The sequence below is a fragment of the Panthera uncia genome, assembly GCF_023721935.1.
Source record: "Panthera uncia isolate 11264 chromosome C1 unlocalized genomic scaffold, Puncia_PCG_1.0 HiC_scaffold_4, whole genome shotgun sequence".
In the NCBI taxonomy this organism is placed as follows: domain Eukaryota; kingdom Metazoa; phylum Chordata; class Mammalia; order Carnivora; family Felidae; genus Panthera; species Panthera uncia.
In genome coordinates, this window is record NW_026057585.1 from 28,574,508 (window position 1) to 28,646,596 (window position 72,089).

The 72,089-nt window shown below is 39.9% G+C and overlaps 1 protein-coding gene across 3 annotated transcripts; it reads right to left on the reverse strand.

Moving 5' to 3' along the window:
- Positions 1–32,558: 32,558 nt before the first annotated feature.
- Positions 32,559–58,959, reverse strand: CDC7 (cell division cycle 7). Of its 3 annotated transcripts, XM_049616800.1 has the most exons (12): positions 58,845–58,959; positions 57,944–58,138; positions 49,942–50,025; positions 48,372–48,507; positions 45,118–45,211; positions 44,890–45,032; positions 43,276–43,525; positions 42,581–42,676; positions 41,628–41,806; positions 40,692–40,774; positions 37,881–38,030; positions 32,559–34,354 (listed from the first exon to the last, which is right to left on the reverse strand). In XM_049616800.1, the coding sequence occupies exons 2-12, from the start codon at positions 58,056–58,058 to the stop codon at positions 33,960–33,962; spliced, it is 1,725 nt and encodes a 574-aa protein (XP_049472757.1). In that variant the 5' UTR covers positions 58,059–58,138; positions 58,845–58,959; the 3' UTR covers positions 32,559–33,959. The 3 variants fall into 3 exon arrangements, with proteins under 3 accessions (XP_049472757.1, XP_049472758.1, XP_049472759.1); XM_049616801.1 differs by lacking the exon at positions 58,845–58,959 and having other exon boundaries at positions 57,944–58,838; XM_049616802.1 differs by lacking the exon at positions 42,581–42,676 and having other exon boundaries at positions 32,560–34,354.
- Positions 58,960–72,089: the final 13,130 nt, after the last annotated feature.

Sequence of the window (72,089 nt, forward strand, 5' to 3'; positions counted from 1 at the left end):
TTAGGAGCTCCTCCTTCCTCCTATCAGGGCTCTGCTCATAGCCCGCTATAGGCCCTACCCTATTGGACCTGACAGTGTCTCCTTCTTTGTGGGCCTGGGGGTGCCTCCTGGATGGGGACTGTGAAGTCTTATCAGAGCTGAGCAAGGGGAATGGCATGTGCTGAATAGCATCACATTAATATGACTCTCAGCTATGCAACCCATTAGTTGCCCTGCTTAGGGGGGCTTCCTTCAGACAGCAGGAATGTTTTCCAGAAAGAAGCTGGGTGAGGGCACAATTGATATGGGAGAAGAAAGGAGAAGGACCGGGTAACCATCTATTGATGATGCTTTCAGGTCCATCAGCCAGAGTAATTTCATTTAAACTGAACTTGAGGGGCGCTTGGGTGGCTCAGTCGCTTGAGTGTCCGACTTCGGCTCAGGTCATGATCTTGTGGTCTGTGAGTTCGAGCCCCACGTCGGGCTCTGTGCTGACAGCTCAGAACCTGGAGCCTGCTTGGGATTCTGTGTCTCCCTCTCTCTCTTCCCCTCCCCGGCTCATGCTCTGTCTCTCTCTCTCTCTCTCTCTGTCAAAAATAAATAAACATTAAAAAAAAAATTTAAACTGAACTTGAGGAGAGAAGGAAGAGGGGGGAAATTGGAAAGTTAAAGAATTTGTGATTGGTTTCCTTTCATGTCCAGAATGCAGGAGCTCAGGTTGGCTAATACTGTCAGGAGCCCCTGCAGCTGGAATGGAGCCAGGCCCAATCCTGACACTCTAGTTCTGAGTCTATCTGAGAGCTTGGTGAGGCAGGGGGCAATTTACCTTAACAGCATTTTAAAGCTGTGTTTTCTTTTCTGGCAACAAACAAAAACAGGTAAAACCTTAGTGCAATCCGAGTGTTTGCCCTGCTTGCCAAAGATAGAACAGACACAATTTCCCCTTAGGAGGGATGGTGGAATTTTGGGGGATGGTGTCTGCGTGTGCATTTACTTCTTTATTTTTAAATGTTTATTTATTTTGAGAGAGAGACAGAGACCCTGCGTGGGGGAGGGGCAGAGAGAGAGGGAGAGAGACTGCCGAGCAGGCTCCACACAGTCAGCACAGAGCCCAATGTGGGGTTTGATCCTATAAACCGTGAGCCAAAATCAAGAGTCGAACACTCAACTGACTGAGCCACCCATGCGCCCCTGTGCGTACATTTAATTGGGTAGATTCCCCCAACTTGAATAGAGCACGCAAAGACTGTGTCCTTTTGCTACTCAGTAGAAATTCCAACCCACTCATCAAGGGATAATCAAGGTCTACCTTCAAACAACACCTTTGAGATAACCTCAAAGACTTAAAAGCCAATATTGGCTTATAGAAACTCTATGCATATTCCACATATTTCATACATTGGTATTTAAAAATTCCTTGTTTCCAACATAAAAAAAGTTAAGAAAAGAAAAGATGAGGGGTGCCTGGGTGGCCCATTCAGATGAGCGTCCGATTTCGGCTCAGGTCATCATCTCATGTTTCGTAGGTTCGAGCCCCTTGTTGGTCTCTGTGCTGCCAGCTCAGAGCCTGGAGCCTGCTTTGGATTCTGGGTCTCCCTCTCTCTCTGCCCCTCCCCCACTCATTATTCTTGCTCTCAAAAATAAATAAACATTTAAAAATTAAAATTCCCTGTTTCTGATGAAGTACAGTTTGCAGATCACCACTCATCAGAAGGTCCCTATTTCCCTCCCTTCCCCCTCTTTTTCTGGACAAGGCATGAATTTTAAACTCTCTAATGATTGGTATTTGGCAGTAGTAGGAGCTCTCAATAAGAGGGGTTTTGGCATGGTTTGGCCTATTTGTGTATCATTTTATGAATTGGGGAATGATGGCACAATTTGACAGTAGAGCTTGTAGATATAAAAGATTTTGTTAAAACACTTGGAATTTAAAAGCTCTTTCTGCCTTGTAATGAGTCCTTTGAAAGATAATCTGTTTGAGGCCTTATGGGGTTTCTGAGGAAACATGCAGCTTTGAGGGGAAACGCGCTCTCTCTCCCCTGGTCCCACAAGTGCACATTTCTCAACCCAGTGCTCTCACTGGATCTCTCTGCTTCCTGATGCAGTAATCAGATATTTTGGTGAAGGAAATTTTAAAGCCTAATCGTGCTGTAGTGAGGAAGGTGAGATTTCTTTCCTTGCATGTAACTCAAGGGCACATTTTTCTCAAAAACCAGGTATTGCCTTTTGGCTTCCCATAAGATGTCCAGCCCATTACTGTGAAAGAGCCCATAGTCTCTGCCCTTGGAGAGATTACCATCCAGAGTGGAGGAGAGGCAGCCAGCCAAATAATTTACACGTGTGGTAATTGCAGCAAACTTTTATTACTGTTGTCAGTACATTCAACACATTTATTGCATTTACTGAGCCCAGTGCCTGGGGACACAAAGGTAAATACTAAAATTTATCAAATCTATATCGTGTATTACTGTCACACCACTACTCCTTTTTTGGGAGTAGTGTCACCAAAAAAGAACAAAACACTGCCAATTGTAATATAAATGCATCTGGATTCCAGAGATGCTAAAAAATGGAAAATCTGCATCTTAGAATGAATGAGATGCAGTAATCCCTTCCAGAATTACCCAGTAGGCAGGTTGAAATCAACACAAAGCAAGGGAAGAAGCATCATCACATTTGAACAGTGTGCTAGGTTGGTCCACAGCCAGGAACAACTGATGCAAGAGGCAAGGAAGGTAGGCTTCACAGAGGAGGTGACATTGAACAAGGTCCTAATGAGTGAATAAGGATTTGCAGATGGAGAAAGTCATTCCAAGCTGAGGAATCTGGGTGCGAGCTTCAGATATATGTCTCAATTTAAGGCTCACATGAATATGTTAGGTTTTATTATTTCTTCTCTTTTACAAAGGAGGAAACAGGCACAGGGTTAGTAATTTGCCTGTTTCTCAGCTGGTGATCAAGAAATATTAGCTATTGGGGCACCTGGGTGGGTCAGTTGGTTAAACATCAGACTTCTGATTTCAGCTCAGGTCATGAATTCAAGCCCCACATTGGGCTCTATGCTAGACATGGAGGGAGGGAGGGAAGGAAGGAAGGAAGGAAGGAAAGAAGGAAAGAAGGAAAGAAGGAAGGAAGAGGGAGAGGAAGGAAAGGAAGGAAAGGGAGAAAAAAGAAATAGTAGCTATTGTTCTTATTTTGGTCCAATTGTGGGGACAGCTGGGCTCTCCAATATGGTAGCAACTAGCCACATGGACTATTGAGCCACATGTGGTCACTTGAATTGTGGCTAGTCCACATTGAGATGTACCGTAAACATAAAATATACACCAGATTTTAAAGACTTAGATGCCAAAAAAGATGTAAACTATCTAATAATTTTTATATTAACTACACGTTAAAAATGACAATATTTTGGATATATTTGGTTAATAAATGTTATTAATGTCAACTCTTCCCACTTTTTTGAAATCAGCTTTTTAAAATCATATATGTGGCTCACATTGTATTTCTGTTGGTCAACACTATTCTAGAGCAGTCTGCCTGAAGCGGTGTGGTGAGCAAAGAAAAGCAGCTGTGCCCATGTTCGCTACATGCGGCCGCTGGAGTCTGTGCCTCACATACTGGTGCCTCACTGGTTAGGTAGCTTGCCCCAGGCTCCACAACTGCAAGAGGCAGAGCTGGGCTTTGAACCCACGCACCCTAGCTCTAGAGCCTGCCTTTGAGCTCCAGAATTGTCAGCTGTTGGTGACTTTGAGTGCAAGGGGGCAGGGTCAAATCATTAATGTGTTACTCCCTTCAGGGAGCAGGTATATGCATGTTTCCAGAAGGCCTCTGAGGAGTTGGCGGAATGCTGGGAATTTCTGGCACCAGCCTCCAGGTCTCCAGGAAACAGCTTCAGTCCTGAGCCAGGCTCCTGTGAGAGCTGGGCACCTAGGGCATTCCCTGGAGGGCAACCAGGTTTTGGCCTAGACAAGTGAGCTTCTGCCTGAAGCCTAAGTCCTAAGCAAAGATCAAGCTCCTTCACATCCAGGAACCCCACTCTTGAATATCACTGTTCTACCACCCACCCCACCCCCTACCTGCTGCACATACCCCACATACTTTGAGGTGACTATACCTCCATTAATGCTTTCCCTCAGCTTACTGGCCCTTTTTTCTGTTGCCTACAAGGCCAGTTCATCCTTCAAGACCCAGCACAAACATCACCTTCTCACCAGCCTTCCCTGACTCACCCTGGGGCAAAAGGTATCATCGCTCCCTCCTCTGCTCCATGTCGTAGTTACTAGTCTCCATAGCAGTGGCCCTGCTCGATGACACATCCCACCTGCACACATGCTCACTGCCTGCTTGGAATGGAATGGAATCAAATCACATTCAGTCAACTCAAGGAGACCAGCGACAACCCCCTCACAGTCAAACTCCCCTCTGCGAATCCTCAGGGAGGCCAGCAGCTCCTGCTTTTTGCCTGTTAAAAGGCAGGACTAAAAGAGGAAACGTGTAGTAGTTACTGTTTAACCTCTGAAGTGATTGTTAGAGAAGCAAATCATACAAGAAAAAAAAAAACCTACCATCACAATTTAGTGACGGGGCACATTCCAGGAGACGCGCAGGTTGGTTTAACTCACAGGCTCTTAATCCCTGAAACTCAATCCCTCTCACTCACAGGTGTCACATGCTCTGATGTCTTGGGGTTGGAGGCAGAAACAGGGGCCCGTTTCTGTGACACCTGGAGGCTTCTGTGCTTGATTTCTTGGTTCATTTGTTTCTCACAGCAGACTCACAGAGTGAGGTAAGTTTTGGGATATTTCCACTAGCCTTAAAGTTTTGTCTCAAGAATCAACCACTTGTGACAACTTCTCCCACGTCCCCCACGGTTTGATGACACCTGATGGTCAGTGCTTTGGATTACACCTCTGAGTCAGTTCTTGTTCCTCCCCTGCCACAGCCAGAAGCTGACAGCAGTGATTAGGTGCCAGGTAATATCTTTAAGATGGCGATAGGACCTGGAGGATGTGCCTGCCAGAGGCCCTAAAAGGAGCCCCGAGTCAGACCCAGGAACCCCGGGCACGCTGCAGTGTCTGTGGAACTGTCCCCCAACACTGTTTTCACAACAACAAAGTAAAACCGACTCTTATCCCAGAAAGGAAAAATTTGACCCCCAAGCCCCAAGCACACTGTTATTCCGCCCCAGGAGCCTATCTCCTCCATCACCTGAAATATTATTTTGCATTAAAATTTCAGTTATTCTACTATAACGTCTAGCCAGGGTTCAGCACCTTGAAGCCAGACAACTCAACAGGACGATCTCTCAGTTTTCTTTCTGATTGTGAAGATTCTGATTGTGAAGCACTGTATTTTGGGCTGTGTACAATTTAGAGAAGGAAGTCTGCCTTCTGCTCAGGGAAAGCAGGGAATTTGCCTTGCATTCAGTGTGTGAAGAGCTGTGTGGTGGCACGACATGAGGATATTTAGCTTCTGTTCTCACTCTTCTCTTTCCTCATCTCCTCTTCTTGCTTCTCTTCCTACCGAGAAAGGTACTATAAAGCCTGAGAGGGTGAAATGTCCTGAGGAACTGCATTAGCTCCCTCCTCCTGTGGGCAATAAGACCCCATAGAGACCATCAGGGTGACCAATCTTAAGAAGTGTTGGGTAGCCCTATCTGCTGGAAATGAGGAATGACGAGGACCTTTTGTGTTTCAAGGGTTGAAAAGGAAAAGTTGCTGGGCCTGCAGTAGTGTGATCCCTGGGGATGGAACATAGACAGAAGTTTAGGGTCTACAGGGCTGGACAGCCTGGTAGAATCTGATGCAGCCTATTTGGGTGACTGGATCTTTGAGGAAAGATCATATAAAGGACTGAAAGTTAGCAGGAAAAGCTGCAATTTGGGGAACGTGTGCTGAGCTGAACACAAGGTAGAGGATCATTTTCCCCATACTCTTTAGCAGTCTGTGCAGAGCCCTAGACCACCGTCATCTGAAGGCTCTATCGGGCACCATCCACAGCCACATGGCAGTCAGTGTTCAGCAACAAGTCTGCTACTGGGGTGTAGAAGTCAGGCTGATCTCTCTTTACGGATTATGTGAGTCTTTGAGATTCTGGACGAGTCACAGGATGGGAGACAGCCCCAAGACAGAGATGGCTGGACTTTCTGTAAATCCCACAATCTGCTAAACCACAGGAATTTAAGTCTCTTGTTCTGTGTAAAAAAAACCCAAAAAACAAACAAAAAAAAACTAAACTAAACATGATAGTATTTGCCCTCAGGTTTGTGAGTAGTCCTATGGGTTGTCACCTCCAGAGTATGTGTACACATGAACGATTTGAAAGCAAAGAAGTTTTCACCACCAGCCCCAAATTGAAAGTTGGTGAAGGGGCTGACCCCAGGCTTCTGTCTTGATGGTTCTGAGGCTCACTGAGTCAAATACAAAAAGTAGAAGCCACTTGATAGATACTTTTGTTTATAATGGGAAGGAAAGGGGTGCCTGGGTGACTCAGTTGGTTGAGCGTCCAACTTTGGCTCAGGTCCCGATCTCACAGTCTGTGGGTTTAAGCCCTGCATTGGGGTCTATGCTGACAGCTTGGAGCCTGGAGCCTGCTTTGGATTCTGCGTCTCCTTCTCTCTGTGCCCCTTCCCTGCTAGCTCTCTGTCTCTCTCCCAATCTCTCAAAAATAAACATTAAAAAAATTTTTAAGAAAAAAAATGAGAAGGGAAAATAATCACTTCTGGGGAAGATGGTGCTAAAACAAAGCAAAATGAGAGCATAAGCATTAAGACAGGTTTGCCACTAGTCATTCTGCATTTAATAAATATTCCCATAGTATGTATTCTTTTTTTAATGTTTATTTGTTTTTGAGAGATGGTGGGGAGGGGCAGAGAGAGAGAGGGAAACAGAGAATCCCAAGCAGGCCTGCACTGTCAATGCAGAGGCTGGTACAGGGTTTGAACCCACAAACTGTAAGATCATGACCTGAGCCAAAATCAAGAGTCACTTCTCCACTGACTGAGCCATGGAGATGCCCTCATAGTATCTGTTCTTCTCCATGCACTGTGCTATGTACTAGAAAATAAAATGATAAAGCAGACATTGTCCTTGCCCTCTGGAACAAAGGTGGAGAAATGCATTAATCAATTACTCAAGTAACAGTTGTTAGCACTGAGGACTAATTATTGTCTATTTCCAGGCTGATTTATTTTCAGTTAAGAGACAGGATAGATGAGATTCTATATATACAGCTCAAGATAGGAAAGAGTTAAGCCCTGCATGGGGAGCCTTGCTGAGGCTGTCCCAGGGGAAAAGAGGGGCCCATTTATCAGTCCTTGGGCAATGGGTTGGTTCTTCCTCTACTGTCATTTCAGAGAATGTGTGTTCCCTCCGGCATCCTGGCTGGCCCGGAAGGTCACTGCAGGCTCAGGGTGCCACAAATGTAGGATTGTTCACTCTCTTTGGCTGGGGAACTGGGCTGGAGACCAAGCTGGCCCACAAACTCAGGTTTTCCCATTTCATTTCAAGAGCAGCCAACTTCAGGGCCTTAAAAACAGGTTTATGGTAACACTAGGAGTGATGGCAAGGGGGGTCAAAGTCAATGCCATCGACAGGCCATCTGTCTTCAGAATAATTTCCCAATTTTGAAATAACTGCAGAGTGATTGCCAGAGTAATTCAGAGGGGAGGAGAGATGGAGTGACTTTGGCTAGCAAGGCTGTATGTTGAAATAATATGAAATAATAAAAAGAATTTCCTAGGGAAATTCTAGTCTATTTTTGAACAGTGTGGTTTTGGTTTCTTGTTATAATTCTAGGGCAAAATGTGAATTAATTTCCTATTAATTAGCTAATAAACTCCACAAATATTTATTGTAGTTCACTCTTTTACTAGCTGTAAGACCTTAGGTTACAATCTATCCACCACTCCTAGCATCCAACCAATAATATTTATTTAGTGCCTACTGCTGCATGTCAGAATTTGTGCTACCCTCAAAGAGGGGAGCCTAACCCAACCTAACTCTGAGGTAAAGTAAGGGGAGAGGAGCTGGGTACAGTAAGGGAGACTTCCCTTTAGCAAAGCCAATGCTTACAGTTTACCTAATCTCTTGCCATTCACCTCTTCCCCCAACACACAGGAAAACTACATTTCCCAGATACACTTAGACTTCCTTATTTGGTTGGGCCCACGTGACTAGACTCTACCTATTAGGAAGGAGCAGAAATGGTGTGTTACTCTCAGGCCTGGCCATAAAATTCCTTGTGCAATTGTCCTGGGTCTCACGTTCCCTTCTGTGGCGAATCCAGATGGCATCAATATAAGATGCAAGGCATGTGGAACCCTGAGTTACCACTTGGAGGAGAGCCACGGAAGGACTGTGGTGTGGAATTTATTTGTTATAACCTAGCCTCGCCTTCCTTACCTTATGCATACCCTCTAAACATAAGGATGTCTAAGTTTAAACTTAGTGTTAAAGGATAAATTGTCTTGGCTAAGTCAGGTAATGTGGCCACTTTTAATTATATTTTTGTAGCTAGGAAAAAAAAAAAACTATATTAAAAAGAGCCAACTTACCACACAAAATATTTTGGCCAAATACCAAAGTCTTGAACGAACCCCAGGTTTCAATTTGAACAACTGGGTATAGTGGTTGCATTCACCAAAATAGATACTATAGAGATTTCCTGAAAAATTCTAATTCACCCTTTAGAAAGTTTTAATATGACTGAAGAAGGTAATAGTTTAATTGAAAGAATCACTTTCTCACCACAGTAATGGATCATCCAGTCCTTGACTATTTGGAGTTTACAATTTAATGAGGTAGAATAGAGGATAGCAGGAAGAGAATACCAAGTTCATTCAAATCCCAGAGCCGGCACCTAGATTTCTTTCCCCTTCCAGGAAGGCTCTTCTTATCACTTGCTTTCTCAGAGAATGCTTTCTGACACCTTGATATAAAGCAGTCTCCCAGTTACTCTCTACTCTCTCTGCAGTTCTAATTCTCTCTGCAGTTCTCCTCACTCTCTGATAGTTCTCTTGTTTGTGAATTTTGTTTGTTTTATTAGAAGCTGTCTCCTCACACTAGAATGGAGAAAAGAATGTTATCTCCAGCACAGTGTTTGACATTATCTCCAGCATGGTGAACAGTGGCTAGCACATAGTAGGAGCTCCATACCTGTTTATCAAAATAAATGAATGGCATGTGGCCAAACAGGAGTAAAAAAGCAAATGTTTTATTTCAAAGCAGGTTTGTAAATATCTGTTTACAGATGGCCAAGCTTGGGATGTGTCCCAAACGAGAACAGTGAAGTGGCCATGTTTATCATTTTGCATCAAAGAAAAACCGATGTCAATTGGCATCAATATCTTATCTCTTGAAATTAAATTTTCTCCGAAGACACACAGGAACAAGTCCATTTCTGGAGAATTCCTTCTTGACAAAGTCCTACAGATGTAAATGGTTTTGAATTTAATGTTATTCATGTATGTTAACCCTCTTTTTTGCAACATGTCTTAGACAATTCAATGCCCAAGAAGCATTTTTTTGCTGTAGACGCTAAAAGAAGCAAGAACTGTCTTTCAAAAGGGACATGAATTCTTGAACTTGGACTTCTATCTGACTTAATTTCTCTGGACCCTGAGGCATGGGCATTTCAGATTAGAATTATCAGGAAATCATAAGAACATGACCTAATATTGTCTTCAGACAATCAGCTAAAATCTCAGTTTTGAAAGTCATATCTGGTAATGTAAAGACTAGAAGGATGTGGCTGTAATCCTGAAGCTAGAAGTTATAGCCAGAAAATAGGTCAAGAAAAAATTCCCAGGGGCGCCTAGGTGGCACAGTAGGTTAAGCATCCACCTCTTGATCTTGGCTCAGGTCATGATCTCAGTTGGTGAGACTGAGCCCCGCATCAGGCTCTGTGCTGATGGCACAGAGCCTGCTTGAGAATCTCTCTCTCTCTCCCCCTCTTTCTCTGCTACTTCCCAGCTTGTGCACTCTCTCTTTCTCAAAATAAATAAATAAACTTAAAAAAACAAAAACAAAAAACAACCCTTCTCAGTATCTTCCTAAAGCCCAATAAAACCTGAACTCTTAAAAAAAAATTAAAAAAAAAAAAAAGCCGAGCAAAAACTACATGGAACTGGGCCTTCCAAGGACTAGCCTTGCTGGTTCACCAAACAAGATGGGCTTCTCAGGAAGCCGCATAAGTGGGCTCATTTCAAACCAAGCTAACCAAGCACTAAAGAGAGGTCTATATAGTAATAAGTTTAGTAACAGTTAAAACAACTAACATTTACTGGGTGCTCGCTGTGTGGCAAGCCCTCTGTCAAGTGCTTTACATACATCATCTCATTTAATTCCTCATGACATGTGCCAGTGAGGGAGGGGTTAGTAATTTCTATCTATAGGCCATGAAACAGGTTAATTAACTTGTACAGACAGATTTTCCTGACTCTCAGGTTCAAGGTTTTACCCGTAACCTCTCCAACTCTCCAATCTTAACATACATTGTAATTGTCATAAGAAAATGGAACACTTTGGGAGTGGCAAAAAATGAAAACAAAAAACAAGCAAACATGGGCTATGAAAACATTATAGATATATTTCACTTGAGTCTTCTTATAATAAAAGGGATCAAAATGTGCAACTCAGGAGACAGTATTTGGTGTAGTGGAAAGAGGAAAGCATGTCAAAGCCTCTGTGTCCTGCCTCACTCCTGTATTAACCATTGGTATGACTTCAGGTCCTCACTCACCTTCTCTCTGTCTCAGTTTCCTGGTCTATAAGATGGGACTAATCTGTCTCCTATATTTCCCAGTCCTGAGAAGCTTTCTGAAAGGCCTAACAAAGGGGAAGATTCTAATTTAGGTTATCTAAACAGTTTCGACCCATTTTAGTCTCCAGGGTTTTTTTTTTTTTTTTCACTATCCACTACGTACACAGAAAAAAAGACATGTCACAATAGAATCACAATACAATCAAAATCTCGTCTACACTACAAGAAATCATTCTTTGTGGCCTATACTGTGCTTTTTCCCTTTAGAGGCATAGAAAAGGGAAGGTCTCATGATCTATGCTGAGGAGGATCAGGAGGTAGCTTGGGAGAGGGGGTGGACAGCAGGTTCTCACCTCACAGCCATGGTGGGAGGCAGCTGGCATGTGTGGAAGCCCTTAGAGCACCAGGAGAGTAGGAATTGTGCCATATCCATCTACTTAAATTCCTTCAGCATTTTTATTATCTGCTATATAAATTATAAAGACTCCGGATGGTATTTCTTTGTCATTTTCTTGTTGATATAAGTCTTAAATCAACTCCATATACATTATACTCAGACAAGATGGAAAGGGACTTCTTGGTCTGGCTGTCTGTCCCTGAGAGGCAGAGGAAAATCAGGGAGGCCCCAGATGGGGGTTTGTGGGGGGAAGGTCTGTGGGTCAGGAAGACTGTGATGCCCAAGAGATGCTGAGGGATTTCATGGCTGAGCTTGATGGGACTCTGTGTTGAAGGGTGGAACCCAAACGATGACTCAAAACAACATTTTTCCTTCTTTCCACAAATGCTGATTGTGTGACACATGCCTAGGCACTGTCCTGAACACTGGAGAAACAGCGATGAGAAGACAGTCTATTATAGTCCACTTTAAGACATACTTGAAGCAATCAGGCTTGGGCTTAAATCCTGCCTGGGCCACTAATTAGCTGTGGTGGTGGGGAGGATCACTTGACTCTTTGAGCTCAGCTCCTTCAGTGAGAAATTAGGGACAACCTCACAGTTACGACTGTGAAAATTAAGTTAGATTGTTTAAGTGAAGTATTTAGCACAGTAGTAAGAGCATCCACGCAATGCTGGAAGCCCTTTGAGAGACAGGGATTGGGTCTCGGATTCACTTTGAATCCTCACTGCTTACCAGGGTTATACAGAAGGTACTAAAAGAATTATCTGTTGAAGTTTTGAAGGTTAATGAGAGAATCAGATTGGAAACCGGGAAGCAAACTAAGTTCTAGAACAGGATTAAAAAGTCACAATGTCAAGAACTAGAAAAAAATGGAACCATGATGTAGGAACTGAACATTCATAGTAACCGGTTCCTGGGGGAGACCTCCACAGGAGGTGGCGGGTATGTGGTGGTCATGGAATAAAGGGTTGTGGCAGATACCGCGGTCTCCTCCTCACACCAGCCCCATAGGCTGTTAACAGTTCTCCTTATTCCCACAAACATGTTTTGACTCCTTCTAGCAACCATAGACCTGCACTGAAATAAATAGCTTCCCTTCAGGAGTTTCTACTTGCCTTTTCTACCAAACCCTTTCTTTGGATTAGGAAGTACAAACAGAAAATTAACTATCAACCTAATGAATATACCTTGGTTTACATGCAGGAGGAAGTATCAGGTGACCCGACAGTTCTGAGATGGTGGGTCTTGGGAGGGTAGTAGCTCTACCAGGTCCAAGGAATCCTCTGGAGTTTTCCTTCAGATGTCCTAGGGTTTGGTTGTGAGGCACATGGGAGGCTTTGTGGAAGTTGGTCAGTATACTCTGGGCCAAGAAGTGAATGAGGCACTGTGCAGGATGGGGTAGGAATGATCTCTGTCTTTCAATTAAGAGGTAAGATTTCAGATCCTTTGAAAGCCCTGACTAAACGCATGCAAAAGAAATCAAACATGTAGGGAACTGGACTGGATGGCATTAGAAAAGAAAGAGTTACAGGTAGAAATGCACACAGGGTTTGCAGGAGATAATCCAGGAGGATTAGTGAAAGGGATGAAGGAGGCTGCTGGGTTGAGGGGCTGGAAGGTGGAGGTGTGGAGGCAGGAAGGAACAAGCTGTAGGAGCAGCCTCCCTGGAGAGCCATCAATTCGGAAAAAAATACCTCAGTCTGTCAAGGACCCACAGGGCACTCTATTACTTCCAAGGGTGAACCCCTGGGACAGCGACCAGCCCACATCCTGTCCTCCAGATCATGATAGTCCAGCAGCACACAGTGCCCAGGGTTTTGGAGACCTCCCCAAGGGTGTTATTTTGATCATTCTTGCCCAGCAGCAAAATAACACCCAACTAATGAGTTGCCAACTGCAAAATCTTTCCACCACCTTCCTCCCTCCCTGTCCCAATTCTCACCTACCCCGGAGGGGCCCCACATTGATTTTCCACAGAGGAGGGTCAAGTGAAAGGCACAATCAGGGCTTCTGGGGAGAGAGGAAGGACAGGAAAGGGCTGCCTTGCTGCAAGACAAAGCTGGGTGAACAATTGAGTCTTTGCCTCATTGACAAAAGAGAATGAGGGATGAGTGCCAGGCTGGCTTGAATTGACTGGAGAAAAGTAACTTTTGTAATTCACGGCCCTCTGCGTGCTATGGAAATGCTGGCAAGGCAGGGAGACAGGCATGTAATTTGCAGGCAGAAAGAGCATGAACCATGAGACAATTTCGGGTCCCAGGGTCAAGGATGGGAACCTCAAGGGCCAGGGGAGCCTCAGGGAGGCAGGGACTGCCAGGGGAGGGGCTTGGTCAACCCTGTAGGCCCCAGGGTCTACAGCTCCCCCAGCACCACCTGCTGGGCCATAAGGGCTGGCACCACCCACTTCTATGATCACATGGGTCAATGTTAGCCAATCCAGGATGGCCACTGCGGGGTTCTGCAAGGTGTCAAGGGGAGCCAGGAGGCTGCTCTGTAGGGAGGGAAGGCACCAAGAACAGGTCAGGTGATAGGAGGAGGGAATCCAGTGCCCTCCATCTGTCAGTTGGTCAACAAGACATTACTGGGCTCAGCATGACAACTGCACTTTGCTCCCACTGCCTAACTAACTCATGGGCTTTGAGGCATAGATAGTGAGTAACTTAGCAGTGATGGAGTATACTGAAGACTTGCCCCCACAGCGACTACAAGAACCCCAACGAGGGGGTTGGTGGCCGAAATTGAATTAATCGTCAGTGTTGTTGGGTACTTCCAAGCTGGAGATCATGTTTAGAACAAATAAATGTGAAGTTTCTCACAACCAAGTGATCTGGGAAAATCTGTACTAATTATACAGCACAAACCTGGCGTGAATTGGGTGGCAGTTGAGTACAACTGTGGTGAGGTGGAGAGCTCCCTAGGGCCCAGAGTGGTCAGGAAATTGGAGTTAGGTGCTGATGGATAGGTAGGCTATGGACAGGCAAAGGAAAGTGGGAAGGCATTCCAGGAGGGAGGGGGCAGCATAACCAAAGACCATGAGATAAACATGGTGAGTTTATGGTGCTTTAGAGGGATTAGGCTGTTTGGGTTCAGCAGGTGCTCTCAAGAGCATGGGAGAGAAGAAAGCACAGGCACTGGGCAAAGAGCTCATTGCAGGACCTCACAGTGCCTGGGAGGGTCTCAGCTGTCAGGGTCTTCTCATGAGACTCATCCCGAGCAACTTTTAGGGCTTTGGGAGATCTTACGTCAGAGTTCCAAGTACCTCAGTTGATTTTTAATTCCCCCTTACTGAACCCTATGGAAAGGAGCCAAAACAGCAGGTGCTCCACTGAGATACTAAAACTGGTGTTGAGAGTCACCTGGCTGTGGTGGAAGGAAACTGGGCTTTAAGATAGGGGGCAGGGTTTGGAGAGAAGAGAGATGACAAGAGTCTCAAGCCACTGGTAGAAAGTTGCTATAATGAGATCCTGGGTATCTGCAGTAACTCCTCCTTTTCTGGAAGAGGCATCAGGGATCCCTTTGAAAAGAGATCATCCAAGATCTGTCAAAAGGACAGGACAGAGAAATAGCAAGAATGTTTGTTCTCACCGCTTCAAATCAACTTTATACAGGAGATCCTAGCCAATATGGTTGAGCAAGAAAAAGACATTAAAAACTATACATACAGATTAGAGAAGAAGCAAAACTGTTCTTTTTTTTTAGGTGACATGCTCTTATATGCAGAAAAGCCTAAAGAGTCTACAAAAGTCTATTAGAGCTAATAAACAAGTTTAGGGGCATCTGCGTGTCTCACTTTGTTAAGCATCTGACTTCAGCTCAGGTCATGATCTCGTGGTTTGCAAGTTCGAGCCCTGCATCAGGCTCTCTGTGGTCAGCACAGAGCCCGCTTTGGATCCTCTGTTCCCTTCTCTCTCTGCCCCTCTCTCGCTTGTGCTCTTTCTCTCAAAAGTAAATAAAAACATTAAAAAAAAAGAGAGAACTAAAAAGCAAGTTTAATAGAATTGCAGGATCATTATTAACAAATGACCAAACAATGAAATTTTTAAAATTCCATTCACAATAGCAAAAAAGGATAAAATATTTAGCAATAACTCTAATAAAAGAAATATAAGACCTGTACACCTAAAACCTCAAAACATTCCTGAGAGAAAGTGAAGATCTAGACAAATATAGAGATATGAAGTGTCCATGAATTGAAAGATGCAATACTGTTAAGATAGGAATTGTCCCCAAATTGATCTATAGTTTCAAAACCATCCATATGAAAATCATCCTACCAGCTTTTTTTTCTGTAGATTTTGACAAGCTGCCTAAAATTTATATGAAAATGCAGAAGATCTAGAGAAATCAAAATACTTTTGAAAAAGAAGAACAAATTTGGAGGATCTATTATAAAGTTAAAGGAATCAAGATAGTGTGGTATTGACCTAAAGATAGGCATATAGATCAGTGGGACAGAATAGACTCCAGAAATAAACCTTTAAGTTTACAGTCAATTGATTTTGATCTAAAGGTGTCAAAGCTGGGGTGCCTAGGTGGCTCAGTCAGTTAAGCATCTGACTCTTGATCTCTGCTCAGGTCATGATCTTACAGTTTGTGGGCTGGAGCCCTACATTGGGCTCTGCACTGATAGCACAGAGGTTGCTTGGTATTCTCTCTCTCTCTCCCCCTCTCTCTCTCTTTCTCTCTCTGCCCCTTCCCCACTCATGCGCATAAGCACACTCTCTCTATCTCAAAATAAATAAATAAACCTAAAAAAAATAAAGGTGTCAGAGAAATTCAATAGTCTTTTCAATAAATGGCAATGAAACAATTGAATATCCATAGCAAAAAAAAGAAAAGAAAGAAAGAAAGAAAAAAGAAAGCAACTTATAATGGAGCACCTGAGTGGCTCAGTTGGTTAAGCATCCAACTCTTTATTTTGGCTCAGGTCGTGATCTCATGGTCATGAGATTGAGCCCTGTGTCGGGCTCCATACTGGGTGTGGAGCCTGCTTAAGATTCTCTCTCTCACTCTCCCTCTCTCTGTCCCTCCTCAGTTGCACACTCTCTCTCTCTCAAAATAAATAAACAAACAAACATATCTTTGCCCCACACCATATGCAAAAATTAACTCAAAATGAATCATAGAGCTAAATGTAAGAGCTGGAACTATAAAAACTTCTAGAAGAAAGCATAGGAGAAAGGCTTTGAAAGCATGGATTAGGCAAAGATATGACACCAAAAAACATAATCCTTAAAGGAAAAATATTGATAATTGGACTTCCTCAAAATTAAAAACTTTTGCTTTTCAGGAGATGCTATTGAAAAAATAAAAAGACAAGCCACAGAACAGGGGAAAATATTTGCAAATCATATATCCCATAAAGAACTTGTGTCCAGAATATAGAAATAACTCTTACAACTCAATAAGAAGAAAATTGATTTTTAAAAAATGGGCAAAAGATTTGATTGAATAGGGACTTCACTAAAGTAGATATACAAATGATCAAAGAACATATGAAAAGATACTCAACAATAGTCACAAGAAAATGCAAATTAAAACTGAAATGAACTGATATTACCTACACTAGGATGGCTATGATATCATTGACAATATCAAGTATTGACCAGGATGTGGAGAAATTGGAACTTTCCTACCTGGGTTTTGGAAACAAAATAGTACAACTAATTTGGATAACAATTTGGCAGTTTCTAAAATGTTAAGGGGCACCTGGGTGGCCTAGTTGGTTAAGCGTCCAACTCTTGAGTTTTACTCAGGTCATCATCTCAGGTTTGTCAGACTGAGCCCCAGGTCGGGCTCTGCTCTGGCCATAGAGACTGCTTGGGATTCTCTCTCTCCCTCTCTGTACCCCTTCCCCATGCATGCACACACACTCTCTCTCTCAAAAAATAAAAATAGTAAGATGTTAAATATATATTCCCTATATGACCCAGCCATTCCACTTCAAACTATCTACCCAAAAGTAATGAAGACATATCCACACAAACACTTAAGTGCAAATTTTCATAACTACATTATTCATAACAGCCCCTGAAGGGTAGCAGAATATGCCACCCCAAAATATGCCTCTTTGGTATAAGGATTATTTTAAGAAACGTCAGACACAGGAGAAGCTCTGAAAATAGCAAATTACCCCTTTGGAAGGGAAATTTACATTTATAAAGAAATCTCCATTTGTAACGATGTATCCCTTTCTGTACCAGGAAGAGAAGGATGTTTCTAAATCACAAGAGAATCTTATTAATAGAGAGGGCACTGACCTAAAGCTACATAACAAATCTTCCCCTGTTTTACCATGCTTTTTCTAGTAACCTCCCACAACTAACTGGCCTCCATCCCTACACTCCTTCCCCACACACGACTTTCTTCTTTCTTTAGCCAAAAATGGTATTTCAGCTGGAAGTTTAGGCCACCTCAGGGTATTACGCATTATTCCCTGGGTGTCTCCCATGTATGCACAAGGTATACATGTTAATAAACTGTTTGTTTGTCTCTTGTTCATTTGTTTTTTATTACAGGGGTCTTGGCCAAGTAGTCAGAAAAGTAGAGGGAAAATGGTTTTTCCTTCCCTGCACCCCAAAGTGGAAATAATCAAATGTCCATCAACTAGTGTGTAAATAAACAAAATCTGGTTTATCCATACAAGGGGAGGGACAACTACACAACAATAAAAAGGAATGAGCTGCTGATCTATGCAGCAACAGAGATGAACTTCAAAAACGTGCATAGCAGAAAAGGTCACTGAGAAGACAACATTTTTTGTATGATTTCGTTTATATGGAATTTTTAGGAAGGGCAACGGTATAGAGACAGAAAGCAGATGAGAGGAGTGGAGGTAGAAGTGGGAATGAACTGCTTAAGAAAAAGAGGGACCATTTTGGAGGGACTAAGGCATTCTAAAACTGGATTATTATGATAATTGTGATTGGACCGCTGTTTACATTTACTTAATCAAAGGGCACCTTGGTGGCTTTGTTGGGTAAGTGTCAGACTCTCGATTTTGGCTCAGGTCATGATCTCAGGGTTGTGAGATGGAGCCCTGCATTGAGTTCCGTGTTGAGTGTGGAGCCTGCTTGAGACTCTCTCTGTCTCTCTCTCTCTGTCTCTCTCTCTCTCTCCCTCTGCCCCTCTCTCTTGCTCGCTCTCTCACCCTCTAAAGTAAAAAAGTAATAGTAAAAATTCAAAAAATATAAGTTTGTGTAATCAGGCTGTACACATATGATGAGTGAATTTTATAGTATGTAAATTATACTTCAATAAAGCTTTGAAGGACAGGGAGGCTCCTAGAGAGGTCTTTGGTGTGTGTGTGTGTGTGTGTGTGTGTGTGTGTGCGCGTGCGTTACAGGAAGAGAGAAAACACCCACGGGAGGTAGTTATGAATTTAAGTGCAGTGGAAAAACACAGGGGTTCTGGAGCCAGACCGCTGGGTCTGGATCTGGCATCTACCACTTACTACTACCTGTAAGGACTTCAGACAAATTACTTAACCTCTGAGCTTCCGTGAAGTGGGGCTAATAGTAAATACTAAGCTAGCTGTGAGCACTGAAGGCAATGTACGTAAAGTGCTTCGCTGAGGGTCTGACAACATAATAGGTACTCAGTGAGAGAAATTTCTAAACCAATTACTTCTACAGAAATTTCAGGGCTTTGTTTTAACTATAAAATTATGGGCTCTCTGGGTGTATCATAGCAGAATTACAAGCCTCTCGCTGACCTGATTTAGCAGCCTTATTAATGAAGAAGCCTGGGACCATTGTCCAAAAGGCTTGGTTTCCAGCACTGGTTCTACCACATCACACCATATGACTCTAAGGGGGTTTCTTAAGCTCTCTAGGCTCCTGAGGTATGTCTACTTACCAAACAGGTTGCCAGGATGTTCCAGAAGTCAGAGCTTATTGCCAACATTAAAAGTGTTCTGTATAAGGGAATGATAGCACAGAGCACAGAGTCGGGGCTGGGGTCCAGTGTGAGAGGAACACAGTCTGGCCAAGGTTACTGTGCCTATGTGCTGGGATATGTGAACATCAGCCTAGCGGGAGGCCGTGGAAATTTTCACAAACCAAAATTGGCATTTGGAGCTGAACTGGGAAGCTGTGAACACAGGATGTTGCTGAAAATGGTGCTGGGCAGGGCTGCTACCTGAGGTTTTGGCAGGCTTCACCCCCTGCCAGTTGATTGCAGAAGGATGTTGGACCATCAGGAAACAGGGATTTGAAATGATCCCACGGGAAGTGTGAATAACAACAGAGGCAACAAACAAAGGCAGCCAGGCCAGGTCTGCCAGGGGGGTGTTGGGTTGGGAGACACGTGAGTTCTCACTTTCTTCAATGCTTTGGGAACTTCTAAGGAGGAGCCCATCAGGCATTCAAAGATGGCTTCCTGACAGATTCCTCCACGCCCTCTGCGCTCCTCCATTAACACCTGCTGGAGGAGCAGATGGAAAAGTAGCAGCTTGAGGGGACAACTCATTTCTGGCCCAGGATGCTGGCAGTCCTCCATGGATGCCCAGGACACACTCCTACTTTTTTCTGGTGAGATCATGTGGATTCTTTTTGGGGGGGAATTTCCTCTCCCCGTTACTACACTCTTGGTGGGACCATCAATACAGGTAGGCTGCCCTCCTCTGGCCAAGGAAACTCTCCCTCTTGGACTCCGAGTTGAGCTGTTATCCATAAGAATGGAACCAAATCGATTGGAGAGGATCTGACTCCAGGCCCTCACTCAACCTTTACTTTTACCAGCTTCTGCCCCAGGTTCTTAACTCTTCTTCTATTTTATGAGCCCCTGATATCATCCCAAGAAGTTCTGTTTTGCTTAAGTTAGCTGTGGTCCATTTCCATTTCAAAGAACCAACATGGAGCTTGGCAGGGAAGGACGTGCCCGAGAAGGATGACCATGTGGCCACAGGCAAGCTACTAAATCCATCAGAGCCTCAGCTTCTTCAGCAGAATGGAAATACTCTTTCTTTGTAGAACTATTAGGATGAAATATATTTATTCACTCATTCATTTAATATTTACTCATAGCCACCGTTTTCTTGATACTCTATGAGGAATGAGAACAGGGACTTTGTGAACAAGACAGAATACAGTCCCTGTCTTCATGGAGGGACACTCTAATGGGAAGAGAGACAGTGAACCTAGGTTTACAAGTCTGATGATGTTATTCTGTATGGTACAAGGCACTGTAGGAGTGGTTAATAAGGGGATTCAAAGAACCCAGTAGAGGGCCACATATGGAAGGACCTTAATGTGACTTCCTTTTCCCTTTCTTTCTCCTTTCTTCTTCATCCTGATACCTTCACCACTGAATGATCTTTGCCATGTTCTTACAGTAGAATTAGGATATTCCAGAGAAGTCCTGATGAGATTCTGCTTATTGTGTCTGAGGCAGAAGTTGGAAGCCACTCACCCCAACACATGGGCTTACCCAGGCATAAATGGAGGCCAAGGTTAGGGGGATGGGAAAGGGAATAGGAAAGCACTTACACCTTTACAATTGACTGCTTCTAAGGCTAACAAGGTCTGGTACCACTAGGTACCTTTCTAGCATCACAAAGTCTTAAAATTCATAAATTTGTTAGAAATGATTCCTGTTAGCCTGAGAAAAGATCTTAGAGGACATCTAGAAAGCCCCTTCATTTGCAGAGGTAAGGCAGTCTGTTATCAGTATCCTGAGTGTGTAACTTTCTGACACCTTTGGTAGGCAGTGACAGAGACTGGTTCCGTTTTCGGTGGACAAGTCTGGTGGCTGTACCTTCTGACAAATAGTCTAGGTTAACCTTCCAAAGGGCAGGGACAAAGGGAGTGGGGCTCTGTGCTGTGTGTTGGGGTAAGACAAAGACGGTAAGACACAAGTCTTTTAGGGTTCTTTTGAAATAGCTGGGGAGCTGAGATACGCATATTGCCATATAATCACACAAAGCAACAATACTTGGGAACTGCCTATTGACCACCGTCACACAGCACAATGTGCTGGTGCCATTTCCCTCCTGACATCTGTGAAACCTATCCCATCATTTCTGCCCACTTCCCTCCCAAGTCTCCTGTTGGGGGTGCCTGCTCCTCAGATGTCCCTATCTATTGATAGTAATACCATCTTCTAATCACAAAGGCTTGAAATATTGGAGTTAGTTTTTACCCCTTTCTTCTCCCACCTCCCCAAATCCAGTTAGTCACTAGGTCCTGTTGATCTAATTCTTAAATTCTACCTCATCCTGTCCAAAGGCACCAGAATAGTAGTCCTTTTTTTTAAAGTTTATTTATTAATTTTGAGAGAGAGAGAGAGAGAGTGGGGAGGGGGTGCAGAGAGAAGGAGACAGAGAGAATCCCAAGCAGGCTCTGCACTGTCAGCATGGAGCCCGAGGTGGGGCTCAATCTCATGAACTGGGAGATCATGACCCGAGCCGAAACCGGGAGTTGGATGTTTAACCGACTGAGCCACCCAAGTTCCCCAGAATAGCATTCCTAATAGAGAGCTCTTATATCATCCCCCTGCTTAAAGTCCTTCAGGGTGCTGCAGAAGAATTTATAAAATGAAACCCAAACCCCTTAGCTTAATGTCTGTGGTGCCTAATGATCTAATTCCAACTCCCATGTCCTCTCTCAAGTCCTTCTTCTTTCCTACAGGGAGGTATCAACCATGGCTTTTTGTTTTTTGGTTGTTTGTTTTTGTATTGTGATTCTTCGACATCTAGGCCTTGCTGACCCTGGAGAGACTGCCCCTCCTAGGGCCTACTAATTCCTAGGATAGTAAACAACTAGCCCCAGAGTTCACCTTTGAAAGGCAAACCAGGGGCAGTTGGCTGCCTCATTTGACGGTGAGACTCTTGATCTCATGGTTGTGAGTTTGAGCCCCACGTTAGGTGTAGGGTTTACTTTAAAAAAGGCAAACCAGGGTGCCTGGGTGGCTCAGTCTGTTAAGTGTCAGACTCTTGATTTAGGCTCAGGTCATGATCTTACAGTTGTGGTATTCAGCCACAACCATGTGTGTGTGTGTGTGTGTGTGTGTGTGTGTGTGTGTGAGCACGCGTGCACACACGTGTGTGCATATGCCCTCTCTCAAAATAAATAAATAAAAATTAAAAAAAAAAGACAAATCAGGGCACCTGTCTGGCTCAGTAGAGCATGTGACTCTTGATCTTGGGGTCATGAGTTCAAGCCCCCACATCAGATATAGAGTTTACTTAAAAACAAAACAAAACAAAAACCCAGTCCAGAGCCCACACCCCAACCACCTCCTTTATCAGTCTCTCACCCTCAGGACGACCCTCCTCTGCCTGAAACACCCCAGGGCCAGCCCCTAGGCCCCTGAACCCCCCAACCTAGGTGGTTACTCCACCTAACCGAGCACTAAACATGCTCATCCCATCTTGCCTATTCCTTCCCATGGAAACCACACTGAAGGCTCTTGGCCATGTTTTGCCCTGCTCCTGACCAGCTGTGATGCTTCCCCATGTGGCCCCCTGGGGCATGGTATGCCCTTTCTCCTGGGATTGTGAGTTTAACTCTTTTCAAAGGCAGTCTTCTCCTGTCAGCCTTGTCATACTTAAGTAATAATACAACTTTTACTTTAGAACGAGGAGTCTCAAATAAATAAATAAATAAATAAATAAATAAATAAATAAATACAAGGAGTCTCATCCTCCAGAAGAGCTCTCTGCTTCCCAAACAGGTTCCTGCTTTCCTGCATACATGTCTTTGCCTATGCTATTTGTCATTCTCAGAACGAACTCCCTCTGCCATTTCCACATCTTACAATTGCATCCAAACTTCAGTGCATTCTCACCAGCATTGGTCTGGATCATTCACGTAAAGATGAATGTGTGAGGTTCAGAGTAGGGCATGACTTGTATTATAACACACAGCAAGTGGAAGGTAGTGTCAGGTCTCAAAGCCCAGCAGGCTTTCTTTGAGTGCTTTTCCATCACTGCATTGGCTCAGATCCTTTGAGTATGTGCAGAAGAAACTAACCCTAGCCCACCTGAGCACAAAAGGATTTCCTGGAAGGATGCTAGGGCAGCTTACATAACTGAAGGAGCTGAAGGCCAGATCGCAGGTGAAGCGTGAACCAGCACAGACCTGGGAATGAAAGTCTGAATCTTCCCTTAAGATCCCAGTCTTTAATAGGACCCAGCTCAAGCCCACTCCCTCAAAGTTTCAAACATCTGGAAGTAAAAATTTGAAGGAAACCTGCCTGGTCAGGTGTGAGCCTGGGATAAATCAGCTTTGGTGGGGTGTGTTCAGGAGAGGGCAGGGTAACAACACTGATATGATCACTGGGGGACCACTCCTGTGTATTAGGGAGTTCCCCAAAGAAAAAGGGAGCTGTTGAGACTTAAGCATGTACCCCAACTTGAGTCTCCTACAGTCGTATTTCTAGCATCTTAAATATTGAATTCCCCAAATCAGACTGGGTAATGGAAGGCTTGGATGAAAACAGCTCTAAAGCGACTGGAACTATCCCACAGAGTCACTGAATGCCTATTCAGTGTAAAACCTATGTCGGGGGGCACCTGAGTGGCTCAGTCAGTTAAGCAGCTGGCTTCGGCTCAGGTCATGATCTCATGGCTCGAAGGCTTGTGAGTTCGAGCCCCGCGTCGGAGCCTGCTTCCGATTCTGTATCTCCTCTCTCTCTCTCTGTCCCTCCCCTGCTTGTGCTCTCTGTCTCTCTCTCTCTCTCTCTCAAAAATAAACATTAAAAAACTTAAAAAAAAAAAAAACAAAAAAAAACCTATGTCGGACACTGGGTGGGGAAAAGGATGAGTTTGGAATGTGAACACCAATGAGACATGGCTCAAGGATAAACTAGGCATATAAATCAGGACAATGCAAGGCTCTAAAGGAGGGAGAAAGTCCTATGAGATTTTGCAATATGGAGAGATTTCCTAAAATTTATATCCAGAGGAAAACCAAAAAACTAAAATTCAGATTTTCCTTCTCACTGCGACTTTATCGCATGCTGGAGAAACTATCCACGATTCCACATGGAAAGGAACACGGTGTTCTTATTTCCACCTACTGCGGTCCAGCCGCCAATTCAAACATCTGTCACCCCTTAAATGTGCACTTAGGGAAGCATCAGGTTCAGGGGGCTCATGTGCCACTGCCAAGCCCCCGCTTAGATGGACTGTATAAACATGGTGTCTGGGAAGGAAAAAGGGAATTGCTAGAGGATTCCTGCCTATATTTCCGCAAGGATTTCAGGTGTTTGTTCCATCAGGGAGACGCTTTTTGAAAATCTGCGAGCACAGACAAGAAGAAAGCCCTCTCGCATCCTTACTGATAGGGTTCAGGACGGAGTCCTTTGCTGATAACATCGCTGTACAAGGAGAGTTTGCCACAATATTTCGTAACTCAAGAGCCGCAGGCCCAAGGCCACGCTGTTGCAACATATTTGGATCCATCTCACGTGGTGGTGGTGAGAGAGAGAAGAACGTAAACATCTTGGTCCCACTGGGGTGATCAAAACAACTTGGCTTTATTGAGGGCACCAGGTGCACCTCATGATTCCTCAGGGTCAGGGAAAATCAGTTTAGGATTTGATGTTGGGGTGGGAAATACCATGGCCTTTTCACTTACTACCAATCTTGGCTTGCCTTTGGTCAGTGGCTACAGCAAGAGGCGGGGCCGGGGGGATGCACAGGAAGGAAAGGCTGAAGAAGCAGGTGAGTAGGGAGCTGGAGGCAGGAGGAGGTAAGAAGGAGCAGGGAGAATTGCTCAGCCCCATTTTCACTGCTGAGGTGGGGGAGAGTGGGCAAAACAGAATCAGTGTTAACTTCAGCAGGAGGGAGCACAGGGGGAGAAAATGAGCCACTCGATATTTCTGCAGGCATACTACGTGTCAGGCCCTGCTGCATTTTCTTCCACTTGGGAACTTAGTTGGGAACAGAGAAGCCTCCAGCATTTGTACTTGGAGACTTACTTTGATCAGGCATCTCCTCACCTTTAAACCATACAGAGGCTTCATCTCTAGAACGTGGCTTTCTTTCAGCCAGGTGTTCAGTCTTCACCCATGGGGCAAAGAGCTTAGAATGCTTTTGTCTGGAGGCTCACAATAAGCACTCACACACAGATGCTGTTGTAGCAGGGAAAAAGCCGAGCATAAATAGTAGCCCTGCGACTGTGTCTCTTCCTCTGCTTCACTGAGCTCCTCAAAACACAATTTGCTTCACTCTAGTCCCACTGTGTACAGGTGTATATTAGTGTTATGTATGCTCAGTTTTCAACAAATATTTACTGAGGCCTCACTGTATGCTAGGCATTGAAGATACAGTGGTTCATGAAATAGGCACGATTCTCGTTGTCATGAACTTTACAATCTAGTAAACGATACAGGTAAGAGACTGATGATTTACGCCGTGAATGCCACATAGGAATGACTGGAGGCTACAGGGTGCTGTGGAAGTACCATCATTTCTTACCACAGGGTTTTGATGGTCCGCTTGTCCAAAGCACTGCTCTAGGTTCTAGAGGAAGAGATGATAAATAAGTGGGAGACCTGTTTGAGGAGGCAACATTTGAAGAGGATACTAATGATGAGCAGGATCTGAGGGTTAGGGAGGAAAGGCATGGGGCACTAAACTCAGAATGAGAGGTCAAGGAAGGATTCCTAAAGGTGGTGATGTCTGAGCTGAGCCCTTAGAATGAACAGGAGTTATTCAGGTGACCAAGGCCGTCGTTTAACGAAGTATTCCAGGCAAAGGAAGGAGGATATGAAAAAGCCCAGGGGAGAAAGAGTAGAACATATGAGAAGTTTGTGGCTGGAAAAGATGAGGGTGTGGTATATGATCACTAGCCACCCCACCCACATTCCCCTTTGCCTGGCAAAATTGTTTTAATTGTGTAAGGGCCATTATTTTTGTGTATGTTTTGTTTGTTTGTTTTAATAGCCTTACTGATGCACCAGTCCAAACATGTCAGGACAACTGATAGAACATGCCAGAGGAACTCCTGCCATCTGGTGGATAGAACATCACCAGGTATAGAAAATGAGCTACTAGTGTCAGGCTCACAGCATCCCAGATTATGGCAATCTTCGATTCAGTGGTTTAAAAAGTCCTAATAGGAGCTTGAAAAAGAAAAGTTAAGGAAGAAATATGTAAGAATATTCTTAGGCCAGGATCCCCTGTAGTGGGGGAAATGAAAGGGGAAGAAAGAAAGGAAGGAAGGAAAATAATTATGTACTGTGTCAACATTCTACTGAGGGAGCATGCTTCTTACATTCCTCCAAATGCTAAGGTGGGTATATAAACCCCATTTTACAGCTAAGCAAACCAAGGCTCACAGTACAGGGAAAAACCAAACTTGGCTGACTCCTTTGTTATGCTGCCTCTAGACATGGTTTATTTTATTTTTTTCTTTTGGCATTTGCTTGAATTTTATTTATTTATTTATTTATTTATTTATTTATTTATTTATTAAATTTACATCCAAGTTAGCATATAGTGCAACAATGATTTCAGGAGTAGATTCCTTAGTGCCCCTTACCCATTTAGCCCATCCCCCCTCCCACAAGCCCTCCAGTAACCCTCTGTTTGTTCTCCATATTTAAGTTTCATGTTTTGACCCCTCCCTGTTTTTATATTATTTTTGCTTCCCTTCCCTTATGTTCATCTGTTTTGTCTCTTAAAGTCCTCATATGAGTGAAGTCATATGATATTTGTCTTTGTCTGACTAATTTTGCTTAGTATAATACTCTCTAGTTCCATCCACGTAGTTGCAAATGGCAAGATTTTATTGTTTTTGCTTGCCGAGTAATACGCCACTGTATATATATACCACATCTTTATCCATTCATTCATCGATGGACATTGGGCTCTTTCCATTCTTTGGCTATTGTTGATAGTGCTGCTATAAACATCGGGGTGCATGTGCCCCTTCGAAACAGCATATCTATATCCTTTGGATAAATACCTAGTAGTGCAATTGCTGGGATGTAGACTAGTTCTATTTTTAATTTTTCAAGGAACCTCCATACTGTTTTCAAGAGCGGCTGTAGTTCCCTTCAGAATGGCTGCAGTGTTTTCCAGTTTGCATCCCCATCAGCAGTTCAAGAGATCTTCTTTCTCCGCATCCTTGACAACATCTGTTGTTGCCTGAGTTGTTAACGTTAGCCATTTTGACAGGTGTGAGGTGGTATTTCATTGTGGTTTTGATTTGTATTTCCCTGATGATGAGTGATGTTGAGCATTTTTTCATGTGTCGGTTGGCCATCTAGATGTCTTCTTTGGAGAAGAATTTATTCATGTCTTTTGCCCATTTCTTCACTGGATTATTTGTTTTTTGGGTGTTGAGTTTGAGAAGTTCTTTATAGATTTTGGATACTAACTCTTTATCTGATATGTCGCTTGCAAGTATCTGCTCCCATTCCATCGGTTGCCTTTTAGTTTTGCTGATTATTTCCTAGACATGGTTTATTTTTAATCAGTAACAGGTACAGGGACATTGGTTTCCCAGTTGTTACATCTATGCTTTTAACCTCAATGAAAATATTTAAGGCCCTATGTGGTGTTTAAAAGACACTGGAAGACTGTCTATTTTACTCAAATCAGTTGGTTCCCACAGCAGAAGAGAGCCTCAAGTGCCACATTATAGCAAACCTATATATATATTTTTAATGTTTATTTTGAGAGAGAGAGAGACCAAGCACACCCAAGGGTGAGGGGAGGGGCAGAGAGAATCTCAAGTAGGCTCCACACCCAGCTCAGAGCTCGACATGGGTCTGATCTCACAACCCTAGGATCATGACCTGAGTTGGATGCTCAACCAACCCAGTGACCCAGGTGCCCCATACAGCAGACATATTTTTAAAGCTAAAAAACTAGAACACATTTCTAACAATTTTATACTACTTCTAGTTGACATTCTTAAAAATGCAATGTGGATGCAGAAATGTTGGAATCCACAGAACACATTAAGGACTGACATTTTTTAACCTGAAGCAGTCTCAGGAAAATCCGAGATGAACAGGGTCCTACGTGTATCAAAATGAATCACTTTGGCACGGCATAATCAAGTGTGTGTATAATGCTTTCCCATAGTACTTTATGTATACTTACAAGTCCTTAAATTGATTTGATTGTTATGGCACCTGGCACATTGTGGGAGGTAAAAACACAACTGCAATAATTATGAAACTTTTGCTCACTAGCCTCTTTCACAAGGATGTGAAGAGTTACTACAGACAGAATGTCCACCAGCTGTTCTGTCTCCACTGAGGTCAAAGCAATGGGAATGGAACACTAGTAAAATGGAGTGGAGGGAAATTAGAACTGATACAGCTAGGATGAGTCAGGAAATCAGGAGATGGAAAATCCTGTGGATGTTTAAAATAAAAGGGGTGGGGCACCTGGGTGGCTTGTTGGTTAAGTATCCAGACTTTTGATTTTGGTTCAGGTCATGATCTCATGGTTTGGAAGTTTGAGCCCTGTGTTGGGCTCTATGTGGACTGTAGGGAACCTGCTTAGGATTCTCTCTCGCTCCTCCCCTGTTCGTTCTCTCTCAAAAAAAAAAAAAAAAAAAAAAAAAAAAGAGGCTGTTCTTAAACTGGGATTATTCTGGTTGTGTTTGGAAATACCTCCTGGTGTCAGGTTCCTAGTCAGCCCCAAAGTTTTGACTGAGTACTTCTCTAATGTGATAAGAAATGTGGGATGGAGGAGCGGGGGACATAAAACAGTCTCCACCTTCCAGAAATTTATAATCTGGGTATAGAAAATCAAGGAGATGATCATTTGGATTGGAGTCACGAGGGCAGGTTTTTTAGAGGAAGACTGACGTCTGACAGCCTACTAAGAACACATTTGGGATACGCAGGAGGGAAAGGGGTTGTAGGTAACAGCAACTAAAAGTCCAAAGGCTCCTTTAGGTCTCTTATGAACCTAAGTCCTGCAATCAAAATACTGCTTTCATTTAAATTACGTATTTGGGGGGGTGGGGAATGGGAGTGGGCAGAGACAGTCTACTGAAAAGAGATTATGTAAAAAGGAATGAGGCATTTCATTTTTATGTCACTCCCTATCAAGTAAATTGTACCAAACTTAAGAGAATAGGCATCCTTATTAAGAGAGGTTTTTGGCTTAATATCTTGCCAGGAAAGCAAATTAATTAAATGTAACTTAAATGTATTCAGTTAACAAATATTTATTGAACACTTGCTCAGTAAATGCCAGGCCTAGTCTTCATACTGCATAGGGACAAATAAGAAAGATGCTTCCTCAAAACACACATAGAGATATAAGATGCTGCTGTTTATTTTTACACATAAAAGTGATAATGAGTTTCTATTTTTTGAGTGTACACATTTCATATGCCATTTATCTGTGGAGTTTTAAGAAATTAGGGACCCCTGGGTGGCTCAGTTAAGTGTCCAACTCTGGCTCAGGTCATGATCTAGCGATTTGTGAGTTAGAGCCCCGTGTCGGGCTCTGTGCTGACAGCTCACAGCATGGAGCCTGCATTGGATTGTGTGTCTCCCTCTCTCTGCACCTCCCCCCTCTCAAAAATAAACAAACATTACAATAAAATAAGAAGTTAAAAAGACAGGACACTCACAGAAACACCAGGCATTTATTTCACAAAACTTGGGGGAAAACTGTAAAGGAGTATTGCTAATATTTGTCTAAGGATTACTCATACACACACACACACACACACACACACACACACACACATATATACAGTGGGGCTGGTTTTGTTTTTAATCAGAATATTTGAGGGTAGGAAGACCAGCTACATGCCAGAAGAAATACAGAAACTTATGGGCAAAAAAGCATTAAAGTGAGTATCTAGAGAAATCTGGAGGTGGCTGGATTCCCCTCCTTTTGCTTATGGATGGAGCTAAAAAAACAATGTGAGGCTACATAGCCCTACATCTGCTTCTGATCTACTGTCTTAGTCTTGTCCGAGCTGGAGTCATTTCTAGTCTTAAGAGAAGTGACAGAAGAAATTTATACAAAAGATGAATACATAATTATACACCTATAAAAACACATCAGTAGAATGTAGGTAAGGAATATATACAAAAATTCTGATTGGAAAGAAATTGTAAGGTGGCTCTTGCATTTTCTGATTTCTGCAACTCATTCACCAGCTGACAGTGCTTTTTCTGTTGATTTCAGGTGTCAAAAGCCCATCCCTTGATTCATTTTGGGTTTCCTACTAGAGGGAGTGACACTTGCCTTCTCTAAATCTAGAATTAGAGATGAATCTAGAAGTTATTTATTCTGTTTTCCTTCATAAGATAGTATTAAATTTTCTAGTGCTAAACTTGCTACTTTTCTCAATTTGCTTCAGTAGGGTCCAAGATAGAATCCACTTTAAGGGCTTGGGATGGTGTGTTAAACTTAAAATGGCACTTGCACATGGTATATTCTTAAATCTGAATTCTAAACCACTTACAACTGTTTTCTAGTCCTCTTCCTTGCCTTAGAAAAGCTATGTACACACACACACACCCCCATGAGATTTTTACTTATCCTTTTGAATTCTTTTCCATACATTATTTTATTAATTTTCTAAAACACTTAAAACAGTTGTCAAGGACAATTTATTCTTCTAATGCATTTTCTTCTATTGAGAAAAATTTAGGTCACATTAAGCTTTTGCCTTCACTTTTCTGAACTTCTCATCCAATCTGCAACTGCTTTCCTAAAATAATGTCTTTTCATTTTAGATACCTAAAATGTCATTATTTAGTAAATACTTGCCTTAGCACTGACCTTTGTGGTTACTTTGTTGAAAATCTTGCTGTAATTTGACACAGCATTAACTACTTCTGATTACTTATCTACCACATGGGTGATAATACCCACCTTTCAAGAAAGGCAGGCAGTTCAAACAGAATTTGACAAAATTAGGAAATGGCAACATCAGTTCTTAGAACAGAGAAAAAAATCTGAACAGTTGCGTTGACATTTCTGCCGAATGTTAGATAGTGTTCTTTAAAGACCACAGACGGCACGCACAAATGTAGGCGGAAACAATACATCTGCAGACACTGGCAGACAGCATTACCCGCCAAATTTGGCCACAGTTTCTTAAGATAAATAACTTCTCGGTGACGCGTAGGGCCGAAACTACATAAACAGCAGAAATTACTAAGACCTAAGCCTACATGTTTTGTGGGTTTCAAGATTTTATGCAATCAATTTTCTGACATCTGTAACACCATTTTGTTCCTAAAATGCTAATGCCAGAAACATGAGATTAACATCACTTGATGACTTTTGTTCAGATTTTGAAACAAACTAAGTTTAATTCTTTGGAATAATCATTGTTGAGCCACATTTTTATTTAGGTCATTAAGACAACCATAATCATCTCCATATAAGGAAAAGTTTCATTAAAAATGCTAGAGAGCTGCAATCTGTTTCAAAAACCAACGCTTGTATTTGTTATATTAATAGTTCTAAATGTCTAAGCCTTATTAAATGAAAACACCCTTAACAGTTTTATCTCAATAGTGTGAGCAATAAGAATTTTAAAAAGCTGACAATGAAAAATAGCTGAATATTCTGGGAACTTCCATCATAATAGGAAATGGCATTAACTAGTTACCTTCTTAACCTTTCCCTAGAAATGACTATTTTGACTAAAATCTTGTAGGGCGATATCCACCATTATAAAATGGTGTTTAGAAGGCTGAAAAACTTGGAAGAACAGGTGTATGGAAGCTCCTTATTAATTTCTGCCTATACAGCACCACAGATGGAGGCAGGATTCTCTAGTGGGACTGAGATCCCCAAGAACTGATTTATAGCACTGGCTCCCTTTTACCTCTCACCTCCCCTTCCATATCAACCAAGTTCTATTCTAACAGTGATATTGATAAAAAGTGGAAAAAATTTTTTTCTTTTAATATTTTTGAGAGAGACCGAGTGTGAGCAGGGGAGGGACAGAGAGAGGGAGACACAGAATGTGAAGCAGGCTCCAGGCTCCAAGCTGTCAGCACAGAGCCTGATGCGGGGCTTGAACCCACGAACCATGTATCATGACCTGAAGTCGGATGCTTAACCAAGTGAGCCACCCAGGCACCCTGAAATGTTCTTTCTTAGATATTAAATTCTCTTAGAGAATGTCTCCTTCCCTGCACTTTTGGTAGTTAAATTTTTCTTCGTTAATTTTCTTAGAATATGTTAACTTGATTGTGAATCACACCAAGAAAATTTTTTTTAGCTAAGACTTCTTTCTGTTACTGAGATGACTTATTGTTTTACTATTTTGTGACAAATTTCCTATAAATGAGGTCAATGAGCACCTTTTCTATAAAACAATCTACTTCCATTTTTCATATATTTGTTGAGCCAGGTCAATTTTTGTTAATCTGTCTACTATTTGCTGGAGAGACAGCATTCATTAGTCTCAAGAGGAAAATATTTCCAGTGACAAATGTGTTTTTAAAAAGAGGTATTTTTCAAATGAATAGTTTGACATAAAAAATAGAAAAGAATAACTTTATTAAACATACAAATTCAAGAACATTCAAGTTTTTTTTTTTTTTTTAAAGATTATAGTATGAGAAGAACGAGTACATCAGTGGTAATGGCTAAACATATGCCATACTTACCAGAGTAGGTAGACACACTGACTTGAATGTACAAAATAACAAAATGTTCTGTATCCATAAGCTGTTTCTATATTCTATCCTTACTGAATGGGAAACTTCTCCGTGGATCCACACACCCAAACTTATTTCCCACAAAGAGTTTGATATGCTGTCACTGATATACATCATTTTGGAATGTAGTAATTCATAAGTCTACCTCTGGTCCTCTTCTACTCTGCCCACTTCATTATCTCTCTTCCCAATCAGCCCAAGACTGTAGTAATCAATCTTCTTTGAGCAGGAGCAACTTATTTATAATAGGATATAGAGATCCTGATGGCTCCACGCAGAGGAGAGACTCTCCAATAATATTCTCAAAGCTGTATTCACTATTCCTTTTAGCAGCTACCTAATTACACCTAGGATGGTGAGAAAAATAAAAGCATTTTGGACTATCAGTCTTCACCTTGGCCCTGCAGCTTTCCTTTAATCAATCCGTGTATGCATGAAGTACCCAACTGTAAACACGTGCAATATTTAACAAAGCACACAGAAACTTTGTGGAAAGCACCATGTTATTTTCAGGGAGAATTTAGGTGCGGGTAGAGAAGGCAAGAAAATCAAGAGAGAAACCATTAATGTGGCAATTCACACAAAAAATACTTTAACAAAATACATTAAAAAATGGATAAATTCAATTTTAAGTGGTATTACCGCCAACATTTTCTCATTAGTTATTTTAGTGTTCATAAAAGGTGTAATATATGCCTCTAGAAGAGGAAATGATTGCCTTTACCTATAGAATGGTTAGAGCACCAACACCAGGTTGAGTTTTCTAAAAGTACGCATAGCTCATTGCTTAAAGAAACCAATAAAGTAAGTCTTTTGACTCATTTAGTCCCCATTACATCCATTAATTTTAAGATCACATCCATTAATTTTAAGATTTGTACCTCAAACCTCTATGTACTAAGGCTAAAATAGCTTCTTTCTCTGCATAGGGCAGTGACAAGTAATTAAGGAAGCTGAAGATCTAGTTCTACTTGGGTAGATCTAACTCAAAGATCATGTAGTTAGCCCTAAGAACTATCCTAGGCATCTTTGATCTTAGTCCGTATTTCAGCATTTGCCAGACAGCAAATACTAATATTTTAAAATAAATTATTCATCCTGCCCTGGTCTCTAATCAAGAACTTATGGCTATTACAAAAAACTCTTTTTCACCCCATCTCATAATACACAAATAGCAAACATTATAAATAAGGAACGATAATCACAAGCTCATATCTTTAAAAAAAGGGTGCAACAATGCCTCTTCAGCTGTTATTCTTGAAGCTGGATTTAGATCTAGAAGTTTATCAAGCAGGTCATAAGCTTCATCAGGTACCTCATTCCAGCCTGCTAAATTGGTAGTATCTGTATCCAAACCACCCCCACAGCCATTACTGTCTCCTTTATACAATGAATTTCCTGAATGCTGTGCTTCAGGTGTTTGTATAAGGTGAGAAACTTTATGGTCAGTCTTCTCTGAAAATGTTGGGTCACGAGAAGCAGGCCCTTGTACATCGCTTGTTAATTTCAGAGTGTTAGAATCTATACCTCTGAGCTTCTCACAAAGTTTTCTCAAGTCTTGTGCTGGGACTTCTTTGCTACACAATATCGACTTGCCTAAAAAAGAATAAATACATGTACATTATTTGAGTATACCAGAAGCCTCTCTAATGGGAAACATCCATGCCCAATTGTGTGCTTTGGGGATATATTTGCCCTGTGTAAGAGCTAGAGTACCACATGCTAATATTTGTGTCTTGTACTACATAGTTGAAGGTCAAATCATAAAGTGGGCGGTGGTAAGTAGAAAGCAGTGACTTACTAAGCTATGTAAGGGACTCACTTGACTGTCAACTCCTTCAGCTTCACCATATCCTTCTGTAATCTTCCCTCAGCTGCAGCTCCTGTTCCCTCTCCCCCTTCCTAGCTTTTACATTCCTCTGGCTATCTGGTTCCTGTCTTTGCCTAGGATCCCCTGTGCTCCCCCATGTGCTCGGGATACTCCAACTTATATCCTCACTCAGCTTCAGGCCTCTGTGAGGCCTGACACTCTGACAGAATTGAACATTCTAAACTTGTGTCGCAAACTGTGAAAATTTCTATTACTTTTGTTAGCCTGTATTGTAACTGTAGAGTTCTCTCCCCTACTAGACTCTGAGCTCTTTGAAGACAGGGTCTATTTTATTTACTTTTGAATCCTCAAAGCCTAGACAATGTCTAGTACATACTAGGTCCTCAATTAATGGTGGCTGGACTGGATAAAAAAGCTTTATTCAGTCTCTCAGGTCATTGTTCAAATATCACATCCTGACAGATACTTGGGTCCTTGACCGACCCATCTGAAACAGCTGAGCCCTCTTCTCTCCCTTTCTCCTATTTTATCTTTCTCAATACTACTCATTTGTCTGACAGATTTGTCTCCCCGGTTAGAATTTAAGTTCTGTAAGAACAGATTCAACAATACTACCTGGGCCACATAAAGTCCCAATAAATGTTTCTGAATGAGTTAATAAGCCAGATCTTAGTTTTTAAAAATATAAATGTCTCTGAAACAATTTCCTGACAGAATTATTCACATATGGGCAAACATAAGCTAAGCACACAAACAGGCAAAAGTGTATTGTATTTGCCTTATAGATTTCCTTATTAAACAGAAATGTGGCTCTAAACAATGGAGTAGCACAGCATACAGATTTCTGGGGTACACGGGTTGTTAAAAAAACAATCTATCTCTGGATGCTATAAAGTTACTTTTACATGTCCTGATCTAACTACTGGATTGGGTGTTCTAAGGCAGGGAAAGAAGGGAGGAGGAGGTGGCAGGCAGGGAAGAGACCAAGGAAAACAAATGACCAAAAACTAAGTCTGCTCAGGATACAACATGGCAATCCTTTTTTACTCTAAATCTATTTTATCATTCTTATTCTCTCTAGAAAATTATAGGCAGAGGAAAATAGTCATATAGTTTTACTCATTAATATATAGGCTATGCTGAAGTTATGAAATAATTAACAGTATGTATTACAATATCTCCCTAAGTTATACAACATGCTTAAATTTTTTCACATGATCAAAGGAAGGCTCATTCAGGGAAAATAATACATTCAATCAAAAATATTTTGTTACAGACCAAGTGTCAGGCATTTGTTTTAGCTCAAGAGACACAGAAGAGACAGAGAATGAGCAGGGGAGGAACAGAGAGAGAGGGAGACACAGAATCTGAAGCAGGTTCCAGGCTCTGAGCTGTCAGCACAGAGCCCAATGCAGGGCTCAAACCCACGAACTGCGAGATCGTGACCTGAACCAAAGTCAGTTGCTTAACTGACTGAGCCACCCAGGCGCCCTTCTTTTGAATTTATTTGATATAACGAGTCCTTGATGACAATCCACAGTGGGGCCAGGTCTAGGTGTTGAGGACAGTGAGGCACGTTATACACAAGAGAAGTACAAGTACTCTCACTGCTAATCCCAAGCAAGTCATTTCTTTGGGTCATAAAGGAGAACACAAAGGTGACTACTGAAGTTTTGAGTCCTTCTGTATTCAGCCCAAAGTTATAGTAAGATTTGACTGAAACAGCTGCAGAAGTCATACTAATAAACCGAGACAAAAACTACATGGCATTATTAGTTTCTAATATGAGAACAAACATTATGATGATAAATCTTTAAAAGCCTAGGACTGCTATCATGACACTTGCCCTTAAATGCTTTTGCATCACTTGTTGTGCTTCCATTGTTGGTCCTCATTATAACTTTGACTACAGATAAGGGAGAGTTAAGCTCTTCAACAAAATGTTTTGATGTCCATTCTCTGATAAACTTCATAAACTTCTCATGAAGTTTTTCAACACTAGACAAAAAGTTTTCTCAATCAGTTGAGAGTAAACATACTCACGTCAGAATACAATTTCCAAGGTATCAATCCATCTTGCTTTCCATTTATGGTCATTTTCCCTTTGTGTATGTGTATTATTTCAACCTATTATCCTTTGATAAAATTTTCTTATACTAGGTGCAAGAAAGTGAGAAGTTGTGGATTGACTTTGCTGAAGAAACACTTTTTGGTAAGCCTCCATCACGGAGCTTTCTTCATAACCACCACCAAGCTTTTCTGATGGATTAGACCATAGCAATGGTGTCTAAGTAAGGGGCAATCATTTTTGCAGTGGTTCTTAGAAGTAGTTCTTGGTTAAAATCACTTGTTTTTCCAAACTAACAAGCCTAGGCCCTTCCTATGTATCATATTTTCCTGAATCTTATTTTCTAGGAAGGAGTAGAGTGAGATAGGCATATGTATTTAAGTTCTTTAGAGAATTCTGATATGGACCCGATTAAGACCTACTGATCCTGGAGCTGGGCACAAGGCAACCCAGCTACTTATGAAGTGGGTTGTTTGAAATTTTGTCCCACAGGGGTATTCTATATTGTGTGGTACAATCACAGCCACCCACTTTGGAAAATATTAACTATAACTGTGCATGGAGAATAAACACAAGGTGAACATGTGAGTTAAGGTCATTGGCCAGAACAATGTTGAGAGAATTCACAGGTGCCCCATGAAGTCTTAGAAGTATAAGAACTTGTGTAACTAAGGAGATGACTTCCCACAACATATTATTTATATGCTTAAAATAATACTCCATCAGCAAAGGTGTTCTGCACATTTCTCTTCCTTGCTCCCCTAACCCTAAGGAACCTAACAACCCACATTTTATTATCTTCCCTACTGAGTCCTTATTATTCTGTCTCATAATTAACTGTTTACTTGTTAGTATAAACTAAGATCAATTAAGGCAAGCCCAAGAACACCTGATGCTTAATAAACATATAATAAACTAAAACATATACTATTAGAAATATTTATGTAATAAAGTCAAATCATAACTACAGGGAGTTAAGATTTTATTCCTTATCCTTTTAAGATTATAAAGTTGAACTTTAAAATATTTAAATAGCACTTTGTGCTTGCTGAGATTAAATGATTATATAGAAGAAAAATGGATAAATTATTTTCTTACACAATGCTATTAGTTTTCAAGCAACAGAGAAATTTTCTACATAACATCAGAGAATTTCTTAATAATTTGATTTATAGGAAATTAAAAAAGGCATTTCTTTTGTTCTATAATATAAAACTGCTTACCAAAAGTTTTAGCTGCTTGGATAGTTTCCCTGGATCCACGAATTGTCATAATTTGAGCCAAAGCAGTTAAATCATCACTTGCTTTATAAAATGGATACCGCCCACTAAGCAAAGAAAGGAATATGACACCTGCAGACCACATGTCAATTGCTGTAACAGAAAACAAACTTTAAAAAAAATTCCATATCTATAATTTTATCATCAGTAGTCAATTTACATCATTGTTACATCTATAGTTCTCAACCTTTGCTATGCAAATCTTGAGCCTTAAAAAACATTCTGATGTCCAGGCCCAATCCCTCAGAGATTCTGACTTAATTATGGAGTAGGGCTCAGGCATCAGAATTTTTTAAGTTCCTCAGATGCTTAGAGTGTAATACCATGATTGAGAAACCCTAGTCTAACATCCTTAATACAAAATACAATATTTTCTTTCTTGAGCAACATGTTGGTAAGTTTAAAAGGACATTTCATCATTATAAAACACTAAGTAGATATGTACTTTGTAAGATCAAAAGAAATCCAAAAATAGCTATGTGGAAAAATCTGGATGTTCCTCAAGAATTATGTACCATAGTGAAAGTGGCTTATTTTAGTGAAAAGTATTGAATATTAGAAGCTTTTCTTCAGCCAGGTGCTTACCCTAACTTCTGCTATACAATCTTTAATCTCTAGAATTCTGACATTAACATTAAGTTAATGTTCATGTTAACTAAGTTAAGTTCATGTTAAACTAATTTTTTCTTTTAGGGACATCTCTCCTAACTGCTGACCTCCCAGTATCACCAAGTTATTTGCTCTCCATTACCTTGGCCATTGTATCACCTGCCTTTCTTTGTTCCCTCTGTAGCTCTGCCTGCTCCTTCAACATTTTCCCCACCCCTTAAGGCTGAGGTTCCCCACAGTTCCAACCTCTTCCTTGGACTGACCCCATCTACTTCACAGCTTCAACCATCTTTTATATACTGATGACATTTAACTGTATTTCCAGCCTAGACTTCCCTAAGTTTGACTTTTACTCTGTTGGACATCTCTATCTTGGTGTCCCCACCAATATCTCAAGCCAATTCACCTTATCTTTCCCTGTAAACCAGTTACTTCTTTATTCTCCCCCTTGGCTACTGATACCCATTCAAGTCCCCCAAGCTAGAAATCTGATAAACATCCTGGGTGCCTTTTCCTTCACCACCCCACACCCAAATCTCACATCCAGTTATCCAATAAGTTCTGCCTTTCCTTTACCTTTCTTTTCTTTCCTATTACTAGTGCCCTCATTCAGGCTTTCATCATCTCTCACCTGGACCACAGCAGGCCCCAACTCTCCAAAACCTATGCTGTCTGCACACCTGCCAGAATAATGCAGTTAAAACATAATTATCAGGGCATCAGCGTGGCTCAGCTGGTTAAGCATCTGACTCTTGATATCAGCTCAGGTCATGATCTTGCAGTTTGTGGGATCAAGCCCTGTGTCAGGCTCTGAGCTGACAGCATGGAGCCTGCTTGGGATTCCTTCTCCCCCTCTATGCCCCTCCCTTGTTCTTGTGCACGTGTGCTCTCTCTCTCAAAAATAAGTAAATAAGGGACACCTGGGTGGCTGACACCGGCTCAAGTCATGATCTCACAGTTGGTGGGTTCAAGCCCAACAATGGGCTCTGTGCTGACAGCTCAGAGTCTAGAGCCTGCTTCCGATTCTGTGTCTCCGTCTCTCTATGCCCATCCTCCCACTCATGCTCTCTCTCTCTCTCAAAAATAAATAAACATGAAAAAATAAATAAACTTAAAAAACATAATTATTACCATCTCTTTCCCTTGAATAACTTCCCAACACCTATAGGATATAGTCCAAGCTGTTTAACATGTGTGATCTGACTTGCCTACCTATTATCAGGTTTATTTCTCACCATTCCTTCACTTCCATCTTACATTCTAGCAACACTAAACTTGTTTCCTATTGACTAGACTAGACCATGCTGTTTCTTCAGATTCTCTGCTCATGCATCAATGCCAACCATCTACTCCAATTTAAGTTCTCTTCTCAGTGGTTTTCTCTTCAATGAACTTCCTTCCATATTCCCTTCAAAAAGGAATAAATATCCCTAAAATACCTCATATGAAGATTTACAATCATGCTCAACAGGTTACAATTATTTGAGAGTATAAGCAGATAATTTTTTTTTTTTCTTTTGGTATCATTAGCAAGTACAGAATACACACAATGGACGAATGCATTTCTTTCAAGTCCATTATCTAGGGGAATGGCAGGATTCATTTACTCAATGAGATTTTTTTCCTGGGTTCTGGCTTCATGACAACTTTGGTAGATTCTAGATTTTTTTCCTTTTTCAAAACTCTTTAATTCTACTGTATTATTTTCACAATAACAAAAAATAATTTTAATCAAATACACAATCTTATGTGCAGTGCAGCACAGAAGACTTTTGGGGGGTACTGGGCAAACAGATAAAATGCTGCAAGTCTTAAGTTAGCAAAGACTACTAAACATAATTTTTCTTCTACAAATATGACATTAACAAAATTCGTAGCAAAATCATCTTGTAAATAGATAAGCAAGATGCATTGTACAGGAAAAAGTCTGTTACAAGAAAAAAACAAAAAAAAGCAAAAACAAACCCAACACTAGGAGTAGAAATTTTCAATAGCATTATCTCAAAAATGGGACTGCCACACTGCTAGAACTACTTACATAACTTATTAAAAGCAGAAAAACTTAGTAAAACATAAAGGTCATAAAATAAAATATACCTGGGATAACCAATTCTAATTGGGTTCTGTATTTCTAGTGCAACATACCTGTGGTTTGATTGGGGCACTTTGTCAAAACCTCTGGTGCTCTGAATCCTGGTGTACCTGCCCTAGGGGCAACCTGTTGTCGCCTTATGATGACGAAATAAGAGTTTTCTAGTTATGTTAAAGTTTAATTATTTAAGACCAAAAAGTAACATTTATCTATTTATTTTACAATAAGTTCTGCCTTGATATCTATATAAATAAAAGTTATTTATAAAGCAAATCATAATCTAGTGTGATGAAAATCCTAGATTCTGCTTCCTACTGGTCCCTCCCCCACTCCCCACCCCTCAAGTTACCAGGCCTTATTCCAGAAAAATTTTAAGGTAACTTCCAGGTGTAAAAGGAGGTAGCAGATTATAAGAACCGTAAGAGAAAAATAAAATACACCAGAATTGAATGCAACAGAATTCAGAGGCATAAAAATCACTTCTGTTTGGAGTGATATTAAAAATTAATTTGACATACTTATTGACTTATATACTTAAGTTAATCAGGAAAGGCTCAAGAAAGCTCATGCAAGTTTTGAAAGAAAGGGAGGAATTTATGAGACTAAGAGTAGGAGATGGGAGTGAGAGAGACACCCTATTATTTGGTTCTGATTATTCTACATAGGCGGGAATAAGGTAACAAAAGATTAAAACAGAAAGTAAAATGTGCAAATCCAAGGTTCCAAAGAAACCATCCCTGCCCCCACCAAAATTACTTGCATACAAGAGCAAATGTGTTTTCCAATGAGCAATTCATGTCAAATGAACACTAGATGACAATAGTTATCATTTGCTCATCATCATACCTCTCCACATTAGTGTCTGCGTAGTTCACAGAACCGTGTTGTTCTCTTCCTTGCACTAAATCAACTGCCCACCAAATCAATGCAATTTCTAATCATGTCTGGCAGCATGCTGATGATTTTGTAGCAGCATTAAATCACATTACCTTGAAAGGCAAATGCTGCAAACTTTATCTGTTGCATAGCAGTCACAGGTCAGGCTAGCTGGGCAAGAACTGGCAGTTTTCCTCATCACACCACTAGTCATAATTTTTGTAGAAATAGGCTTCTTTTTTGTTGCTAACTTTCTAGATAGTACATCCACAGTCTTTGACTGCTTCATAAGCTGTAAAAGAAAAGTCACATTTCCTATTTCTGTGATATTTAACCTAATGCCTTCAAATGCTAGCATGGCAAAACGTAACAGCAGAACAGTTTAAAACTGCTGAATGTGCTGTTGGATTGTAAGTAAACAGTTGTCTATTAAAGTATTTAAAATCTTTTTAGTTTTCTTCTGTGGAATAAATGTATTAAAATTTACTAATCAGTCCTCAATTGGTAAATATGTGACTTACACTTTATTAGAATTTTTCCTGATAGGTTACACAAGTATAATACAGTTACGTTCTAGTGTCTAACTCCATTTCAGAACTGTAAACTGCACAATTACATTGGCTAAAATCAGTTTTAATTTGTTGCTTATGCTATCTAGCTGTTATAGGATATCGTAAGTCAATTTAAAACCGTTTAATATTGATGACAATTTTGTAAACTTTATAAACATCTTTACACCATCAACTGTGTGTCAGAAATGTGTTAGTTATTAGGAGCTCACATCCTAGTAATGAGAGAAAAGGCCTTAATGTTCTAAATGTTCCTTTAGAAAACAGCAACAACAAACAGTCAGCTAACCAAAAATGATGAAAAATTCCACCAGAAAAGTTCAGGGAAAAAACTGGAGAAAATAAAAGTGTTGACAAGATGCTCAAAGCAGTAATACCTTCTGCCACAGCAAAACTCTACTTTTAAAAACGGAGTAATAATAAATGCTAGTCTACCAATCCCTAAATTCTCTTCAGTGTACTGACTGATGATTGCACTATTAAGCTACATTACTTACTTTCACTGCAGGGCTCTCATGTGAAATGGAGCTGTGTATATTGAAATTTCTTTCTCCAAAAACAGAGCGCTGGACAGAAAGGCCTACAGATCCCTCCTACAATACCAACAAAAACAAGGAAAATAAGGATTATATCTGTAACACTTTCTGCCAGCTGTACTCTGCCAGTTTTGAAAGAGTTAAGTGACATGAAACAAAAACAGCTGCATCCAAGTCATTCTCAGGCACCAAAACACTTCTGTGAAAGGAGAAAATAGTCTAGACAGAACTCTTAACACCCATATAACTGTTACCATAATCCACAAATATATATAACTAAAAAATTTAAAAACCACCTGCATGGATGTTACATTTTGCTGTGCAGCTAAAATGGAGATAGACACTTCAGAATTTTTCCCCTATAACTAATGTTTTCTTTAAAAAAGGATAATTAATCTGAACTTTATAACATGCAGGGAAAAATTATTTTCCATTTTTGTTACATAATGTAACATAGAGACATTATAAATCTACCAAGTAATTTGTTTTGAAACGATCTATTATAAATCTTAGTGGAATCTAATCAATTGAATATGTAACAAATGTAAAAACAAATTTTTTAATTGCAAGTATTATCCTGGTATTACATCTCCCTCTGTTGGATAAAGAAGTACATTTCTAAAACCGTATTAATACTTAAATAAAAGAGGTAGAACCTTTCCATCTTTTCCTTGTTTAATCTGACTTTGTGCATTTGTATAGGGCCTTTTCACGGTCTTCATGGTAGGCTGCTGATCGAGCTCCTTAGGTGCTGCTGGGCCATTCAAGGAAATCTTGTTTCCTGTGATTATATGGGATTTATTTTGTGAACAACTCTCCTGTTGAGCTTCAGAATGGACAAGTTTGAGAAGCTCTATTTTGGTATCATGGGTTCCTTGGGCCAAACCAAAGTCTACCAATGCATACCTAAGAAACAAAAGCAAGCATTTTTACTTCTTTGTAACAACTAAAGCATAGTAACATCATAATATGCTCTAATCATATTTACACAAAAAGTATAATTCTTTAGGGGATTAAGAATTTATAACATTCTTGGGGCACCTGCTCAGTCGATTGAGTGTCCAACTCTTGATTTCAGCTCAGGTCATGATCTCCCCGTTCATGAGTTTAAGCCCTGCATCAGGCTCAGTGCTGCCCGCAGGGAGGCTGCTTGGGATTCTCTTTCCCGCTCTCTCTCTGCCCCTCCCCCCCACTCTCTCTCTCTCCATAAATAAACGTTTAAAAAAAAACAAACAATTTATAACATTCTTGAAAAAAGACAAGAAAAATGAGTTTATAGCCAAGGTAATGATTTAAAAGCTAACTAGGCTTGAAAATAAAGGAATGATACATCCCATACACACACAAAAATCTTTCTCCCTTTTCTCCAATGGCCTGTGCTGACAAGACAGACAAGGACTGCAGGATATAAGCCCAATTCTTTGTTCTCTTATGATGGTTAAGATGGCATCACAGTAGATACTTTTTAATTAACAAGCTTAAAAGAAAAATTAATTACAATCATGGGTTTAGGGGCACCTGGGTGGCTCAGGTTGGTTAAGCGCCTGCCTCTTGATTTTGCCTCAGGTCATAATCTCATGATCTGTGGGTTTGAGCTGCACATTGGGCTCCCTGCTGCTTGGGATTCTCTCTCTCTCCCTCTCCTCTCTGCCCCTCCACCATTCTTGCTCTCTCTCTCAAAAAATAAACTTAAGAGAAAAAAATAAAACCATAGGCTTAAAACTTGATTCAATTAAAGAAAATTAAAGAGAAAAGTCAGAAGTGTAAAATCCAAGAAGTTATAGTTCTATACCTCCTACCACTCTCAGTAGGATCCATCATATAATAAACAGTATTTAAGCCAGGTTTTCAGCTTTACAACACCTCTATCAGTATAAAAAACATATATGTATATAAACATATACAATACAAACTTACATAATAACAGAACTTCAGTGTTGAAACAGGAAATTGGCTATCATGTGCTCTAATTCCCTCATGAAGCCCAGAGATAAGAGAAATGTGAAAGTTAAAAAGGCCTATACCGTTTTTAAGTTTATTTTAGCTAAGTGCTATTTCCACTGAACCATGGTGTATCTAATAATGGACACTGCTTTACTAATATAATTTTATCTTTTGTTTCACTGTATTTCCATTCCCCAACCACAATGAAAATTTAAAACAAAAAAATCTGTGCATGGCTGTCATAGTATGTTCTCTATCTCCCAGGTGAACCCCATAGCACAAATTCATTCAAGTGTAAATATCTTCTAGTAACTTTTCATACTTACTTTTTTAGGCGCCTATTATATAAAAAATTGCTGGGTTTAACATCACGGTGAACAATACCAAACTGATGAATGCGTTTCAAAGCTCTGAACAGATTAAACATATATTCCCGTACTTCTTGAAAAGAAAGAGAATTCAAAATGTCCTAAAATAAAGTTATGAATAAGATCATAAAATTGCTTTCAATTAAATATTTAGCCAATAAAAAGTCAGTAAGTATTAAAACCTACCAAAAAGGACTCATGCTCCAGATACGGCATAGCAATAACCACATGATCATTTTTCCTAAAGCAGTATTTAACTCCCATGACATTGTCTTGCCCCCTAGTGGAAAAATGCATAATGAACTTTAAAGGAAAGGTCAAATGAAATAAAACCTTATGCTAAGTTTCTTTAAAAATGCAACTTTAGCTATGCATAAAATGCTGGAAAACTACTTAAAACTACTCTCTTGTATGACAGTATACATGTTTAACTGACTTGTACAAAAATAGCACCATTTATGAGGTTAGTATAATAATTCAAACATGAGATCATTAGTTTTAATTGGGGAAGTAACAGAATGAGAAGGACAAGATGAAAAACAATAATGAATTAATAAGCCTTTGTAGCAGATAAAATGGCAATAGTAATGAATAAGTTAATTAAAAAATAATAGCTAACATTTATTAAGCATTCACTATATTTGCCAAGCTTTGATCTAAGTAAGCAGTTTACATCTATTAACTAATTCACTTAATCCTCACAACAGCCCTATGAGGAAAGTGCTATTATTTCCTCCCCCCTTTTTTTACAATTAAGGAAATTAAGGCACAGAGAGGTTAAGGAACTTCCCCCCAAGTTAAGTTAAGGAACTTAACTAAACTAGTAAGTCATGGAGCCAGGATCTGAATCTAGACAGCTTGCTCTAGGTCTTATGCTCTTAACTACTATGCTATATTGCATCATAAAAGGTGAGGAAATTAACTTTACATGGTTTTGAGTCAGTAGAACAACATAGATACCACCTAAAAATGTAGAGAGATCAGGAAAAGAAGCATCAAAAACGAAGACCTCCCTCTTTTTGAAAAGAAGTTCTAGATACAGAAGTAAATCTTATGTGAGAAGTGAGAGGTCAGTGACAGTGCTTGTGGAGAAGTGATACCTAAAGCTGTGAAAATGATTAGAGAGAAGAGCAAATGAGCCTTGGAAAATTGCCAAGTTGGAGGGCAAAATAAGGAAAAAGGGGCAGAGAGCCCAGAAAGGGATGTCACCCAGATGAGGAATTTTAAAAGAAGTAGTCATCAGTATGAAGGTCATAGAGAATAAGGACTGAGGGAAGGCTTTTAGTTTGGCAAAGAGGAATTAACTGGTAATTTTTCTGAGAATAATTTAAGTGGAAAGGAAGAGGCCAAACAGGACTTAAGAAGGGAAAATAAGATACACTGGAAGTAGAACATACAATTTGCCTAAAATATCTGGCAAAAAAAAGAAGAAAAACCAGTGTGGGAGCTAGAAAGGAAGCAAGATCAGATAAAGACTTTTTTTTAGCATGAACTTTTTTTGAAGTACATGGAATAGAAAAGTGGTAGAGAAAAATATTTAAAACAGGGAAAAAGGAACAATTTTATTCAAGGGAGTAGAATGTATGTAATTATGCCTTACAGAGGCCATCTCATTCTTTTGTCTTCTCTAATAAACATAGGGGCAAAACAAAGAAATAGGATTGTCCATTCACGCAATAAATATTTACTGGGCATGGTTATTTGGCAGACAGTATGTTAGATATTAGGGATGGGAAGGTGAATTAAACTTAACATGATTTCTGCCCTCATGGAGTTTACTATCTAATGAACAGTAACAGATAATAAACAAGACAACAAAGGACAGATTATGAGGGTTTTGAAAGAGATCAAAAGGTGCTGTGACAATAACAAACAGGTGAATCTAATTTAATTCAGATGACATCTTTGAAGCTTGCTCAGATCAGAAAGATCAGCCCGCAAAAACTGGGAGAGGACTTAGTGACCAGGGAACAGTAATGGGTAGTGACCCTGAGATGAGAAAGCTCGAGACAAATCTGAGGGAACTAAAGTGACTAGAGCACAGAGAGGGAGGTGGGAAGAGTGCATGATATAAGGTTGGATTTTTTTTTTCAAAGAATACTGGGAAACCACTGAAGGATTTTAAGAGGGGGAAATAACAGTATACAATTTATATTACATACATACAAATTTTTATATTTCAAAGATTACTCTAGCTGTTCTGTGACCATGGGATTCAGGGGGAAAGAGAAGAAGCAGGCTATTGTAGTAATCTAGGTTTGGTCTGAGGTAGTGGTTGAGAAAATAGACATGAATGGGTTTTTAGATATATTTTGGAGGCAAAAATAGCCAGGACTTGATGATGGAGGCTGAGATGAGCAGATGAAAACAGGCTGTTGTAGTAGGCGTTTTTGTGGGGGTTTTGGCAGGCAAAGGAGTATTAAAATTTAATTTTCAGCACATTAGGTTTGAGATAATTATTAGGTACTCAAGTAGAACTGTCAAATCAGTAGGTGGGTATATACAAATCTGCAGATAAGAGGTCTGAGGCAAGATATACACTTATGGGAATCACTATCATACACTTAAAGCCACATGGAAATACATACTACCCAGGGAAGAGTACAGAGCAAGAAAGCCTAGGATAAGGCACCAAGAAACTCCAACATTTAGATGTCATGTAGAAGAGGAAGAACTGGCAAAAGATATTGACAATGAAAGGCCAAATAAAGCAGGAAAAAAACAAGAAGTATGTGACAGTATAGAAGTCAAAAGACATTGGTTCAAATCAATTATGTTAAACTCTGCCTAGGGTTCATGTGAACAGAAAAAGAAACGCAAGATGGAAGTCACAGTGGACTCTTATCTAAAGTAGTTTCAGTTTAGTATAGAGAAAAGTAGACACACGGTGAGAGTAGTGAAGGTAGGGTATGGAAGTGAAAATAGTATGTATAGATCATTTTTGAGAGGTCTGGCTGGGAAAAGCAGCAAAGAAATGATGAAACAGATGGAAGAGGGATGGCAGTACAGGGGGATAAGAAATACTAGATCATGTATGTTTTTTGATAGGAATGACCTAGAAGAGAAAGACCAATGGGAAAGACATGCCAGATGATTCTGCTGTTCAAAATAAAATATGAGATGGGGCTGTCAATAGCTGGGGAGATGTGAAATAGGAGTTCCCTACATTTTAAAAAATATCTAGACCACGGTTTGATTTGGCAGGAAGATTAGAAAAAGAAGTGGTCAGAGAACAGGAAGTCAAGCTGAGCCTCAAGGATAATCCATTCTAAAAATATAAATTTAATTAACCATCCGAACATTAGAGGGGAAAAGTGCTACCAAACTGCAGACTCCTGACTGAAAAATATATTGAATTCATGGACAATCTAACCACCTCTGTTAGATATCCCCTTAAAAATCTTAAATATACAGGCAGTTCAGTTAAAGATAATGCATACCCAGCCACTGTTAGGCACTGAAGTTCAGCTGCAATTCTTATAGGATGACTTGTTGGAATTAAATGTTTCAGAGCTATTTTCTCTTCAGGTCCTACTTGTAACTGTGCTGTGGCCAAATAAACAGAGCTAAAAGTGCCTGTAAAACAATGTATTCAATTTTTCAATATTTGGTTTTTAAAAATGTTAATGAAACAATGCTAAAATAGATCCCAAAACTGGAGCCCATGAAATTATCCTAATCTATCATTAATATATTTAAAGATATTATACATGAAGAGCAAAAACACCTAAAAATAGGACTTTCAATTTGTAATAAATTCTTAACTGTCTTCAATTCTTTAGGGGATATATTAATTTACCAAAGCTCTACAGTAAATCTGCCTGGGTTAGCATAAAATATTTCCATGGTCATGATCCATTCTAGCAAGTATTTTTCTATAGTACTGTCATTTGAAATTACTTCCTTTAGAGTTGGATACAGGTCTGTTAGAAGTAGACTTGTTAACAGTCTTGGGGGGAAAAAACTACAAAACCACCTGGGCTTTTAAATTTAGCATTAAACTAAATAGAAAAAATAAAAGAGCTGGTGGTCAGTTAAATTTGAGAAAACTGAGTTAAAACAAATTGATAAATTTCTTTACTACAAAAATTTCCAAAGCTAGAGCTTTGTGTGCTTTGTGTGTTTAAGTACATCACAAATAACCAAAAGGGAGCCATACATACTACATTTTCCAAACTTATTTAGCCTTAGAACACCCTTCTCCCCTCCCCCTCTCCAGGAATAGCTATTAATGTTAGGAGGACAGCAGTGTTTTCCAGAACAAAATTTTTGAACACTAAGTCAGTGTTCAAAAAAGGTAAAGATGTAAAGATCTGCTTCTTACATCCCAAAACATCTCACCTTCTAATTTTTTTGCCCAATGACCTAGGCTTCTTTGTGTTTGACACTTTTCATTGTGAAAAGCAAACAATGAAGTAAATGGAAGCTTTTTTGTTTTTAACTATTCAGGCATTTCCTAACATAGCCACCAAAACCTTTTATTATCTTTTACCTTCTCATTCACTTCACATCTGATAAATTCACCCTTCATTTAATCAACAAGACTGCCAGTCTCTCAATGACATTTATGTCGATACTGACCATCTTATAAATATTGTTACCACTTGATTTCCATCATTTTGTCACCTTAGATTTCTCTGTTTCAACATACAGTTCTACCTAACTACAACAGAGAAAGAAAAAGGACTTTCCTTGATCAAATTCCCCCACATGAATCTTAAATTTTTCATTTTCAATAATTATCCTTAACAATACATTAGTATATCAACACTTTTAACGGTATAACAGCATAAAGATTAAAATAGGACTATTCATTTTACTGTAAATATTTATTCTTTCATTCTTTCCAGGGGAAAAAGAAAACCTGATGTCATAATTAGTAATATGACCATGATCTCATTATTTTAAAAAGTATATACTTTTCAAAAGGAAATAGTAATGAAAATCAAGATTATACAAAGCAAAACATAAGGGAAAAAAACTTTTAAATAAAGTAGATCTCTAAGTTACCTTCTCCAATTTTGTCCTTAATCTTAAACAGATTACCAAGCTGTGGTACAGCTTCATAAAGCTTCTCAATATCTTTTTTAACACCTATCAAGGAAAAAGAATTTATAGTTATAATTAATGAAAGTATATTTTATACTTTAAGTTAAAAAACCTCAATGAAATAAATTCTAAAACATAATTAAAAAGTTAAAAAGTAGCTATAATAAACCTTAAAATCATGACAAAAATATTTAAAACCCTGTTAACTTGCTGTAACACACTTCTTGAAAAAACATAAAACTGTTAAGTCCCAGAATCACACACAACAAATTTCTATTACTCAGAATTATATTAACAGATACACTGTCACTCCATAGAGTACAACACAATAAAGAAGCTTAATTTAAAAAATAACTAAACAATTTGTGCCGTGATCACTAGATGGCATGACAAGGACACAATGTAATCTTCTTGAAAACTATTTCTCTTCCCCAAAGATACAAAATCTTACAAGCTTGGGAAAGTTTTATATATTGAGTATTCACAGTGTACCCTCAGAGAGAAATTCTACCAAAGCTCTCAGGAATGTTAAAAATATTTTTTAAAAAACAACTATCCCAATTATCAATAGTATCCTTTATCTTTGAGACCAGATAAGAAAAACTGCTACTTTTAAATACATATAAACTCTTTACAAAAATATACATGGTTAAAATAAGAAAGGCAGTAATACCAAATGTGATAAACTACTGGATATAAAAGAAAACTACATACTTAAGAGTTATCGGATTTTATTACAGTATCTAAGACAAACATCAGCTACTTTTTAAGTTATAATAGTAATAATGTAAATAATGTATATAATGGTTTAAGACATTTTCAAACCACTTTCACATGTATTCTTTTCAGATCTTCACAACAGCACTGGGATACTGGCAAAACAGGAATTATCCTGATTTTCAGATAAGAAAACCCTATTTAGGAAAGTGAAATTATGTGTCCTTTTAACACTGTGTTTTAAAAAGTGCTCAGGGTCCTCTGGGTGGTCCAGTTGGTAGGGTGTCTGACTCTCAATTTCGGCTCAGGTCATGGTCTTGCAGTTCATGGGATTGAGCCCCGAATTGGGCTCCATGCTGACACTGTGGAGCCTGCTTGGGACTCTCTCTCTCTCCCTCTCTTTCTGCCCCTCCCTCACTCTTTCTCTCAAAATAAATGAATTTTTTAAAAATGCTCAGCGATGAGAATGTTAAAAAAAAAAATTAACAAATTTGGTGCAACTTCTGTTCTCTAAGAGCTTAGTCTAGTGGAAAAGTCAGGTGTTAAAAGCTCTGAACACAAGACAGTAACTATAATAATACAAGAATGCATATGTTACTAGATATAAGGAAGGGGAGGGGAATGAACACAGCAAGCTCCAGGTGACAATTAAGCTGTGTTTTGAAGCACTCACCAAGTAGAAAAAGTGGATGAAGGCATTTTACGAAGAAGGAACTATGTACACAAAGGCATGGAAAAGGAAAAAGGCATGGATTATTTTATCCAAGGGGAGAGGTCGGTGAGGGAGGTAATGAAATTCAATGTGGCTGAAGAAGGGAGAGGGAAAGAATGCAATTGAAAGCCATGGAAAACTTTTAAGCAGGAAGATGACAAGTAGAGGATGAATTTGAGGGGGAAGAAGAACATTAAGAGATGGAAACTAAATAACAAGCCAAGATCTAGTCCAAGAAGATCTAGTATTCTTTCCATTGTATCAATCCATCTAAGGAAATGGGAAGAACTTACTTTCCCATCTACTTCATGGGTAACTGGAGAAGCTTCATGGGTTTCAATACACGAGGCAATACTAGAACAGTAATTATGAGTACCAGTTTTGGAGATGAGAGGACTAAATTAAAATCCTGGCTCCATTATTTACCAGACTAGGTACGACTTTCCTTGAGCACACAGCTTATTACATTGAGCCTTAGTCTCCCCATCCACAGAAAACGGGTAATAACTGTACCCATGCCACTGAGACACTGTGAGGATTAAATGAAATAATATACATAAGAAGTTTTTAACACAATGCCTGACACATAGCAAATATTAAATAAAAGTGGTAATTCTGTTGTAGTTATTAACATTATTTCTTTAGCACTTTTGCTTTACCCTTTACTTGAAATCTTTTTCCCTTATTATTTCATGTGGCTGGCTCAAAGGTCAGTTCTTCTCTGATATCCTATTTAAAACAGCATTCCTCTCATTACCCTGTTTATTGTCTTTGGAGTGCTTGTCCACTATAAAATCATCCTGTTTATTTGTTTGCTCTCTGCCTCTTCCCACTAGAACATAAGCTCCACCAGTACTGTTCCCTGTGTGCATAATTCACCACAGTACACTCAGCTCCTAGTTAGAACAGTGCCTGGTATGCTTGTTCAGTGAATGAATTATTACTATCATTATGGGCATTCAGAGATAGCTGAAGGGAAAAAAAGCAAAAGTTTAGACGTTACAAAAGAGTGAAGAAGTCAAGACAGTAGCAGCTACCTCACTATACGCTACCACACTACTTCACTCTAGAAACCAAAACCAAAGCCAGGGGGGAAAAGCCAGCCTCTAGCAGTCATTCTTGCCATAGTCAATTATAATCTTTCTTAATGGGTGTCAATTCCAACCAGCTTCAAATTCCAGTGTCACAGGAAAGGCACCATGAAAGGGTAATAAAAATGATATATTCAATTTTATATTACATGTCCTTGATTCTGAAACACAATTTTAAAAACTCTGAAATTGGGATGCAACTTACAATTATTGTCAGCCAGTATCAACACTTACAGAACAGGTATCAGTGACTTGACGAAAATCTAAGAAATCATAAAAGAGCATTCACATTTAACCCTTTAAGAGCAAACAGTTGTAGGGAAAAGTGGTAAAGGTGATGAAGCAGAATCAAATGTAGGTCAGCTCCACATAATTGGGCTCTTATGAGTGCATTAACAAATGGTAATTAAAAAATGAACTCTTCAAAGAAATTCTGCATCATTAACGTATAGAGAACATTATGAGGGGAAAATGGGTGTCAATGAGTGTGACTATACTCAAAGTGACTCAGAAAAGAAAGATGTTAAATATTTAATTTCCTTTTTAATTATGTACCTGAGATATACAATTATTTGTCTAATTACATCCAAAAGAACTCTTTCAAAAAGTATAAGATAAAAAATTCTAGGTGATAAGAAAGCACTGTGTCATAGTATAACTGGCAGCATTTCTGAGCAGCAGATAAAATGGGGTTATCTAACAATCAATGGTATTTAGGGGCACCTGGGTGGCTCAGTCAGTTAAGCATCTGACTCTTGATTTCAGTTCAGGTCATGATCTCATGATTCATGAGTTCAAGCCCTGCATCAGGCTCTGCACTGACAGTGCAGAGCCTGCTTGGGATTCTCTCCCTCCCTCTGTTTCTCCCCTATTTGTGCCCTCTCTCTCTCAAAATAAATAAACTTAAAAAAAAATTTTTTTAAATCAATGGTATTTATATACAATGAAATGTTAAGAACCCTATTTGTAGTCTCTTTACTACAAAATGTATTGAAGTGTTTGTGTGGATGTTTTGTTGTGTGTGTGTATATATGAGAATACTAAAAGCTCTGTAGTCATATGATACAGAGTTGTGCTGTCTTCTAGTTTCATGTAACTAAATTTATTTTTTAAAGATTTTATTATTATTATTATAGTAAATGTTTATTTTTGAGAGAGACAGTGCACATGCGCAAGCAGGGAGGGACAGAAAGAGAGGGAGGAAGGATCTGAAGCAGGCTCTGCACTGAGAATGGAGAGTCCAATGCAGGGCTCAAACTCAGGAACTGTGAGATCATGACCTGAGCAGAAGCTGGACGCTTATCCGACTGAGCCACCCAGGTGCCCCTTAAATTTAAATTAAAATTTAAAAAAATTAAAAATTTCCTGTCGTATTAGCTATAGGTGACAACATAGAAACATTTCCATTATTACAGAAGGTACTATTGGGTGCTGAAATAGAAGAAAGCCCAGATTCAACTCCTATCATTAAACCACATTAATACTCATTTTCTTAACCTGAAAATCAAAGGGGTTAGATTAGATGAATTTTCCTTTGAGTTCTATGTTTTGGAACTTCCTGTTGTATTAGCATGAGCTGGCAGTCAGTAATAGAGACACTGGTTAACTATTAGAAATCACCAGAGAGGAAATACATGTAATAAGGAACTACTGTAATACACAAGCCACGTGAAGCACTATGTAAGCTCAAGGTGTTTTCATGCCACTACTAACTTGCTAAGCACTTACGTATCTTTACGAAAACTCAAAATATGTTTATATTAGTTTCCTGTCACTACAGAACAACTCTGACATTTTCAAACAACAGTAAAACTTTCTGACAACCAAACTGAATGCAAAATCCTCATTTCTGAAGGAGATGAGAGTAAATAGCAAAAGAGAACATTAATGTTAAATGACAGAAAACACTACTAAAGGCAGAGACGAGAATGAATATATACTTTGAGCATCAGGGGGAAGATCCTGAAAAGTCTACAAGCCAAAAACATTTACATGCCTATACTTTATTTCTTCTTTAAAGTTTATTTATTTTGAGAGAGTATGTGCCAGCGGGAGAGGGGCAGAGAGGGAGTGAGAGAGAATCCCAAGCAGGTCTCTGTGCTGTCAGAGCCAAAACAGAGTCAGATGCTTAACCAGCTGAACCACCCAGGCACCCCTAAATGCCTATACTTTAAACATGAAGGTCTAGGCTTCCATTTTGAAATTTTAAGGAAAAATATTTTTCCTGCTACATAATATATCCAAGTGGCTTTAATACTATGCTCTCAACTTCCATCATTGCTGGCCTGTACCATCTATTCGTAACATAGTACCCAGAGTGATCCTGAGAAAGCTAAGTCACCATGTCACTATTTTGCTCAAACCTAGTAAGAGTTTCACAGCTTGCTTCATATAAAGGTGAAGGAACTACCTCCTCTCCTCATACCTCTCTTTGCCATCACTCCCATCACCCTCCAGCCTCCAGTGACAAGGACCTGGACAAGGCCTCGCTATTCCTAAATGCTAGGCACACTCCCATCTCAGGGCCTTCTCCCTTGCTGTTTCCTCTGCCTGGCATGCTCTCCCCCATATATCTATGTAGCTCATCACTTTACCACCTTCAAGTCTTAGTTCAAATGTTACCACGCTGAAGTCTTCTCTGACCAATTACACTTCTTAAAAATCACAATCTCCTACTCCAACACTTCCTATCTCCACTTCCCTTCTATATTTTCTTCACAATACTAACCACCTTTGAACATATTATTTCTTTTATCATCTATCTTTCCAGTAGATTGAGGGCATTGATTTTTGTCTGTTTTATGCACTGATTTATTCCAGCACCTAGAAAAGTAATTGCTCATAATATTTAATATTCATCATATAAACAAAATGTTTTCAATTACTTACAATGGAGTAAAACTGCCACTCTAGGAATATATGTGATGCTTATTCTGAAGCTTCGTGTACTGTCTGACTTACATCTCTTAAGCTAGGAAGATCATATAATTTAGCCCAAACTTAGGCACTCTTGAGAGTGAAAGCGGACACTAATAACAATTACAGTGTGACAACAGGCATAAACTGGATCTGTCCCACACAAATCATACTATAACCCATTTTAGTAGCAAGAGCTAAGAGCATCCATATAACACATCACAAGCGCAACTTATAGTATAGTTCAACAATACAGAGGAAAGTAAACATTAGATACAATATTATGCCCAATATTTTGTTCACTGTGGCATTTTTCTTAATAGGAAAAAATGGAAAACAATCTAAAGGTTTACTAAAAAGGGTAATTAAATAAATTGTAGCATACTATGCAATGAAACATTAGCCAGTCAACTTAAACCAAGCTGTAGATAATTTACATAAGAAATGTTCAAGTTACATATTGCTAAGTAAAAAATAAAGACTAGAAATAAGTTGGCTACGATCCTAATTTAGTTTTGTTTGTTTGAAATGTATCTCGTTATGCACAGGATGACTAAAGGACTGTAACAAAAGGTCAACGGGGCAATATTTGTATAATAATGTATAAAATTTGGACGTTATTTCCTTATTTGAGTTTTCTACACTTTTTAAATTTTCATCAATAATCACATACACTTTTTATCAAAAAAAAAGAGCTACAAAAGCTAACATATCCTAAAACAAAGGGCCATGTTATTCGTCCATTACACTAAGTATTTAACTTTATATCCTTGCCTTAAACCATTCATTCATGTATTTTTAAGCACCTACTCTGTGCTGGATACTATTAGGTTCTGGGAATACAAAGATATACAAAAAGGTCCTACCATTCAAAAGTTATTCCATCAAGAGAAAGTGAATCATATTAGCTCATGAGACAGTTATGGGCCTGGATATCATTAGCTTTACTCCTTACTGAAGTTATTTTTTATATAACCTTAGCTTTTACTAAGCATCATATTAAAAATATGAATAAAATTTCAGCATGTTTTATGAGTTATTAAAGGTACTGCTTATAAGGTTCAATGTTCTGTTACATAAAAGTCACAAAACTTTAGAAATTTAGACTACAATTCACTTTACTCTTTATTTCCCAGATTTTCAGAATATTAGAATAGTAGCTTTCACCTGAACATAATGCTAAAGCCATGTCGGATTCATCTGTTCATACACTCTGCCTAAAGCACAAGATACACCAGGAGCTATATGAGATACTGCCTTCAAGGAGCTTACAGCAGAAATGAAAAGACAAAATACACAGAATGCTAAAAGATACAAGAAGGATAACACAATGACTGTTGTTATTGTATTATGGGTCCAATGACACAGGAGAAAGCTGAATTGTGAAGAATAGGACAAATGGAAGAGGGACAGCAACCATGAAACTGGATGAAGTGGCATTTTAAGATTATTCTAGTAGCAGTGTACCAAATGAACTGGAGGATGGAAAAGAAGTGAAAGCAGGCAGTTTAGGTAAGAAACTTCATTGTAATCAGGAGCATGGTGTAAGAGAACAGATTACTGTGGTGGAAGTAGGAATAAGAAGCAATGCCATACGTATTAAAAAAGAAGTAAGATAAAGTTGGATAATTTCTTATGAGAAGCAAATATAAATCATTAAGTCGAAGACAACTCTAGAGTTTTTAAGCACAGGCAACTGGAACAACTGGGACATTAGAAAGGGTACTCATTTTGACACCAAAGAAGAGTTTAAGTTTTAGTCAGAAAGCAAAAGCATGTGATATCATTTTTCTAGAGTGTTGTTAAAGTCTGTTTTGTAGTGGATAAATAGATCTCATGGATAGAAGGTCAAAATTAGTATCTTCTGGACAACCAAAACATGCTTAAAACAAAGATGGAAAAGAAGATTTAGCTATCTTTTAGGAAAAAGGAAATGGTCACCTGGAACTCCTCTATTTAACAAATATTTATTAAATGCCTATTATGTCCCAGGCACTGCTAGAGCAGGAATGAAGGTGCACACATTTTAGTGTATAAGATCAGGTATTGTTTGACCCTCTCCTCACTTCAGGGTCTGGGTTAAGGTCAACACTGAGATGTACACTGAGATACAGTGCTTTTGTACTGCTACATATATTTCATTATTTATTTGTCAGTGAATTCTGCTTTTCAATACTTCAAGTGAAAATTCCTCCATCGTCGACTTCTAAATCGAAGTTTCATGCAATATGAAGACAGATAAGAACATAGATCTGGGAGAAGAAATTCTAGTTTGGGTATCAACAAACTGTTCTTGGATAACCACCAATGTTTAGACTCTAGCAACTTCTGTAAAATGACATGGATGGATTACAATCCTTCTAAAATGCAATCCAATCTTAAATCCAGACCTCGGGAAGCTTTACTGATATGTAAAACACTCCCATGTAAACATACAACTCACTTTACCATTCGGGAAGTTCCTTTAAAAAAAAATAACCGAAATCACAGAATTGTTGCCTGCACATCCTTGGAATTAAACACATACCTGGTAGTTTAAAATTCTGCTCATGTTTTTTTAACGAGCCATCCGCCTGAACCTGGTCACGCTGGGGAGAAAAAGCCATTGGTTCATCCATCTGAATCCCCAAAGATGCCTCCATCACAAAACAACTGGGATGCAAAATGCCAGCTAAGGGGTCATGTCCACCGGGGGAGCAAAGCAGCTGTGAAAATTAGAATACTGGAGAAGATGAGAAGTTTAAATCACTCACTGAACCAAGCAGTAAAAAAACGCCAGTCCCCACAGGGGCAGATATTTAAAAGCGCACCGTGTGTCTAAATCCCCAAAGGGGGTAAAATGTGGGCCATTTCTAAGGATTACATTTACTTCCCTTTTACCTTACAGCAACACAGGCAAGGGGGGCGAGGGGAAAATGTTCTAGTCAGGGGAGCCGCCTCGGCGGCGGAGCGAAGGGTGGTGGCGGTAACTGGGGCGGCAGCGCGACGGGACACAAGCCAGATGGAGAATAGGGGAGCAGGGGCGGGTACGGTAGGCCTTATGGGGAGAGCGGTTTGACCTGAGGGAAATTAAGGAGGAATGAGTACTGAAAAGGAGCGACAGGAGGTTCGCTCAAGGCCCCATGCAAGTTGATGGAGAACTGATCCGATACTGGCCACCAGGGGAGGGGAGAGAAAGAGGGAATGAATGGGATCCTTCTGGGAGCACCGGCCGCGAGCTCAGCGGGGAAGGACCTTCCTCCTTCAGACCCGAGACCCAACGGGATGCTTAGTGCGCAGGCGCAGGACTTTCCCGCCGTGGGTCAGCGGGATCCGAACAGGGGTGGGAGGATGGGTTACTGCGCTGCGACAAGACCGAAGTCACGATCCAGAATTCGTTTCTAATCCCTCAGAATCCCGCGCCATGGAACAAACCGTCGGAAACTCACAGTTTAAGGGAATACGACTTCTGTGGCTCCCCAGCTGCCTGGGTCGCCGCTGCCAAGAGATCCCCACCTAGCGACTCTGCCAAAAGCGCCTGCGCAACACTTCCCGCCTAGCTGCTTCTAGTTGCTCATGCGCACTGTAAAGGCCTCGGTGCCGCGGCATCAGCCATTGAGCGCTTGCGCGATAGGGTTGGGTTTTCTGCCCTAGGCGGTGGTTGGTTAAAAGAGCGGTTACAGAAATAAAGCCCGGGAATGATTCTCTGCTAAAGAATAGTGAACCGTGAGGTTAAGGATCCAGCCCAATTATCAGGAAAGATAATTCAGAAATAGAAAAGTCTCAGGTTCTAGGTGTACTGACACATCCTGACATACCGTGGCCACACAAGAAACCGGGCACACTTTGAGTAAAAGGTGGTTACTTTCCCGACCCCCTGCTTTTCACTTCCTTTTGTTGAGTGCCCTACTTCAGTAAAACAAACAAAACCTGCAACTGTTGGTTGTTTATGACTTTATTCGCAGAAATGAGCCCAGAGACATTCAAACACTGATTCAGTCAGTGTATTTATTGAGCCTGTGGCTGCGAGGCAGGTTTCTAGAGGCTGAGGTTCCACAGGTGAACACCACAGAAAACCACCATCTCTTTGTGAAGTAAAATTCCAGTAAGGAGGAACAAATTCCAGTAAGGAACAAATGAACAAATGAAGAACAACATTCTTTCAGATATTCATCTGTGCTCTGAAAGAAAGTAGAAGGATGTGTTAGTGACTAGGAAGGAGGCACCATGATGGGAGCCAACAAAGAGAGACTGCCAGGCAAAGGATAGAGCAAGTGCAAAGGTAGAAATGAACTTGGTGTATTGGCGGGGTGTGTGACTGTAAATTCACAGAACATCAACATCAGACAAAGTCACCCTGACCATGATAAATCAAGACAAAAATAAAAATTATTTTTGTAATTATATCTGTAATCATATCTGAACATAGGCAAAACAAAAACATTGTCCAAACCACAAAAATGAGCAAATGTTTTCCTATCCTGGCTAATATGACTGACTGCTGCTTCTTTACCTATTACAGTTATAGTCTCAGCCCAGTAAATAATACTCCTTATTAAAATACCCAACTATAAAATTACTCCTGCCTCCCTACAACTTCCAATTCAGAATAAAGTTCCTCTTCCTTGAACCCTCCCCTAAATTACCTAACAACTCCAAACTTCTAACACTCTTACTGAGATACCCACGGTTCTCCACGGTGGGTATTCTCACTTACTGAAACAATAAACCCAAATTGTTCAACTACAGGTTTATTCCTAGTGGTCTTTGGTTGGTAGGCATTGACAATAATCAAGTCTGAGATGCCTGTTAGGTACCCAAGTAATAATGTCAAGTAAACAGATGGATATATTGGTCTGCAATGGAGTCTCAGTTGGAGACATAAAACTGGCAATTATGAGTTTATATATGAACCTTAAAACCTTGGGGCTAGATGAGATTATCTAAGCAGATTTCAGAGAGAGAACTGGTGTATGAGAACCTCCAACATTTCAAAGTTAGGTGGAGGAGGAAGAAAGAAGAGCCAGCAAGAGACCAAGAAGGAGCAGCCTGTGAAGTAAGAAGGTGATGTCATAGAATTCAAGAGAAGGAAGTTTTACAATTGAAAGGAAGTGATCAACTATGGTAAATACTGCACAGAAGTGAAGTAGTGAGGACACAGAAATGACCAGTGGATTTGGCAACATAGCAATCATTAGAATCTCTGGCAAGAATAATTTCAAGGTGTAGTGAGACAGAAAGACAAGTGTGTTGAAGAACAAAAGATGAACAATCAGCGACAAGCCTTAAGGTTTTGTTTCTTTGGTTGTTTTCTTTGGTGGGGAGGAGGATGAAGATTAGAGAAATAAGATGGTGGCTGGTGGGTTAAGTAGAGCAAGGGAAATTTTTTGTTACTGTTGTTGTGCTGGCAGATAAAAGCTTATATTATGGTGGGAATGATGTAGTACAGAAAGAAATTGTTGATGTTGGATAAAAGGGGAATACCTACAGGAATGAAATTATAGGGGAGAATGAAGGAATGGATCCAAAGCATAAGTGGGCCTTTGAAAACAACCCAGATTCCCATCCTTTTAACACAAGGGAAAAACATAAGATGAATTCAGATGCAGGTGGTTTGTGTGTGGGTGGGGGGATAAAGTAGTTCCAACCAGATCACATACATTTTCTTAATAAAATGAGATGAGGTCTTCAGCTGAGAATGAGGCAAGAGGGGGTATAAGAGGTTGGAGGAGTGAGAAGACCAGAGGGATGTTCTGAGAGTAAGAAGGTGAACTGTGGAAAGATTGTGCTATTGCCAGCATGGTTGAGTGCCCATTTTCAATTTAAAGTAGTCTGGGGGCACCGGGGTAGCTCGCTCAGTCACTTATGTGTCTGACTCTTGGTTTCGGTTCAGGTCGTGATCTCACGGTTTGTGGACTTGAGCCCTGAGTTTGGCTTTGCGCTGACAGTGCCAGGGAGCCTGCCTGGGATTCTCTCTGTCATCTGCTCTCTCTCTCTCTCTCTCTCTCAAAATAAATAAACTTTAAAAATATATACAGTCCAGATGGCATACTGGTATGATCTTCTCAACCTTCAGTCAAGAGTATGCAGACATGGAAAAGAATGGTTGGATTTAACTAAGGATAAATATCACAGGGGCAAGTGAGCGTGTTTACAATGAAGTGATTGGAATAATGCACCATGGAATCTTTGGCAGGCAAGAAGGAAAAGTTATATAGGAAGGTGATAGATACTGGTATATAGATTGACAGGTCGATACATAGACAAATACAAAGTGCTGGGAACTATGGATTGGAACTCTCTCTGTAGTGTAAGAATTGATATCATTGAAGTATATGGTTGAGTTAGAAGGATAGAGCTAGCAGATGGGGCATGGGGTGATGAAAATTGGGTTTTCTTAGATAAGAGCATTCGAGAGGGTAGTTAACTTTGCGGCAGGGGTGGGGGGAGAGGCGGGGGGAGGGGAGATCTGTTTTGGTGTGAACAGATTGTATTATCCTGAGTCCAAAACCCATGCTCAGGCCAGGAAGGTATCAGTTATTTTGCTTAATCCATTTTCTCCCCAGGCAGTAATAGCCCTCCTTTGGGTCCCATTAGCATTTTATGCATGCTGCCATTTTAGGACACAGGTATAAGAAAGAAATGAAGAATCTGGGAACCACCACAGACCTACTGAATCAGAATCTTCAGTATAATAGGGTCTCCAGGTTATTTGTATGATTTCTGGAGCCCCAGAAGCACTGTTCTAGAACACTGATTCTCAACCTTGCCTGCACGTTAGAATCACCTGAGAAACTGTTAAAAATTCTGAAGCCCAAACTACACCTCAGATCAATTACATCAGAATTTCTGGGGCAGGGGAGGGGGGGGGGAGGCGCACCTGGGTGGCTCAGTCGGTTAGGCATCCGACTTCATCTCAGGTCACGATCTGTGAGTCTGTGAGTTCGAGCCCCACATCGGGCCCTGTGCTGACAGCTCAGAGCCTGGAGCCTGCTTCCGATTCTGTGTCTCCCTCTCTCTCTGCCCCTCCCCTGCTCATCCTCTGTCTCTCTCTGTCTCAAAAATAAATAAACACATTTAAAAAAAATTTTTTTAAAGGAATTTCTGGGGGTGGAATCCAAACATCAGACTCCTATTTTATTTTATTTTATTTTATTTTATTTTATTTTATTTTATTTTATTTTTTAGAGAGAGAACACACAAGGAGGGGAGAGGGGCAGAGAGAATCTTTAGCAGGCTCCACACTCAGTGAGGAGCCTGACACGTGGCCCTGGGATTGTGACCTGATCCGAAATCAAGAGTTGGACATTCAGCTAACTGAGCCATCCAGGTGCCCCCAAACATCAGATTCTTTTAAAGCTCCCCCATTTGACTACAATGTGCAACAGAGTGAAAACCACTAATTTAGATTTGGTCACATTAATCTGTAAAGCCTGTTATCATAATCCTTGCCAAAGTTATTTCTCCTCAATTATATACTTGTACAATCTTTAACTTCTTCTTTGTATCTTTTATACTAAGTGTGCAGTAACTACTTCTTTGAATGACTGTACCTTGTGTCTCAAATTATTTATAAGCTTTATACTAGCTGTGTAGCCTGCATGAATTACTCAGTATCTCTGACACTCAGTCTCTATTTCAAAAATGTAAAATGGACACAGTTCTTGCTTGGTTTGGCGTGATGGATTGAGTTAGATAAAGTGAGATAAAACATGTAAAGTGCTTAGCATAGCAGGCCTGACTATGTTAGCTCATTTAATTTACAGTAGGGTTTTTTTCCCCTTTCCCTATGTCCTATCCCCAGTGCCATCCACATAGTAGAGACACAAAAAATAGCTGTGGAATTAATGAACAATTAGAGTTTAGGTTTTAAATGGTTACATTTATATCTCCAAGAGCAAATTGAAGATGGATTGATTGTTGAATTTTGATTATAAAATTCAGTTTAATAATATAAATGGGCATATACTTGACATTTAATTATTAAATAAAAATTTAGTAATTTTTGACTTGTGGGTTGAATTAATAGTTGTTACTTAGGGATGTTGGTAACTATGTAACACAAAGTTTTCTTTAGGGTCAGATCAGTGCCTTCACTATTTTTCCTTCACAGCATGTTTATTCAGACTCCACAGGCCTGTGTGTGTGTGTGTGCGTGTGTGTGTGTCTTCTTTTTATCTTTTGTTTGTACCTATGCATCCTCCAAAGTTAGTGAAGGTTCCATTTCTTCAGATATCCTAGCTGAGGATTTGTCCCTTTCTTCATGGTTAACTCTTTATGGACCATCTACAAGTAAACTTATCACATGCTGTTTTGTTTTCTAATTAACTGCATTGGACACTTTAGTTCCTTATTAAACATACTTTCATGTTCTCTGAGGTACACTGCTCTTCTGTGTGTTTCATATTCCAACTTGACTGCAATCTTGTGAAGGACCTTGTCTTCCAAGGATTTCTTTAATTCTTCACAGCACTTAATTCCATGCTAGCCACAGAGTAGTTGTTTTACTAATGCTTTTTGCAGTCATCATCAACATGTACTGAGTTTTTTAAGTTTTTATTTTTTATTTTTATTTTTTTCTATAATAATTATTCCTAATTTGTATTTATTATTTTTTAAAATATGATTTCTTGTCAAGTTGGCTAACACACAGTGTTAGTAAAGTGTGCTCTTGGTTTTGGGGGTAGATTCCCGTGGTTCATCGCTTACATAGAACACCCAATGCTCATCCAACAAGTGCCCTCCTCCTCAATGCCCTTTAGCCATTTTCCCTTCTCCCCTACCCCCCCCACTTAAGCTTTTACTTTAATTCCAGTTAGTTAATATACAGTGTTATATTAGTTTCAAGTGTAGAATATATGTACTGAGTCTTTTTATCCTATTTAGATGAATTCATATTCTGAGGAAGGGAGTTTGTTTATCCAGTAGGTTGTTTTCTCTTTCCTCCACTTCCACAGGAGACAGTTAAGGATCTAGGAGGTAGTCTTATTTCAAAGGCATGAGAAAGCTCTGCAATGATTTTCGGCAATCGATATCAGAACAGGGCTTATTATTACATAGGTCCTTTTATGGTTCTAAACTGGGTCAGAGAAAAGACAATGACTATGTAAAATGAATGTTTTGACTTCTTCATCTTCAAAAGTAAGAGATAGGGAATGGGAAAGGGAAGTAAGAAAGAGAAAGTGGAAGTAGAAAAGGGAATTAACATATGAAAATACAGATCACTGTGCTGGCTTTAATCTTATTATTCTAGATGTTCTGCATGGAAGGGAAAAAGTAAATAGGGGATTGGGGCACCTGGGTGGCTCAGTCAGTTGAGCGTCCGACTTCGGCTCAGGTCATGATCTCGGGCTCTGTGAGTTCGAGCCCCACATCGGGCTCTGTGCTGACAGCTCAGAGCCTGGAGCCTGCTTCGGATTCTGTGTCTCCCTCTCTCTCTGCCCCTCCCCTGCTCATGCTCTGTCGCTCTCTGTCTCAGAAATAAATAAAACATTAAAAAATTTTTTAAAAAAAGTAAATAGGGGAGGAGATAAGCGTCCTTCAGAGGGGTGTGACCAGGTTGGTAGGTCCTGTCCACTGGAGGGGGAGGTGGAAATCTTGAATGGAGAAATGACTCAGCAGTTACAGGAAGACTGCTTCCCAGGCCTGGCAAGATGCTCATCATCCCTGTTGACAGGAGCAGGGAAGGACCAAGCGGGCTGGACAGTGGGTACCTTATCACTAACAGGTGGTTTCCCCAGTGCCTTGGTGCTGCATGAGACTCCCCACTCCCACCCCGAATCTTTGCATAATTCCTGCCAGGATTAGAGAGGATGCAGAGATTGAATTTCCTACCATCTCAGCAGAATGATGTCTCGGAGGTAAATGAAATCGGATTCAGATAAATAATTGCAGCAGTTTTTTGAACAGCTGAGTTGGAACTTGAACCTGATCAATAAGTTCATGCAACAGTAAATGAGTCAGGATTTATGATTCTCCTCTTTATGTCCCCAAACCTGCTCATTTTCCATTAGAGGAGTGAGCAAGTTAGGGGGACAATTAGCTATTGTCTACCTGGGCTGGGGCCTGGGTACCATATGGCCCCAAGTCCTCTTATGTTTATCCTATCGTGTTAGAAATCTCTCCCCTGTCAGCGCACCTCCTCTCACCCTCTACCCTTTAACACAGCTCCCTCTCAAAACCTTTTGCTCCTGAGTGCTAAGTAAAGCAGAAATTTTTATTTGACAAATAAGGAATCATTTAGGGCTGCCCTCCAAGGTGGCTAAGAATGAATTCTATAGTATCGGAGGCACACAGTTTGGGTAAAGGAATAAACTTTACTGGGAAAAGTTATTAGCTAACGGTGAACAAGAGAAGTCATCGACCTCTTGTTGCCAGTGAGATTGGGAGTCTGTTCTGCGGCAAAGATTGTCCTACCCTCCTACTGTTCTTCTTTCTTTATAGGGAACTCACGGGGACAATCTGATTAGTGGGATTGAAACTACTTGGGCATCAGGCAATCTGTGTTTAGACGCCAAGTAATTATAGACAACTTATCTGCAAAAAGCAGGTACCCAGCAGGTGGAGACCTTGGGTCTTGAGGAATTTGAATCGGGTACAGTCTGTCACTCGAGAAAAAGCAGGGAGTTCCTGTCAGCTGTATAGTCAACTCAGAATAAGTTCCCAGCGTAATGTTCAAAGAATTCTGTTCATCTTTCTTTCTCTCCACGCAGTCAACTAGTAACAGGAAAAGTTATTGGAGGTCTTATCCCCTCTCCCACTTTTTGTTTGTTTGTGTTTTACCTCCATTATTAAGCTGAGGCACTCTCTCAGGAAATCCTCAAAGATAGATAACCTAGGATAAAGATAAAGTAAATATGTAGCTTTTGGATGTGAACAGAAATTTTCTCTTAGGGCAATCAAAAGCTGTAGATTCAATGTTTCTGTGCCCCCTCCATTCACATGTTGATTTTGAAACCTAGTCCCTACTGTGATAGGTGTAAAGAGGTGGTGCCTTTGCAAGGGAATTAAGTCCTAAGAGCAGACGACTCCATTGGGATTAGTGTCCTTATAAAGACACCCCAAGGAGCTCCCTGGTCCCTTCCACCCGGTAAGGACGTTGCAGAACGGCTGCTATCTGTGGACCTGGAATATGTTCTCATCTGTCTGGGCCTTGATCTTGGGCTTGCCAGCCTCCAGAAATGTGAGAAATAAATGTTTGTTTTTTAAGCCCCCAAATCTGCAGTATTTTAGTATAGCAGCCTGAATGGACTACAACAAAAATAAGTAAATGAAATAAACCCCTACCTTATAAAATAAAATTCTACACATTCATTGTAAAATATACATGGAACATAGCATTTCATGGGAAGAAGCCATTTCAAAAATAAGAGCATAAATTATTTTATGTGTGTGTGTATATTTATTTATTTATATATATAGAGAGAGAGCATGGGAGAGTTCAGGAGAGAGGGGCAGAGGAAGGGAGGGAGAGAAGGGGAGAGAGAGAGAGAGAGAGAGAGAGAGGGAGGGGGAGAGAGAGAGAGAGAGAGAGAATCTTTTTTTTAATTTTTTTTAACGTTTATTTATTTTTTTGAGACAGAGAGAGACAGAGCATGAACAGGGGAGGGGCAGAGAGAGAGGGAGACACAGAATCTGAAGCAGGCTCCAGGCTCTGAGCTGTCAGCACAGAGCCCGACGCGGGGCTCGAACCCACGGACCGTGAGATCATGACCTGAGCCGAAGTTGGACGCTTAACCGACTGAGCCACCCAGGCGCCCCGAGAGAGAGAGAATCTTAAGCAGGCTCCACGCTCAGCACAGAGCCCAACATGGGGCTCAATCCCATGACCCTCAGATCATGACCTGAGCAGAAATCAAGAGTCAGACGCTCAACTGATTGAGCCACCCAGGTGCCCCCAAAGTATAAATTATTTAAAAGTTAAAGAGCTATGGCTCAATTCTGAAACTGCAGTGGAATAGCAAGGATTTTTGAAATATATAAATGAATGAACAGAAGTTCAGTTTCTCAACTAGTAATGCAGGAGGTAAAAAATAACTGCCTTGCAGAAATGTTACGCAGATTAAGAAAACATTTAAGGTTTCTGGTAGAGCTTATAGATTTTAATTAATCATACATTGATTAATCATACCTTACATTAAACTGTAGTCATACAGGGGCACCTGGGTGGCTCAGTCAGTTAAGCGGCCGACTTCAGCTCAGGTCATGATCTCGTGGTCTGTGAGTTTGAGCCCCACATCGGGCTCTGTGGTGACAGCTACACATCGGTGTGGCTCCAGCCTGCTTCCGATTCTGTATCTCCCTCTCTCTCTGCCCCTTCCCTGCTTGCTCTTTCTCTCTCAAAAATAATAAACATTAAAAAAATTTTTTATTGTAGTCATACATTTTAATTAATTCATTCATTCAACACTTTCTCATACTCATGCCTAGCAATAGAATAGATCCTGTCATATGGAGATGAGTAAGAAGAGGACTCCTCTCTCAAGTGGCATGAAGTCTATCTGGGGGTTGAAGGAGACAGTTTTCATATTCATCCTTTATGATATGACTTTAAGCACCTCTTTCTCAAGAAAGCCTCACCAACTGAACAGGTTAGGTCTCTAGGTGTATTCTTCCATAACATCTTGTACTCTTTCTTTTGTCACATTTTGTTATAATTACTTGTTAATGTAGACCTTTGTCATTATACTTGCTATCTCTTATGATGGGGACGAGACTGGTGTGGAACATGCATTCTGAAGCTGGACTGCCAGGGTGACCATGGGCAACTTACTTAACCTCTTGGGGATTCAGTTGCTTCATTTATACAATGGTGATGGTATCCACTTCACAAGGTTGTGCTTAGGTGAATAAATTAATAAATGTGTATTGTTTAGAACAGTGCCTGGCACATGGTGAACTCTATGAGAGTATTAGCCAGGAGGATAACAGTGGTGATGAGATTCCCTAGCACAATATTTGACATATATTAAGTAAGTCAGGAAATACTTGTCAAATGTTACTGAATCTTGTCCAATGAATGAATGAGTAAAATGGAATAAATGCATAGAAGAGGGAGTTATTAACTATGAATCAGAGAACTTTTTCTGGGGAAATTGAAGTCCAAGCTGAGGTTTGAAAAATTAATATGAGTTTACCACTACACCTAGTAGTAGGGAAAGAAAGAGGCGTTCTCTTAGCCATTGAAGGAGAACTGAAACAGACAAATGTCTTCACAGAACTGTAAGTGATTTAGTATTATTTCAACACAAATAGAAAAAGATTGGAGAGAGATGAGCCAGAGAGTAGACACAGACCTCATCATGAGCATTCTTGTATGCTATTCTCAAAATGGGCAATAATTAGCCCTCAAAATGGGCCAATAAAGGTGTTAAATCAGGGTAAGAGAAATATAAACTTGAGTTGTATTAACATCACTTTGAGGAGAGTACAGAAAATAAACTATAAGAGAAAGAGGTTACAAGCTGCATGACCTATTCAATAAATGTTTAGAGTCAGCAAGAGCGAGAACTTGAAATAGATGACCTGAAATCGTCTCTTTTTGGAAAAGCTTCAATTTTTCTAGTCTACTTCTTCATAAGGCTTTATGCTGTGTACAAGTCATTTCTATATTGTGTTTATATCTCCTTGAGGGATGTTGAAAGGAGAGCAAGACTATAGTTTGTTTATGAATTAAAAGGTGTACAAGAATGAAAAGTATCAACCATGTTCTCGTTATTGCTGACTTGACTGAAAGAATGTTGTTTCTAGAATTGCCAGTGTGGTTTCCTTTGCAAGAGAAAGCGGTTGAAGCAATATTAACTAGGTCAGTGATTCTAATGTGTGGATGTAGGAACAAATTAGCCAATGAAAACTATTTACCTTATTTTTATGTAGATATTTTTACAGGAGGTAGATTAGTGAGCAGTGGGTCCTCTTGGAAGGAGGGGTTAGGGAGGGGACAACGTGAGCCCTGGACACACAAGGCACTTCCTATGTGTGTCCTGCTTTATCTGGGTGATGGATTGAGCATTGATTCTACCTTTTGGGCTTCCTCCTGAAGAGGAGAGCTAGTAGCAGTCAAAGTCATTGGTCCAAGAAGTCACTAACATGGCACTTGCCTCCAGACATATCTCTTCTTTGAGAAAACACCCAAAACAGGAGAATATGCTACTCTAGAGTCAATGGTGAGAGAATATGAACATTCAGGATAGATATGCCCTGTATATAAGGTGTGGGGTCACATGAGTCTGGCAGCTGGCGGCACTGCTTTCTTTATTGGCTGCTTCTCCTGTAAGAAAGAGGTCTCCTTATTTTCAAGAACCTGGTGGATGGTTGAGAGAGAATTGGGATAAATGATTCCAACTGTTCCCCTTTCCTCAGGGTTTGGTTGTAGTTGAGGTAGGTAGATAATATTTAAGCTTAGTCCTGCATTAAAATAGTGTGGGGAAATGGGCATTTCCTGACATTGGGGTACATAATTATAGTGACCAAACTATAGGACTTTCCTCCCATTCAGGCATCCTGAACAGAAATTAGGAAAGCTCAATAGCAGTGTTTTATGGGAAAACCTCCAAGAGCTTCCTCTCAATCCCATTTGATGTATGCTCGAATTATTGGTATAATGAGAGAAAGAGAAGAAACATTAATGAGCACTGTCATAGGCAATGAGTTGGGCACTGAATTTTGTTTTTTAAATAGAAGCTTCCTAATGAGTGTGAGGTTGTATCTCACTGTGGTTTTGGTTTACATTTCTCTAATGATTAGTGAAGTTGAGCATCTTTTCAAGTGTATATCAATTGTATGATCAAGTGTGATCAATTGTATATCCTCTTTAAAGAAATGTCTATTCATGTCCTTTGCCCATTTTTGAACTAGATTTTGCTGTTGTTGAATTTTAGGTGTTCTGTATATATTCTGGATATTAGTCCCTTATCAGCTATATGATTTGCAAATATTTTCTCCTATTCTGTGGGTTGCCTTTTTACTCTGTTGATAGTGTCTTTTAATGCACAACATTTTTTCATTTTCATAAAATCCAGTTTGTCTATTTTTTCTTTTGTTGACTGTGCCCTTTGGTGTCAGAGCCAAGAAATCATTGCCAAATCTAATATTGTGAAGTTTTGCCCTTTGTTTTCTTCTAAGAGATATATAGTTTTAGCTCTTCTGTTTAGGACTTTGGTCCATTTGAATTAAGTTTTGTATATAGTTTTAGGTACAAGTTCAACTTCATTCTTTTGCATGTGGATACCCAGTTTTTCCAGTAGATATCAACTATATTTTTAAAAACATTTCATTCAACATAGCTAGCAAATAAATGGCTCAGGTTAAGTTAAATTTTAAATTCAATTTGAAAGTACAAGTAATTGCATGCTCTATTATTAAAAAGAAGATACTGATTTTTGTCTTATTATTTTGTGACATAGTTTAAAGAGATTTAATTATCTTAGAATTAGGTTAAAAAAAAAAAAGAAAAAAGGAAGCCAAGCTGTTCAGTATAAAAATCTATCCCGTTGTCTTCTCTGTCTGTTCATCTGTCCATCTTTGTGGTACCTGTAGGTAGTTGTAACCCAGTTTAAAAATTAAAAATAGGAAGAATAGGAAGCTTTGTAAGAAATATCTGGAAATCTGACAAAGAAGAAAAAATATTTATAGGATAAAATAACATCATGTTATACTTGAAGGTAACTGCAGCATACAAAGAAAACAACGTATTTTTTCCCCTAAAACATATAGATTTCAAACACTCTGGAATAAATCTTGTCATTGTCACTAAAATTCAGAGACCATAGGAACAAATTCATATTTTTAAAATTTAAATGCAAACTTATGAAAGTTGAGTTTCATTTTTATTTTGTCTTATTTATTTATTTATTTCATTATATTTTTTCCCATTTACTGGCTCCAATGTTAAGTAAAATACTACTATGGCTGGGGGGTCAAGGAGCAGATCCTGGGATGTGTCAAGTTTCATCTCCAGGCACTGAAACACTGTAGCATCTGGTACCACTCTGAAGCGGTCTGACAATTTCAGTTTAGCCATTAATGGGAAGAATATTCACCCCAGTGAAGTCGTAAAGGTTTGACTTCCCATTCCTTGTTATCTTTAAAGAAGATGATTTAAGGTTTTGAAAAATCCCTAGAAATTCCAAGTTCAGGGCCTTTGTCTTGATGCCCTTTTGCTGGAAAAAAAAAGAGTTTACTAGAGAGTAAATTCTTAAAATGATATATCAGTATTGTATAGAACTTTTAATACCCTTGTGTGTCTTTAAATTCCAGGATAAGATTTTAATTAGTCAACTTTTATTTTAAAAAATTCAAAGGAGTAAATGTGCATTATTTTCAAGATGGTTTATCAAGATATAATTTAATACAGTAATGTTAATTGGGGTTCAATGCTAGTGAGTTTTCAGATGTAGAATAATTTTTTGTTGTAAGTACCAAACTTTAGGGTTGCCTGGGTGGCTCAGTCGGTTAAGCCTCTGACTTTGGCTCAGATCATTATTTCACGGTTTATGGGCTCGAGCCCCCTGTTGGACTCTGTGCTGACAGCTCACAGTCTGGAGCCTGCTTCGGATTCTGTGTCTCCCTTTCTTTCTGACCCTCCCCTGCTCGTTCTCTGTCTCTCTCTGTCTCTCAAAAGTAAACAAATAAATATTTTTAAATATTTTTAAAGACCAAACTTTATCCCAAAGAAGAATTTTACAGTTAGGTTG

What these genes read in the sequence shown, in the direction of transcription:
- CDC7 (XM_049616800.1), bottom strand. Translation starts at nt 58,058, where the DNA reads ATGGAGGCATCTTTGGGGATTCAGATGGATGAACCAATGGCTTTTTCT. An exon ending in TATAATAGGCGCCTAAAAAA is followed by an intron (nt 43,526 to 44,889) that starts GTAAGTATGAAA and finishes TTTGTTTCTTAG; the next exon opens with GTATGCATTGGTAGACTTTG. An exon ending in GTGCCCCAATCAAACCACAG is followed by an intron (nt 38,031 to 40,691) that starts GTATGTTGCACT and finishes TTTCTGTTACAG; the next exon opens with CAATTGACATGTGGTCTGCA.